The 72,089-nt window shown below is 43.5% G+C and overlaps 2 protein-coding genes, 1 long non-coding RNA gene and 1 pseudogene across 4 annotated transcripts; 1 reads left to right on the forward strand and 3 right to left on the reverse strand.

Moving 5' to 3' along the window:
- The first annotated feature begins 20,339 nt into the window (after positions 1-20,339).
- LOC123995173 lies at positions 20,340-28,127 on the forward strand (annotated as a pseudogene).
- LOC123995174 lies at positions 21,022-23,539 on the reverse strand. The gene is made up of 3 exons (XR_006831786.1): positions 22,950-23,539; positions 21,721-21,805; positions 21,022-21,270 (listed from the first exon to the last, which is right to left on the reverse strand). It is a non-coding gene; the product is annotated as an uncharacterized LOC123995174 (long non-coding RNA).
- A 73-nt stretch (positions 28,128-28,200) lies between the features above and the next one.
- On the reverse strand, positions 28,201-34,524 carry rsph9 (radial spoke head component 9). Its single transcript, XM_046298585.1, has 5 exons — positions 34,097-34,524; positions 33,728-33,896; positions 33,395-33,524; positions 32,790-32,936; positions 28,201-28,548 (listed from the first exon to the last, which is right to left on the reverse strand). Exons 1-5 carry the CDS (start codon positions 34,321-34,323, stop codon positions 28,388-28,390), a joined length of 834 nt encoding a protein of 277 aa, XP_046154541.1. The 5' UTR covers positions 34,324-34,524; the 3' UTR covers positions 28,201-28,387.
- Positions 34,525-39,594: 5,070 nt separating this feature from the next.
- tmem63a (transmembrane protein 63A) lies at positions 39,595-52,668 on the reverse strand. 2 transcript variants are annotated; one of them, XM_046298587.1, is made up of 23 exons: positions 52,529-52,668; positions 51,856-52,013; positions 51,547-51,597; positions 51,253-51,331; positions 51,139-51,176; positions 50,881-51,023; positions 50,224-50,275; positions 49,990-50,098; positions 49,822-49,892; positions 49,478-49,558; positions 48,829-48,952; positions 47,151-47,284; positions 46,726-46,881; positions 46,227-46,380; positions 45,709-45,815; positions 45,027-45,113; positions 44,842-44,907; positions 42,314-42,476; positions 42,008-42,113; positions 41,713-41,880; positions 41,435-41,550; positions 41,290-41,337; positions 39,595-40,685 (listed from the first exon to the last, which is right to left on the reverse strand). In XM_046298587.1, exons 2-23 carry the CDS (start codon positions 51,960-51,962, stop codon positions 40,545-40,547), a joined length of 2,301 nt encoding a protein of 766 aa, XP_046154543.1. In that variant the 5' UTR covers positions 51,963-52,013; positions 52,529-52,668; the 3' UTR covers positions 39,595-40,544. The 2 variants fall into 2 exon arrangements, with proteins under 2 accessions (XP_046154543.1, XP_046154542.1); XM_046298586.1 differs by having other exon boundaries at positions 51,547-51,626.
- Between the last annotated feature and the right edge of the window lie 19,421 nt (positions 52,669-72,089).

Here is a 72,089-nt window from a genome sequence, read left to right on the forward strand (position 1 = left end):
GTTTAAGTAACAAAACAAGCAAGGTAGAGAATCATTATGCCATCAAAACTGCTGTGATCTTCAATAACCAAACATGTTGTATTTTCAGTTGCTTGAAGCTGGTGTACAAAACCGAGAGTAAAAGACGCAAAAACAAAACTAAAGAACGGGGAGCATAGAAATAGCGCACATAGAACATATATATACCGCTTCTTAGACTTGTTTTCAATGAAAATGGCACATCTACAATTCACATTTCTATGTAAATTTGGTTGGGTCGCCCAACAAGTGACATATAGAAGTATTATTAATGTATTATCACTGTGCTTCATCTAATAGCACAACCAATTGACCTGAAATGTAGTTGAGATAACATTAAAAGTACATAGTGCAAGTAATCAGATTCTGCGCAGATTATTATAGCAATTTTGATGATTTCCACAGACCTGCGACCTTCTCAAGCTATGTTGAACATGCACGCTTTCTATGACTACATAAGAAGACATTTATAGATACAGTAACCTCTAAATGTGGCCATGGGACCAATGTTACTCATTTTAAGGTTGAATAGTATTATTACATTAGTTTGTAAGATAGCTTTAACTTTTGGCTATTTACTGTATTAGAAAAGTAATACTGAATTGTGTTTGGTTGACAACGCAACCAAACATATACATTTAAAATAGATGTATATTTTGTGCCACTGACTTAGTCTGATTTAATTCCAGTTTGTCCACAAATGAATAATTGACATGTTGGATCTAATTTAAGGAATAGGACTAAATCAAATCAAACTTTATTTAAAGTGCATTTCAAGTTTGATTTGATTTGATTTTGTCCTATTCTTTAACTTGGATTTTTGGCTGAGATGGAGATGCGAATCCAACATATTAATTATTAACTTGAAGATTACATTTGAAATCAACCAAAGCTTGTAACCCTAAGCCTATATGTGCTGTCTACAATAGCTGTCGATGACTCTGCTATTGCTATATAGGCCTAAATAGTAACATTGATACAGAGCCTACAGAAAGTATTCATACCCTTCTGTAGCTCAGTTGGTAGAGCATGGCGCTTGTAACGCCAGGGTAGTGGGTTCAATCCCCGGGACCACCCATATGTAGATAAAAGCGTCTGCTAAATGGCATATATTATTATTATTATTATATACCCCTTAACTTCTTCCATATTTTGTTGTGATACAAACGGAATAAAACATTTATCACATTTTAAAAAATTTTTTTACCATCTACACACAATACCCCATGATGACAAATGTTAGCAAATGTATTGAAAAGGTCATACAGAAATATCTAATTTACATAAGTATTCATTCTCATCTGATTTAAGTCAAAACTGTAACTAGGCCATTCAGGAACATTCAATGTCATCTTGGTAAGCAACTCCAGTGTATATTTGGCCTTGTGTTTTAGGTTATTGTCCTACTGAAAGGTGAATTTGTCTCCCAGTGTCTGTTGGAAAGCTGACTAAACCAGGTTTACCTCTAGGATTTTGTCTGTGCTTAGCTCTACTCCATTTCATTTTATCCTAAAAAACTCTATAGCCCTTGCCAATGACAAGCATACCCATAACATGATGCAGCCACCACCATGCTTGAAAATATGAAGAGTGGTACTCAGTGATGTGTTGTACTTGATTTGCCCCAAACATAACGCTTTGTATTTGAGAATGTTTTTATTCTGCACAAGCTTCCATCTTTTCACTCAGTCAATTAGGTTAGAATTGTGGAGTAACTACAATGTTGTTGATCCATTCTCAGTTATCTCCTATCACAGTTATTCAACTCTTTAACTGTTATAAAGTCACCATTGGCCTCATGGTGAAATCCCTTAGCAGTTTCCTTCCTCTCCATCAACTGAGTTAGGAACAACGCATGTATCTTTGTATTGACTGGGTGTATTGATACACCATCCAAAGTTTAGATAATAACTTTACCATGTGCAAATGTCTGCTTAAAAAAACCACCTATCAATATGATCCTTTATTTGCAAGACATTGAAAAACCTCCCTGGTCTTTGTGGTTAAATTTGTGTTTTAAATTAATTTCTCAACTTAATTGTATGTGTGGGATACAGAGATAGAGGTAGTCATTCAAAAATCATGTTGAACAATATTATTGCACACAGAGTGAGACCATGCAGTTTATTAAGTTACTTGTTATTGAACATGTTTAGCCCTGAACGTGTTTATCCTTACCATAACAAAGGGGTTAAATAAAGTACTTATTGACTCAAGACATTTCAGCTTTTCATTTTTTATTAATTCGTAAAAAAAAAAAAAAAACATCATCTCACTTTGACATTATGGGGTATTGCTTGTAGGCCAGTGACACCTAATCTTAATATAATCAATTTTAAATTCAAGCTGCATGGAACAAAATGTTGAAAATGTCAAGGGTTTGAGTACTTTTCTGAATGCACTGCATAGGACTTCAGAGTATGGTTACATTTCAAAAGCTCTGTTACACCTACCCTCAGGAATGACTTTTATAGCAACAGTTAATAGTTAGTTATTAAGAGCTCTCTCAATAATCATTCTCACGATAGCACAGCCTATAGTTTTTTTAACTGGTGTTACTGACGTTGTTTTCAAATCTACAAATTCAACATATTTGATACAAGGCTTGTCTATGCTGTAAATTGGTTACCATGATGACATAATCCTGTGGTTGACATTTCACCCTCAAAACAACAGTTGATGACTTTTTCCAAATACAATGTAATTTCCATGTAGATTCCAAATCACAATACCTCGACAAATTAAATTGAAACAACATTGATTCCACCGGTTTATGCCCAGTAGGTTGTCCTTGTTAAATCTTTTAGTTCATAGAGGAATGAACTGGATTCTTATTTGCAACGTTTATATCCAACATCAATGAAACACCAGCAATACACCCAGACAGTCTTTGACATTTCAATCAATGCATGAAATTATCTCCAGTTAAAGGGAGAAAGGAACTGCTTGTGTTCAAGTAACTCAATCCTGGAATTTCTTTCTTTCCTCTATTTGTGTTATGTTCACCTCTCTCAGAGGTAGATCCTGTACCTTTGGGAAACCTGTTAATCAAATGAGAACGCCCGCAATGTTCAAAGGGGCTCCAAGTCCAGGCTATATCAGTGGTTTCCCTTTCACAACTGGTTTTGTTTGAAAGCATCAGCTTGCCCCGAGAGAAAATAAAAAAAATAAGCTGTTATTTCTAAACTAATAATTATACTGAAGGTGCCAATAATCAAAAGGAAGGGTGGAGGGGTGGAGAGGCCAATCATTTTCTTCTTGCTTTTGTGACCTTGTTAACTTCTGTTTCAAATTCAATAAACCTTTAAAAGATATTTGCCAGAGGGAGCACACTGCCATTACCAGCCCCAACGCCCTCCCATCCAGAAAAGACTGAGTAAATGGGCAGTGTCTACGCAATTTTATGTAGTTGTTAAAGTAGGTTGTCTGAGACAAAGTACACCGAGTCCATTCAAACCCCTGACAACAAAAGACCTCCAGCCTACAAGCAGATCTTGTCACAATAAATTATTTATTTAATGCCAGTGACAGAACTCATCTAAATCCTGAATTAAAGAAAGCAAAAACATTACAGTTCTGTTCTATGGCCTTTATTCATCTCTAATTCATCTCTTTGTGGATTCTGTTGATCATCAGCCAGCTTTTGTGTTCTCTATCCTCTGCTTATGTAGGAGGAGGAAGAGGCATGAGATGATCTGATAACACTATCAAGCATCAATCAATCAAATGTATTTATAAAGCCCTTTGTACATCAGCCTATGTCACAAAGTGCTATACAGAAATCCAGCCTAAAACCCCAAACAGCAAGCAATGCAGATGTAGAAGCACAGTACTAGGAAAAACTCCCTTGAAAGGCAGGAACCTAGGAAGAAACCTAGAGAGGAACCAGGCTCTGAGGGGTGGCCGGTCCTCTTCTGGCTGTGCAGGGTGGAGATTATAACAGTACATGGCCAAGATGTTCAAACATTCATAGACGACCAGCAGGGTCAAATAATAATAATCACAGTGGTTGTAGAGGGTGCAACTGGTCATCACCTCAGGAGTAAATGTCAGTTGGCTTTTCATAGCTGACTATTCAGAGTTAGACACAGGAGGTGCGGTAGAGAGAGAGAGAGAGTCGAACAGTCGAACAGTTGAAACTGGAGCAGCAGCAGGTGGACTGGTGTGGACTGGGGACAGCAGGTGGACTGGGGACAGCAAGGAGTCATCAGGGCAGGTAGTCCTGAGGCATGGTCCCCAGGGCTCAGGTCCTCCAAGAGAAGGGAGAAAAGAGAGAGTTAGAGGGAGCATACTTAAATTCACACAGGATACCAGATAAGACAGAATAAATACTCCAGATATAACAGACTGATCTTAGCCTCCCCCCGACACGTAAACAAGAAGCACATCTGAACAGCAGCAGTGGGAGAAATACGTCGTTGTGTTCCAGTAGACTTCTGTTTCTTTTTTTCTGTATATGTTATGTATGTATGTATGTGTATACAGGGCATTGCAAAAGCATTCATCCCCCTTGTCGTTTTTTTCCTATTTGTTGCATTACAACCTGTCATTTAAATTAATTTTTATTTGGATTTCATGTAATGGACATACACAAAATAGTCCAAATTGGAGAAGTGAAATGGAAAAAATTACTTGTTTAAAAAAACATTGAAATGGAAAAGTGGTGCGTGCTAAATACCATTTGGTGCAACCAATTACCTACAAATGTCACATAACTACTTAAATAAAGTCCACCTGTGTGCAATCCAAGTGTCACATGATCTGTCACATGATCTCAGTATTTATACACCTGTTCTGAAAGGCCCCAGAGTCTGCAACACCCCTAAGCAAGGGGCACCACCAAGCAAGCGGCACCATGAAGACCAAGGAGCTTTCCAAACAGGTCAGGGACAAAGTTACTGAGAAGTACAGATCAGGGTTGGGCTATAAAAAATATCAGAGACTTTGAACATCCCACGTAGCACCAGTAAATCCATTATTTAAAAATATAAAGAATATGGCACCACAACAAACCTGACAAGAGAGGGCCACCCACCAGAACTCATGGACTAGGCAAGGAGGGCATTAATCAGAGAGGCAACAAAGAGACCAAAGATAACCCCGAAGGGGCTGCAAAGCTCCTCAGCGGAGATTGGAGTATCTGTCCACAGGACCACTTTAAGCCACACACTACACAGAGCTGGGCTTTATGGAAGAGTGGCCAGAAAAATAGCCATTGTTCAAAGAAAATAAAATAAGAAAACACTTTTGGTGTTTGCCAAAAGACATGTGGGAGACTCCCCAAACATATGGAAGAAGGTACTCTGGTCAGATGAGACTAAATTTGAGCTTTTTGACCATCAAGGAAAACTCTACGTCTGGCGCAAACCCAACACCTCTCATCACCCAGAGAACCCTATTCCCACAGTGAAACATGGTGATGGCAGCATCATGCTGTGGGTGTGTTTTTCATCGGCAGGGACTGAGAAACTGGTCAGAATTGAAGGAATGATGGATGGCGCTAAATACAGGGAAATACTAGAGGGAATCCTGTTTCAGTCTTCCAGAGATTTGAGACTGGGATGGAGATTCACCTTCCAGCAAGACAATGACCCTAAACATACTGCTAAAGCAACACTCAAGTGGTTTAAGGGGAAACATTTAAATGTCTTGGAATGGCCTAGTCAAAACCCAGACCTCAGTCCATTTGAGAATCTGTGGTATGACTTAAAGATTGCTGTACACCAGCAGAACCCATCCAACTTGAAGGAGCTGAAGCAGTTTTGCATTGAAGAATGGGCAGAAATCCCAGTGGCTAGATGTGCCAAGCTTATAGAGACATACCCCAAGAGACTCGCAGCTGTAATTGTTGCAAAAGGTGGGTCTACAAAGGGGGTAGGCATGTTGTGTAAATCAAATACAAACCCCATCCCAAAAAATCCATTTTAATTCCAGATTGTAAGGCAACAAAATAGGAAAAATGTCAAAGGGGGTGAATATTTTCGCAAGCCACTGTATATACAGTATGTATGTATGTATGTATGTATGTATGTATGTATGTATGTATGTATGTATGTATGTATGTATGTATGTATGTATGTATGTATGTATGTATGTATGTATGTATGTATGTATGTATGATTTTTATCTTACTTTTATTTTCACTCTTTAGGCGATGCGCAATGCAGAGAACACGGGAAAAATAATTACTATAGTGAATTATTGTAATGTTTGTTTATGTGTCAATTAATCCCTTATAGGATGGGTTGCCAATTGGCGATTTGACACAAAAATACAATTGTATTCATTCATTTCATTCATTGTTATATGTTCATATACGTTCCAGAACCTTTCCCTCGCACGGCACATGTTGATACTATATATTTGGACTTAAATCCTCGCATGGGTACAATTCACAGTCTACATTCGCTGCACACATTTGGAAATGTCGTGCTTCCTTCACATGACCGATTGTAAATATAGACGGATGTGAAGTGGGGCAGAAAGTTTTAGCTCATGCTGAGGCAGTAACATGATTTCAGTACGTGCACGACCCTGTCCCACTTCAAGGCTATTCATTTCATCAGATTTCCCTTCAAGAGGTATCTGCGTTTAGAACTTAAAGTGGCCGTTTAAATAGTACTTGAAAAAAAGATGTCAAAGTCAGCTGTGCTTACTGAAGAGCATAGCTGTCATGTTTTGTCTTAGATTGTCTTGTCATTTTGCTTTTCCCTCTGTTCATTTTCCCCCTGCTGGTCTTTTTAGGTTCGTTCCCCTCTTTCTCTCTTCCTCCCTCTCTCTCTTCTCTCTATCGCTCCGTTCCTGCTCCCAGCTGTTCCTATTCCCCTAATCAATCATTTAGTCTTCCCACACCTGTTCCCTATCTTTCCCCCTGATTAGAGTCCCTATTTCTCCCCTTGTTTTCCGTTTCTGCCCTGTCGGATCCTTGTCTATTGTTCACCGTGCTGTGTCTGTGTATCGCCCTGTCGTGTCGTGTTTCCCTCAGATGCTGCGTGGTGAGCAGGTGTCTGAGTCTGCTACGTTCAAGTGCCTTCCCGAGGCAACCTGCAGTTCTTGATCGAGTCTCCAGTCTGTTCTCGTCATTACGAGTGGAATTATGTCTTATGATTGTAGATTTGCTTTACTGGATTAAAGACTCTGTTTTCGCCAAGTCGCTTTTGGGTCCTCATTCACCTGCATGACAGAAGGATCCGACCAAAGAATGGACCCAGCGACTACAGACGCTCGTAACACTGCCGTCGAGATCCAAGGAGCCATGCTCGGCAGACACGAGCAGGAATTGTCTGCTGCTCGCCATGCCGTGGACCTGGCCGCTCAGGTTTCCGACCTCTCTGGACAGTTCCAGAGTCTTCGTCTCGTGCCACCTGTTACTTCCTGGCCTGCCGAGCCTCCGGAACCTAGGGTTAATAACCCACCTTGCTACTCCGGGCAGCCCACGGAGTGCCGCTCCTTTCTCACCCAGTGTGATATTGTGTTCTCTCTCCAACCCAACACATACTCTAGAGAGAGAGCTCGGGTTGCTTACGTCATTTCACTCCTTACTGGCCGGGCTCGAGAGTGGGGCACAGCTATCTGGGAGGCAAGGGCTGATTGTTCAAACAATTACCAGAACTTTAAAGAGGAGATGATTCGGGTTTTTGACCGTTCAGTTTTTGGTAGGGAGGCTTCTAGGGCCCTGGCTTCCCTATGCCAAGGTGATCGATCCATAACGGATTACTCTATAGAGTTTCGCACTCTTGCTGCCTCTAGTGACTGGAACGAGCCGGCGCTGCTCGCTCGTTTTCTGGAGGGACTCCACGCAGTGGTCAAAGATGAGATTCTCTCTCGGGAGGTTCCTTCCAGTGTGGACTCTTTGATTGCTCTCGCCATCCGCATAGAACGACGGGTAGATCTTCGTCACCAAGCTCGTGGAAGAGAGCTCGCGTCAACGGTGTTTCCCTGCTCCGCATCGCAACCATCTCCCTCCTCTGGCTCAGAGACTGAGCCCATGCAGCTGGGAGGTATTCGCATCTCGACTAAGGAGAGGGAACGGAGGATCACCAACCGCCTGTGCCTCTATTGCGGATTTGATGGACATTTTGTCAATTCATGTCCAGTAAAAGGCCAGAGCTCATCAGTAAGCGGAGGGCTACTGGTGAGCGCTACTACTCAGGTCTCTTCATCTAGATCCTGTACTACTATGTCGGTCCATCTACGCTGGACCGGTTCGGGTGCTACATGCAGTGCCTTGATTGACTCTGGGGCTGAGGGTTGTTTCATGGACGAAGCATGGGCTCGGAAACATGACATTCCTTTCAGACAGTTAGACAAGCCTACACCCATGTTTGCCTTAGATGGTAGTCATCTTCCCAGTATCAGATTTGAGACACTACCTTTAACTCTCACAGTATCTGGTAACCACAGTGAGACTATTTCTTTTTTGATTTTTCGTTCACCTTTTACACCTGTTGTTTTGGGTCATCCCTGGCTAGTATGTCATAATCCTTCTATTAATTGGTCTAGTAATTCTATCCTATCCTGGAACGTTTCTTGTCATGTGAAGTGTTTAATGTCTGCCATCCCTCCCATTTCTTCTGTCCCCACTTCTCAGGAGGAACCTGGCGATTTGACAGGAGTGCCGGAGGAATATCATGATCTGCGCACGGTCTTCAGTCGGTCCCGAGCCAACTCCCTTCCTCCTCACCGGTCGTATGATTGTAGTATTGATCTCCTTCCGGGGACCACTCCTCCTCGGGGTAGACTATACTCTCTGTCGGCTCCCGAACGTAAGGCTCTCGAGGATTATTTATCTGTGTCTCTTGACGCCGGTACCATAGTGCCTTCTTCCTCTCCGGCCGGGGCGGGGTTCTTTTTGTTAAGAAAAAGGACGGTACTCTGCGCCCCTGCGTGGATTATCGAGGGCTGAATGACATAACGGTTAAGAATCGTTATCCGCTTCCCCTTATGTCATCAGCCTTCGAGATTCTGCAGGGAGCCAGGTGCTTTACTAAGTTGGACCTTCGTAACGCTTACCATCTCGTGCGCATCAGAGAGGGGGACGAGTGGAAAACGGCGTTTAACACTCCGTTAGGGCATTTTGAGTACCGGGTTCTGCCATTTGGTCTCGCCAATGCGCCAGCTGTTTTTCAGGCATTAGTTAATGATGTTCTGAGAGACATGCTGAACATCTTTGTTTTTGTCTATCTTGACGATATCCTGATTTTTTCACCGTCACTCGAGATTCATGTTCAGCACGTTCGACGTGTTCTACAGCGCCTTTTAGAGAATTGTCTCTACGTGAAGGCTGAGAAGTGCTCTTTTCATGTCTCCTCCGTTACTTTTCTCGGTTCCGTTATTTCCGCTGAAGGCATTCAGATGGATTCCGCTAAGGTCCAAGCTGTCAGTGATTGGCCCGTTCCAAGGTCACGTGTCGAGTTGCAGCCCTTTCTAGGTTTCGCTAATTTCTATCGGCGTTTCATTCGTAATTTCGGTCAAGTTGCTGCCCCTCTCACAGCTCTTACTTCTGTCAAGACGTGTTTTAAGTGGTCCGGTTCCGCCCAGGGAGCTTTTGATCTTCTAAAAGAACGTTTTACGTCCGCTCCTATCCTCGTTAATCCTGACGTCACTAGACAATTCATTGTCGAGGTTGACGCTTCAGAGGTAGGCGTGGGAGCCATTCTATCCCAGCGCTTCCAGTCTGACGATAAGGTTCATCCTTGCGCTTATTTTTTTCATCGCCTGTCGCCATCTGAACGCAACTATGATGTGGGTAACCGCGAACTGCTCGCCATCCGCTTAGCCCTAGGCGAATGGCGACAGTGGTTGGAGGGGGCGACCGTTCCTTTTGTCTTTTGGACAGACCATAAGAACCTTGAGTACATCCGTTCTGCCAAACGACTTAATGCCCGTCAAGCTCGTTGGGCGTTGTTTTTCGCTCGTTTCGAGTTTGTGATTTCTTACCGTCCGGGTAGCAAAAACACCAAGCCTGATGCCTTATCCCGTCTGTTTAGTTCTTCTGTGGCTTCTACTGATCCCGAGGGGATTCTTCCTTATGGGCGTGTTGTCGGGTTGACAGTCTGGGGAATTGAAAGACAGGTTAAGCAAGCACTCACGCACACTGCGTCGCCGCGCACTTGTCCTAGTAACCTCCTTTTCGTTCCTGTTTCCACTCGTCTGGCTGTTCTTCAGTGGGCTCACTCTGCCAAGTTAGCTGGTCATCCCGGTGTTCGAGGCACTCTTACGTCTATTCGCCAGCGCTTTTGGTGGCCGACTCAGGAGCGTGACACGCGCCGTTTCGTGGCTGCTTGTTCGGACTGCGCGCAGACTAAGTCGGGTAACTCTCCTCCTGCCGGTCGTCTCAGACCGCTCCCCATTCCTTCTCGACCATGGTCTCACATCGCCCTAGACTTCATTACCGGTCTGCCTTTGTCTGCGGGGAAGACTGTGATTCTTACGGTTGTCGATAGGTTCTCTAAGGCGGCACATTTCATTCCCCTCGCTAAACTTCCTTCCGCTAAGGAGACGGCACAAATCATCATCGAGAATGTGTTCAGAATTCATGGCCTCCCGTTAGACGCCGTTTCAGACAGAGGCCCGCAATTCACGTCACAGTTTTGGAGGGAGTTCTGTCGTTTGATTGGTGCGTCCGTCAGTCTCTCTTCCGGGTTTCATCCCCAGTCTAACGGTCAAGCAGAGATGGCCAATCAGACGATTGGTCGCATACTACGCAGCCTTTCTTTCAGAAACCCTGCGTCTTGGGCAGAACAGCTCCCCTGGGCAGAATACGCTCACAACTCGCTTCCTTCGTCTGCTACCGGGTTATCTCCGTTTCAGAGTAGTCTGGGTTACCAGCCTCCTCTGTTCTCATCCCAGCTTGCCGAGTCCAGCGTTCCCTCCGCTCAAGCGTTTGTCCAACGTTGTGAGCGCACCTGGAGGAGGGTGAGGTCTGCACTTTGCCGTTACAGGGCACAGACTGTGAGAGCCGCCAATAAACGTAGGATTAAGAGTCCAAGGTATTGTTGCGGCCAGTGAGTGTGGCTTTCCACTCGCAACCTTCCTCTTACGACAGCTTCTCGTAAGTTGACTCCGCGGTTCATTGGTCCGTTCCGTGTCTCCCAGGTCGTCAATCCTGTCGCTGTGCGACTGCTTCTTCCGCGACATCTTCGTCGCGTCCATCCTGTCTTCCATGTCTCCTGTGTCAAGCCCTTTCTTCGCACCCCGTTCGTCTTCCCTCCCCCTCCCGTCCTTGTCGAGAGCGCACCTATTTACAAGGTACGTAGGATCATGGACATGCGTTCTCGGGGACGGGGTCACCAATACTTAGTGGATTGGGAGGGTTACGGTCCTGAGGAGAGGAGTTGGGTTCCGTCTCGGGCGTGCTGGACCGTTCACTTATTGATGATTTCCTCCGTTGCCGCCAGGATTCCTCCTCGAGTGCGCCAGGAGGCGCTCGGTGAGTGGGGGGGTACTGTCATGTTTTGTCTTAGATTGTCTTGTCATTTTGCTTTTCCCTCTGTTCATTTTCCCCCTGCTGGTCTTTTTAGGTTCGTTCCCCTCTTTCTCTCTTCCTCCCTCTCTCTCTTCTCTCTATCGCTCCGTTCCTGCTCCCAGCTGTTCCTATTCCCCTAATCAATCATTTAGTCTTCCCACACCTGTTCCCTATCTTTCCCCCTGATTAGAGTCCCTATTTCTCCCCTTGTTTTCCGTTTCTGCCCTGTCGGATCCTTGTCTATTGTTCACCGTGCTGTGTCTGTGTATCGCCCTGTTGTGTCGTGTTTCCCTCAGATGCTGCGTGGTGAGCAGGTGTCTGAGTCTGCTACGTTCAAGTGCCTTCCCGAGGCAACCTGCAGTTCTTGATCGAGTCTCCAGTCTGTTCTCGTCATTACGAGTGGAATTATGTCTTATGATTGTAGATTTGCTTTACTGGATTAAAGACTCTGTTTTCGCCAAGTCGCTTTTGGATCCTCATTCACCTGCATGACAATAGCTCAATATGCTATGACAAAGTTCCAACATAAACTGAAATATTGCTGTGTGGTGGCAGAGGTGTTTGGGTGCCTGCCTGTTCTTAAATATCACTGTGGAGTGTTTTGTGGTCACTGATTCGATTTCAAGGTAACATCACAGAGTAGAATAGTACAGTACTATGGACTGGTGCCATTGAGAGGGAAAGTGTCCGTTACTGCTAGGACAACAAACATCACCACCTTACCAAAAACCCTCTGTAAGTACTTTGATTTCATCTCCATGTCATCAGCGAGGGATAACATGCCTGTCACAGAGGCAACACCATCACATACAGAACATATTTTTCTCTTCCCTCTTCTCAAATCAAGCGGTACAGAAATAGGGCCTACTGTACATCAGAGACACACGGTGAAATGGAGTCACATTGGAGTCAGTGGCAAGAAGACCCCAGAATCTACCTGTTTCATTCCTACATGTCTTAGGACAAAAAAGAAAAAGCCTATGTCGTGTCCTTTAGCCCAGCCTGACATGACTGATAATATGTCAAAGGTAGATTAATAAAGTTTTAAAAAACCGTTTGCTTGTTTGCCTCATTGTACTGAACAACACATTTCCAAGGGCAGACTGGGACTAAAATTCGGCCATGGCATTTTAGCCACACCAGTTCAGATCAGTATGCGTGCTACTTACACACACAGGTAGTAATGCTACCAACGCAAAACATAGGTAACTATAGTATAGCGTTTCTCAACTCTTACTGTAACCAGTGTCGAACACTTAAAATAAAGTTTTACTATCCTGGTTGTGAATGAATAAAAATATATATTAGACAAAGGAGAAAATCACTGAGTAAATGCCTTGACCATTGGCTTATATAATACCTTATAACTGCATATTTCAAATGAGTACATGTCAAGTGTTCCTCCCTGCCCACTTACCTAAGTGTTTAAATATTAGGCTACATATAATTCAATAGAAGAAAACAGATAAAGTGGAGAGCAAGAGACTGTCAGTTCCTTCATGTGGTGGCTGTACAATACAGCCAATGGCTACATTAAGGAACCGGCAGGCTCTCTCGCTTCCTCTCGCTCTGTTTTCTTCTATTGAATTCAATATACAACCTACTGTGTTCGTCAAAGAACGATGCCTGGACTAGTTTGTGTGGATGCGAATAGATTTCCAGTGTTGTGCTTCGTTTGACAGTGCAGCGCGCATATGTGTATCTTTCTGCGTCTGTCTTCAACAGTCTTCGAGCACTGGCCCCCGCAAGGCGTTGAATAGCAGAAAATTAGCTAAGAGATTCTTGAAAGTCGGGACATTCCTTGCCTGGCAGGGAAAACTAGTTTTTACAGTTAAAGAAACTTTATTTTGTTGCATTATTTGAGCTTAAAGTGTACTTTTAGGGGAATTTTAGAAGGGATTGGTTTTTTTTGGGGGGGGGGGGGGGTTCTAAATACTTTCAATATTATTAATTTTCATGTCGGCTCTATGCATGGAAATGCCCTTGTCTGGACAAAATAATTCACATTTAAAACAGTCCAATAAAGCAATAATGGATATTAACTGAAAATGTTTCTTATGTAGTTTCTTGCAATCGCCCTACGTAGATAAAGATCTCATGCTAGATCCATTGAGATGGCAAGTCAAACTGAAGAAGTGAAAAAGCAGCAAAGTTGCCTGCGAGGTGACACAGTAAGAACAAAAGAGGCATGCTCAGTGGATATAGTCATGCAGAAAGGCAGCCCTTGGAAACATGAGAAAGCTAGCCATAGAAATGATAATGACAAAATACAGTCAAAGCGTCGCAACTGTGCAGCTGCACATCCAAGAGCACAGTGTGCAGCTAATGTAGTAGTGTGTCACTCCTGTGTGAAAAAGAGACATTACCAACGTGTGTGTACGTCATCAAGAGCCATAAATGAGGTTCAAGAAGAGGATGATAGCATTTTCCTAGGAACAATAACAGCAGGAGATGACTGACATTCAAGTGATGGACAAAAATGTGAAAATCAAAATAGACACTGTTGCCGATGTGACTGTTTTCCCAGACAATTTGTTCAGTCACAGTTTTGCAGGAACCAGCAAGCCAGCTTGGCAAAAACCTACAAAACTTCTGCTAGCACCAGGAAGAGTGCTGTTGGACGTGATCGGCGTCGCAAGTGTGGTTCTACTAAAGGGAGAAAAATAGACACGGGAGAACGTGTATGATGTCATCAGAGATCTACACACAGCTTTACTAGGCATTCCAGCTATCACAAAGCTTGAGCTAGTTGCTCGACTTGACAGCATTGATTTACAGACACTGAAAGAAAGCTATCCAAAGCTGTGCAGCAGTTTTGGCACAGCACAACAACCATATACTACCAAGCTGAAACCCAGCGCAGAGCCCTACTCATTCCACACTCCACAACGGATTCCTCTGACATTGCTGCCAAATGTCAAGAAAGAGCTAGAGTGCATGCAAGGGTTCAAGGTTGTCACCAGAGTGGAGGAGCCCACAGACTGGTGCGTCGGCTTGGTGGTTGTCCCAAAGAAGAATGGGGACGTGCGGATATGTGTCTATTACACCAGTCTCAATGAATCAATGAATCAGTGTGTAGAGATGCGAACATGGGCTTCTGGCAGATCCCACCAGCCAAGGAGTCGGTTAAGCTAACAACCTTCATCACACTTTTCGGACATTACTACTTCAACCGTTCTTCTTTTTGGCATGTTTTAAGAACCTGAACACTTCCAGAACAGAATGGTGACAGAGGTCACTGAAGTCTTGGAAGGTGTGGTCTGTCACGTGGGTGATGTGTTGGTCTGGGGCCAAACACAGGAGGAGCATGATGCAAGACTTCATGCCGCATTGCAGAAGATGGAAAAAGCCAGCTTAACTCTGAACATGGACAAATGTGACTGGTCAAAGGAGGAAGTGAAGTTCCTGGGCGACATTATCTTGGACAAAGGAGTAAATCAAATCAAATCAAATCAAATTTATTTATATAGCCCTTCGTACATCAGCTGATATCTCAAAGTGCTGTACAGAAACCCAGCCTAAAACCCCAAACAGCAAACAATGCAGGTGTAAAAGCACGGTGGCTAGGAAAAACTCCCTAGAAAGGCCAAAACCTAGGAAGAAACCTAGAGAGGAACCAGGCTATGTGGGGTGGCCAGTCCTCTTCTGGCTGTGCCGGGTAGAGATTATAACAGAACATGACCAAGATGTTCATATGTTCATAAATTACCAGCATGGTCGAATAATAATAAGGCAGAACAGTTGAAACTGGAGCAGCAGCACAGTCAGGTGGACTGGGGACAGCAAGGAGTCATCATGTCAGGTAGTCCTGGGGCACGGTCCTAGGGCTCAGGTCCTCCGAGAGAGAGAAAGAAAGAGAGAATTAGAGAGAGCATATGTGGGGTGGCCAGTCCTCTTCTGGCTGTGCCGGGTGGAGATTATAACAGAACGTGGCCAAGATGTTCAAATGTTCATAAATGACCAGCATGGTTGAATAATAGTAAGGCAGAACAGTTGAAACTGGAGCAGCAGCATGGCCAGGTGGACTGGGGACAGCAAGGAGTCATCATGTCAGGTAGTCCTGGGGCATGGTCCTAGGGCTCAGGTCCTCCGAGAGAGAGAAAGAAAGAGAGAAGGAGAGAATTAGAGAACGCACACTTAGATTCACACAGGACACCGAATAGGACAGGAGAAGTACTCCAGATATAACAAACTGACCCTAGCCCCCGACACATAAACTACTGCAGCATAAATACTGGAGGCTGAGACAGGAGGGGTCAGGAGACACTGTGGCCCCATCCGAGGACACCCCTGGACAGGGCCAAACAGGAAGGATATAACCCCACCCACTTTGCCAAAGCACAGCCACCACACCACTAGAGGGATATCTTCAACCACCAACTTACCATCCTGAGACAAGGCCGAGTATAGCCCACAAAGATCTCCGCCACGGCACAACCCAAGGGGGGCGCCAACCCAGACAGGCTGACCACAACAGTGAATCAACCCACCCAGGTGACGCACCCCCCCGAGGGACGGCATGAGAGAGCCCCAGCAAGCCAGTGACTCAGCCCCCGTAACAGGGTTAGAGGCAGAGAATCCCAGTGGAAAGAGGGGAACCGGCCAGACAGAGACAGCAAGGGCAGTTCGTTGCTCCAGAGTTCACCTTCCCACTCCTGCGCCAGACTTCACTCAATCATATGACCCACTGAAGAGATGAGTCTTCAGTAAAGACTTAAAGGTTGAGAAGCCCTGACCTCCAGCTGTTTGCTTAGGAGAAAGCCCTGCCTCCAGCTGGAAATTAGGGACAATTAGGAGGCCTGCGTCTTGTGACCGTAGCGTACGTGTAGGTATGTACGGCAGGACCAAATCAGAGAGGTAGGTAGGAGCAAGCCCATGTAATGCTTTGTAGGTTAGCAGTAAAACCTTGAAATCAGCCCTTGCTTTGACAGGAAGCCAGTGTAGAGAGGCTAGCACTGGAGTAATAAGATCAATTTTTTTGGTTCTAGTCAGAATACTAGCAGCCGTATTTAGCACTAACTGAAGTTTATTTAGTGCTTTATCCGGGTAGCCGGAAAATAGAGCATTGCAGTAGTCTAACCTAGAAGTGACAAAAGCATGTACAGCTTGGCCCGTCAAAGACAGAGGCTGTCAACGAGATGGCAGAGCCATCCAATGTCAGTGACATTAACCTGTCAATAATAAACTAACTGGCTTTATCGATGTCTATAGTATTCTCTCTGGTATGCAATCTGGTTTCCAAACAGGTTATGGATGTGTCACTGCAACCTTAAATGTCCTAAATGATGTCACCATTGCCCTTGATTCTGAGCAACGTTGTGCTGCTATTTGTATTTGGCCAAAGCTTTTGATATGGTAGACCATACCATTCTTGTGTGCCGGATAAGGATTATTGGTGTCTCTGGCCTCTCCCCAGATTTTGTGTTAAACGCTCTACAACAAAGATTTCTTAGTGTCTCTGCCCTTAACCTTGTCCTGAAAACCTCCAAAACAAAGGTCATGTGGTTTGGTAAGAAGAAAGCCCCTTTCCCCGCCAGTGTGATTACTACCTCTAAGGGTTTAGAGCTTGAGGTAGTCACCTCATACAAGTACTTGGGACTATGGCTAGATGGTACACTGTCCTTCTCTCAGCACATATCAAAATTGCAGGGTAAGGTTAAATCTACACTTGGTTTCCTCTATTGTAATCGCTCCTCTTTCACCCCAGCTGCCAAATTAACCCTGATTCAGATGACCATCCTAACCATGCTAGACTACGGAGACGTAATTTATAGATCGGCAGGTAAGAGTGCTATCGAGCAGCTGGATGCTCTTTACCATTTGGCCATCAGATTTGCCACAAATGCTCCTTATAGGACACATCACTGCACTCAATACTCCTCTGTTAACTTCTTATGGCTGCAGGGGCAGTATTGAGTAGCTTGGATGAAAGGTGCCCAGAGGTTCCCAGAGTAAACTGCCTGCTCCTCAGTCCCAGTTGCTAATATATGCATATTGGATAGAAAACACCCTGAAGTTTCTAAAACTGTTTGAATGATGTCTGTGAGTATAACAGAACCTATATGGCAGGCAAAAACACAGTGGAATATTGGTTATTGGTTGCACTTCCTAAGGCTTCCACTAGATGTCAACCGTCTTTAGAAACTTGTTTGAGGATTCTACTGTGAACTGGGACCAAATGAGAGAGAATTGAGTCAGAGGTCTGCCAGCAGTCACGCGCTGGTCATGCGCATTTCATATGAGAGGTAGCTGCGTTCCTTTGCTTTTCTGAAATATTATTGAAGTTTTATGTTAAAAACATCCTAAAGATTGATTCCATACATCGTTTGACATGTTTCTACGGACAGTAACGGAAATTTTTGACATTTCGTCTGCAACTGGGGAACGCGCTTCATGACTTTGGATTTGTTTACCAAACGTGCTAACAAAAGTAGCTCTTTGGACAAAAATGATGGATATTATAGAAAAAATCAAACATTTAATGTGGAACTGGTATTCCTGGGAATGCATGAATATTTATAATGCTATTTATGACTAATGTTGACTACCCAATATGGCGGATATGTTTTTGGCTGCTTGTTGTCTGAAAGCTATACTCAGATTATTAAATGGTTTGCTTTTTCCGTAAAGCCTTTTTGAAATCTGACACAGCGGTTGCATTAAGGAGAAGTGTATCTATATTTCCATGTCTAACAATTGTATTTTCATCGACATTTATAATGAGTATTTCTGTCAAATGATGTCGCTCTCTGCAATATCACCAGATGTTTTTGGAACTAGTGAACATAACGCGCCAATGTATACTGAGATTTTTTTCTATAAATACGCACTTTATCGAACAAAACATACATGTATTGTGTAACATGAAGTCCTATGAGTGTCATCTGATGAAGATCATCAAAGGTTAGTGATGAATTTTTATCTCTATTTGTGCTTTTTGTGACTCCTCTCTTTGGCTGGAAAAATGGCTGTGTTTTTCTATGGCTCTGACCTAACATAATCATTTGTGGTGCTTTCACTGTAAAGCCTGTTTGAAATCGGACACTGTGGTGGGATTAACAACAAGGTTACCTTTAAAATGGTATAAGATACATGCATGTTTGAGGAATTTTAATTATGAGATTTCTGTTGTTTGAATTTGGCGCTCTACACTTTCACTGGCTGTTGTCATATCAATCCCGTTAACGGGATTGCAGCCCTAAGAAGTTTTAACTAGTCATCTCTGTATACCCGTCGCAAGACCCACTGGTTCATGCTTATTTATTAAAACCCCCTTAAGTCTCACTCCCCCCTATCTAATATACCTACTGCAGCTCTCATCCTTCACATACAACTCCCGTTCTGCCAGTCACATTCTGTTAAAGGTCCCCAAAACACACATCCCTGGGTCGCTCCTCTTTTCAGTTCCCTTAAACTGGACAGTTTTATCTCCATCTCTTCATTCAAAGAATCAACCATGGACACTCTTACTGACAGTTGTGGCTGCTTCACGTGATGTATTGTTGTCTATACCTTCTGGCCTTTGTTCTGTTGTCTGTGCCCAATAATGTCTGTACCATGTTTTGTGCTGCTGTGATGTTGTGTTGCTACCATGTTGTTGTTGTCATGTGTTTTTGCTACCATGTTGTGTTGTCATGTGTTGCTGCCATGCTATGTTGTTGTCTTAGGTCTTTCTTTATGTAGTGTTGTGACGTCTCTCTTGTCGTGATGTGTGTTTTGTCCTATATGTATTTTTTTTATCCCAGCCCTCGTTCCACAGGAAGCCTTTTGGTAGGCTGTCATTGTAAAAAAAAATATGTCTTAACTGACTTGCTTAGTTAAATAAAGGTGAAATAAAAATAAATACAAACGTATGGTTCTATTTAAAGTTATGTTCTCAAATTTTTTTCCAAAACAATGTTTGTCTGTGGTAATTTCAGTATTTCCACAGAACATTCCACACAAGTTCCCATGTAGTTTTATTTACTGTCATGTTTTACTACATTCTGGGAACCTCCCAGGAAAGCTTTCAAGGAACCAGAGTAAAACGTTTTAAGAACATCCCTGCAAACTAAAAATAAACATTACCAGAACAGGCAACATTTTCACTTGTGTTCTCCGAATGTTTAAAACGTTTTCAGTGTTACCGGTCAGGAAAAGTATGGCTTCGTTTCCACAACCAATGTGAAACCAAAAACATACGTTCCCACAACTTCCAAATAATCAAATGTGCTGGATGGGTAACAGCTGAAACATTGCAGGGAATACTGTCAGAAGATGTTTGCCCCTCCCAGGCCCTTGAGCCTGTGGGATGTTAATGTGAAACCAAAAACATACGTTCCCACAACTTCCAAATAACCAAATGTGCTGGATGGGTAACAGCTGAAACATTGCAGGGAATTACTGTCAGAAGATGTTTGCCCCTCCCAGGCCCTTGAGCCTGTGGGATGTTATCTTGAATGGAATGTGACTGAAGGAATGGGTTAGATTTATGATTTATCCATTTTCCATTCCCTTACAAAAAGAGATTGCAGTTTTGAAAGTGCAGTAAAAAATGAAGTAACTGCAGTCGACTGTGGTATTTTGGATGCAGTAATTGCAGAATAACTGTACTGTGGTTATACTGCACTCTAATTCCAGTTACATTGCAAACTTACTGCAATAAAAAAACTGTTATTTTTCGACGAAGTATTTGCCGCATAGTGCAGTTATACTGCACTCTGACCGCAAATCCTCTTTCGTCAGGGTTTTTTCGCATTTAGTTTCCTTCCTTGTTCCCTACTCGTACAGTAGGTGGCGGAATGCACTGTAGGTGGCGTTGCATTTCTGCAAACGCCATTATAGCAGAGAAGAAGAAAAAGGTCAACATTCCAAGATGGCACAGCGCTGTGTGCTTGGGTACATATGGATCTCTCTTTCTGGGTTTAAATGTGTAGCCAGCTGCAGCAATATGAGTACCTTTCAGAGGAAAACAAGTTGCCCTCAGCTCGGTTGGAAATATTGAAAGCAGAGGAATTCGACACAGTGAGTTTCTTGTTGAATCCTGTTGTAGCCATATGACAGTTCACTCTGTTAGCGTTGGAAATTGTAGCTAGCTAAAATAGCGCATCCATTTAGTAACCTTTGCCCTTCGATAATGATTATTTAAGGCATCAAAGGTTAAAGGCATAATTGTGGTAGTTGATAATAAGTTCGATCATTTGAACGACCAAGTTGCATTTGCATGAACCCTCCCCCCCCCTTCACTGAACGCGTACGCACTCAATTCTTCATCACTGTGACATGCTTGCTAGTTGAGATTTCTGTTCATGTCAGGCTGCGTTTCATTTTTATTTATTTTTAAATGTCGGTTTGATTGTGGGGAGGCACTAGTAATGTCTGCAGTTTTCGGTTTGGCAATTTGTTTCAAGTGTATTTGTCTATAAATAAATCTCTTTGCCAAAATTCGTCATCTCTCCCATGTCTTATTTGACTAGCGGTTGTTCTGAAATGTTTATTGCTTGCCCACATGTTACTCCCTCTGTTTTAATATAACATACATACATTAAACATTCATTTTGGTTTCCTATCCTGATGTGAAGTTTGTTCTATAAAAAGTATAATCAATAAGATGTAAAATGACAAATCAAATAACAAAGAAACTGGACATTTATTCCACTTTTTATGGAAAGTTTTCCAGGTGATACTGTCACCTGGAACTCTAGCCTAACCTAGTCCTGACATGCAGCGTAGACATAATCCTCCAATGATGGGATGGTTTTCATACAGGACTGGTGGGACCTTCGTGGGCAGCGGTCACAACCAATCTGAAATTTATGATGAAAAATATTCATATATTTAAAACATTAAATACATTTATTGAATTACAATTATGTCATTATCAGACAAAGTGGATAATACTACATCTAGAAATATTACTGCTTGTACAAATTCGTACTCGTAAAAATGTGCCTTCAGAAGTGAACAAGCAATTGCCCAGTTAGTGTCTCCCTCATTATTGTTCACCTTCCCACATAAGTGCCACAGTTGGCTCAGGTCATCTAGCAAAACATAATGTCAAGTAGTCTATATAGTTCTTTTACATGTATTTTTTTCAGAGTGAGCAGGGAACAAGGGAATAGTATAGGTTTCTTGTAACACAATTATTTAAACACATGTGTTTTAGTGGCCATCTAGTCAGAAGTTGGATCAAAGATGAAAGATCCATATAAATGTTATTTTTTTTAAATCTTCAATTAAATTAGAAATGGAAATACCAGTGTTTTGGAGGAGAGTGGCTGCTATTTCTTCTCTTGTGATGTTAACGTCTTCGTCCGTATTTGAAAAGGCAATCGACGACTCCTTTAGAACACATTCAGAAAAATGTGATGGGCATTTCAGTTTTCCCCAACAAAATTATGTTACACTTAAGATTATAATTTGCAAGTATACAAAGACACAGCTATAATATAATTTGACAGTTCTGTTTAGCCTTTTAGTCAGAATACTTTCAGTAGGTTAATTGTGCATTACTTAGAGTTGAAATCAGAAGTTTACATATACCTTAGCCAAATACATTTAAACTCAGTTTTTCACAATTCCTGACATTTTAATCCTAGTAAAAATTCCCCGTTTTAGGTCAGTTAGGATCATCACTTTATTTTAAGAATGTGAAATGTCAGAATAATATTAGAAAATTATTTCTTTCAGCTTTTATTTCTTTCATCACAGTCCCAGTGTGTCAGAAGTTTACATACACTCAATTAGTATTTGATTGGCATTGTCTTTAAATTGTTTAACTTGGGTCAAACGTTTCGGGTAGCCTTCCACAGGCTTCCCGCAATAGGTTGGGTGAATTTTGGCCCATACCTCCTGACAGAGCTGGTGTAACTGAGTCAGGTTTGTAGGCCGCCTCGCTCGCACACACTTTTAGATTATAGATGCTTTTGTACCTGTTTTCTCCAGCATCTTCTCAATGTCCTTTGCTGCTATTCTGGGATTGATTTGCACTTTTTGCGCCAAAGTACGTTAATCTCTAGGAGACCGAACGCTTCTCCTTCCTGAGCGGTATAATGGCGGCGTGGTCCCATGGTGTTTATACTTGCGTACTATTGTTTGTGCAGATGAATGTGGTACCTTCAGGCGTTTGGAAATTGCTCTCAGGGATGAACCAGACTTGTGGAGGTCTACAATTTTTTTTTCGGAGGTCTTGAAATACATTCAGCAGGGGATCAAATACTTTTTCCCTCACTGTATAGCACATACACATTATACACACGAATGTGTTCACATATATATTCTGTGTTATGTATGTATTTCTTAGTACTGCCTTGTTGGGTTGAGGAACAGAGCCCTCTTTTGAGATGGCAGTATATCCTTTCAAGTTTAGACAGACACACACACATTACATGCACACATATTACACACGTTTTACACACACATATGTGTTCACATGTATATTTTGTATTATGTATGTAGTTCTTAGTACTTCCTTAGCGGCTCTTACCGTCACAGTCCAGTGGTTGTGTTCATTGATGATGCCAATAATGTACTTGTACATCATTGGATCAATCTGAAATGTCAAAGAGCAGGGATAGTTGCTTGAGTTCAAAATCTGTCAAATATAAGATATTATGAGAATAATCCAACCAACCTTAAGTTTTCATTTCTTGCTCCCCAAATGCCAGTAATTTTAAATGTCATTGTAGAAAGCTTGCTCTGTTGACTGCCTTTAAAAATTCCGCACCAGATGGAACATGTAGGCATTGATGGTTTGACAGTAAAAGAGACAATGAAGGTAAATCCTGTTTACATGGGAAAAAAAACAATTTAGGTTTTCCTCATAAATACACAGATTAATCACACACATACAGTATATGTAAACACTGTATGTGCAACACAGTCTTATCTCACTTTCCAACTTCATATTTGGAACAGTTCTGTTGATTGTGGTGATAAATTTATATGGGCCGATTCTAGACAATAGCACCAATACATATTTGCCTCTGCAACACCTGGAAAAATGTACCTGTAAGTGAACTTAGAGATACAAATGGATCAACCTGACAAGATTACATACATACATTTGTTTATCAGTAGCTGCTGCTGGTGTGGTGGGGGTGGAGCCCGCTGGGGTGGAGGCCGCTGGGGTGGAGGCCGCTGGGGTGGAGGCCGCTGGGTTGGAGGCTGCACCTGCTGGTGTGGTGGTTGTGGAGGCTGCACAACTAGAAATACCTAGGTGTCTGGCTAGACTGTAAACTCTCCTTCCAGACGCATATCAAGCATCTCCAATCCAAAATCAAATCTAGAATCGGCTTTCTATTTCGCAACAAAGCCTCCTTCACTCACGCCGCCAAACTTACCCTAGTAAAACTGACTATCCTACCGATCCTCGACTTCGGCATTGTCATCTACAAAATATCTTCCAATACTCTACTCAGCAAACTGGATGCAGTCTATCACAGTGCCATCCATTTTGTTACCAAAGCCCCTTATACCACCCACCACTGCGACCTGTATGCTCTAGTCGGCTGGTCCTCGCTACATATTAGTCGCCAGACCCGCTGGCTCCAGGTCATCTATAAGTCTATGCTAGGTAAAGTTCCACCTCAGCTCACAGGTCACGATAACACCCACCCGTAGCACGCGCTCCAGCAGGTATATCTCACTGGTCAACCCCAAAGCCAGCACCTCCTTTGGCCGCCTTTCCTTCTAGTTCTCTGCTGCCAGTGACTGGAACGAATTGCAAAAATCGCTGAAGCTGGAGCTTTCTTTTTTTCTATTGTGTTATTGTGACTGTACGCTTGTTTATTCCATGTGTAACTCTGTGTTTGTGTCGCACTGCTTTGCTTTATCTTGGCCAGGTCGCAGCTGTTAATGAGAACTTGTTCTCAACTAGTCTACCTGGTTAAATAAAGGTAAAATAACTTTTTTTTAAACCTGCTGGTGTGGTGGTTCTGGAGGCTGCTGACTTCCAACGAGTCTCCTCTATATGAGGCCTCTGGTGTTCCACGCTTATTTTAGGGAAGATAACCCCCTTGTCATCTTCCAAGTCCACGCTTTTCCTTTCGAGACCTCAAATCGTATATGGCCGAGATAGTTGGGATCTAGTTTGCCCCATTTCCTCTGCACTCATGTTGACTTACATATTTGAACTTTATTTTTTGCCCAGAGTACACATTTTCTTATTTATTATTGTTATTATTATTGTTATTATTACTACTGTATCTATATTCTTAACTAAAACAGAAATAGATATTTTTAAATGTCGGAAAAGCCATAATCGGGAAAAGCACGACAGGGGGAAGCTTTTCGGCACAACACCGGTTTGTTATTAAACACTGCTTGACTGACATGCCCTGGATTGTAGCTATACTAACTTTGACATTGACTATGTTGTTTGTGTTTACAGTCGTGGAAAAGGAAGAATGAAAAACAACAATAGTAAGTGACAAGCTTGCTAACCTGTTGGTTCATCATTGTACACTGTTTGAGTGGCGATGGGTTACTTTTATCTTTTACTTTAGCTATGTTGTGGATTACTGCATTTGAGTCAATACTAGTCAATAAGGTATCCACACACTTCACGGTCAATACGGTATCCACACATTGTGTAAAGTATGAACACTTATCTAGATGGCTAGTAAATGTGACATTTACAGTAGATTGATGGAAGTATTTGTGCGGTGCTTATTTATTCATTGACCAGCATTGCATTCTTTTCTCAGATTGAGGGAACAACTGAGGCTACCCCAAGTGGACCACAGCCACCCAACGCCACAGCCCAGTGCCCCATCTATCGATGGAACCTGCAGAACAAATACAACTACACAGTAAGTGTTTCAGTGATACCTGTCTGCATACTTACTGCCTCTCGACTGTTCTGCCAGAATAACAGAGTGAGATGAACAGTGCTGGTCCACACTCACATCTGCCATGTCTCATGCATTTTATGTCAATATGTGTGCCTGTTCTATGAGCTCAGGCGTACAGTAATTCCCTGTGTTTGTATTTGTTAGGATGTCCTGTTGCTCAGTCAGTTCATCAGGTCTGATGGAGCAATGGTGCCTCGTAGAGTCACTGGTCTCTGTGCCCAGGAGCACCGCAAGATCGCCATCTGTGTGCAGATGGCTCACAGAGCAGGTACGATGCTGTGTGTGTCTGCTCTCGATGCACAACTATTATGAAATGTATTCTCTTCAAAGTGGTAAAAGTACTCTCTTTTCTACTCCAGGTCTGCTCCCAGATCACAAACCAACACTACCAGAGGGACACATCCCAAAGAAGCCCAAGCCACAGCTCAACAGCGTTTCAATCGGTTACGTCACTTGCTCTGAGACCTTGAAGTAGTAGTTCCCCTTGCTCTGCAAGGGCCGCGGCCTTTGTGGAGCGATGGGTACGATGCTTCGTTGGTGACTGTTGTCGATGTGTGCAGAGGGTCCCTGGTTCGCGCCCGGGTATGGACGAAGGGACGGACGTAAAGTTATTCTGTTACATTGGTGCCGTGACCCGGATCACTGGTTGCTGCGGAAAAAGGAGGAAGGTCAAAAGGGGGGTGAGTGTAACGGATGTGAAACGGCTAGCTTAGTTAGCGGTGCGCGCTATATAGCGTTTCAATCGGTTACGTCACTTGCTCTGAGACCTTGAAGTAGTAGTTCCCCATGCTCTGCAAGGGCCGCGACTTTTGTGGAGTGATGGGTAACGATGCTTCGAGGGTGACTGTTGTCGATGTGTGCAGAGGGTCCCTGGTTTGCGCCCGGGTATGGGCGAGGGGACGGGTTTGAAATTATACTGTTACATTGATGCTGTTGACCCGGATTACTGGTTGCTGCGGAAAAAGAAGGAAGGTCAAATGGGGGGTGAGTGTAACGGATGTGAAACGGCTAGCTTAGTTAGCGGTGTGCGCTAAATAGCGTTTCAATCGGTTACGTCACTTGCTCTGAGACCTTGAAGTAGTAGTTCCCCTTGCTCTGCAAGGGCCGCGGCTTTTGTGGAGCGATGGGTAACGATGCTTCGTGGGTGACTGTTGTCGATGTGTGCAGAGGGTCCCTGGTTCGCGCCCAGGTATGGGCGAGGGGACGGACGTAAAGTTATTCTGTTACATCAGCAATACAAAATTGGGTTTAATTATTTATTTACTAAATACCTAACTAATCACACAGAATTACATATACACAGAATGAATTATACCTTGATTACAAATTACGTCATAAAGGGAACAGATATGACAGCTTGTTACACAAAAGAATAGGTCTGGGTTTGAGTGAAAGAGTGGGAAGACTGAGGACCAAAGGAAAAAGCTGTGCTTTCGTAAATACAGTATTTTATGCATTCTAAATTACCGCCCATTTGGAAAAGGAAAATGCAATAAATATTTACTTTGAGCTGCGCTTCAGTAGGCTGGTGGTAGATGGAAGGCTGTGTTGAAGGCTTATATATTGGAGGGAGAAAAGGGGTGTGTTTCATAGTTTACAACCTATGTCTTCACGTGGGCGGGCCACTGAGTCGGGCCTAATTCACTCATGAAAACCCAATTCTCACATTTTAGGAGCTAAAATCACATTTCATCCCATCGTGAATAATTTCATATTCAAACATTTAAAATGAACAACAATTCCATGTGAATCCGATAACTCTGATGTGTAGACTTTACACTGTAGAGTTTGTCATCTTATCATTGATGGGAATGTCTCAGATGACAACCGAAATGACATCATATTCATTAAGTACCACGGCATATGTTCAATTGTACGGATTACCAGAATATAGTTCATTTCCCCCCACCTTCTGATGTTCCCAGAATCTCTGTTAACCAAGGGGTATTCAAATGTAACATCAGTAGGGTAGAGAGGGGAAAAAGGGGGGAAGAGGTATTTATGACTGTCATAAACCTACCTCCAGGCCAACTTCATGAAACCTTTCAACTAACTCTTGTGCATCCTCTCTCTGACTAACTCACACCTGTGTTGTTGCATCACAGATATCTGACTCGCTGGTCCATTGATTCAGTGAAGCCCATCTATAGGACGGGGCTGAAGTGGTGTAAAAACCGCATCTGTCGGCCACCCAGCTCTCGGAAACAACGTACAGTACGGCAAGAAAATCCTCTACCTGAAACATTGATGACCTGGGTGCATGTCAACTCACAGCAGCAGGAGTCAGTGTGGGCGGGACAGAGATGGGGTACAACAGTTCTATTGGACGTCCTTCCTTATAGTACTCCTGGCCCATTTGAAGCTCCATTGACTTCGAGAACTAGCCATTGGAAAAGCTGGGGGAGCATCTGTATTTGTCCAGCCTATTTATCTATTGGTGGACATTGCCCATTGGAAACCCATTCTGTCATTTGACCTTTTTGAAGATGCCCTGAAACAAAACTATTAAACTCCACATTTAGGGGCTCTATTCAATCCAGCTCAGCTTTACAGCGTGATTGACATTTTAAAGGCAATGTTCCAGCTTTACCAGAGACTGCATTCACGGTAACCACTGCATATGTCAGCTCAATCGGGCATTACCTTTACATTTCTATTGCGGAATCTGTAACGCTTCAGCAATACAGATTGACTAGAGCCCTTGCTGTAAGATCAATTGGGTCAGTGTTACACTGTTTTGATGTAGGTGGGATGTTGTACTTCAAGACAACCCAGATGTGCAAATAAATTGGATGTGCTTTTTCTCCCTCCACCATGTGTGTTTGCATGAGTGTGGAAGTAAGCATTTACTGGGCCTATTGACAGAAATGAACCGAGTGCATGTGGAGGTAAATCACAAATAATGAATGATTTTAGTTTGTTTATTTACTTTAAATAACAGTAAAGAAACATCTCTTGCATAAATAGAACTGTTTTGGGTGGGGATGAAACACTGCTTGCTCAGATGAGAGGTTGATGATGATTCTCAGTTTAGATAAGTGGTAGGTGTTGGCTCTCCAGCTCTGGCTTTTTAAAGCATGAAGGGCAGGTCCAGGTTCTTCAGTCCGTCGCCCATGTAGATGTATCCATGCTGGGGGGTCATGGGTACATGGAAGGAGGTCAGGCCCAGCCACAGCATGCTACGGATCACACACACTGTGCTGCCACGCTCAAACTGCAAGCTCCACGACCCTACACACACAGGTATATGGGTTATGAAGATTATCACACAAACTGCTGCTCGTCCATGACCTTTCATAAACAGAGACCGTGTACAGGTCTCACATTACTCCCTCATTAACTGAATCCACTCTTTCCTATGTAAAGAAGTCTACACAGAAAAAGGTAACAGTTGGCTGATAGCTCAATAATTTAGAAGGGTTTAGTGAGTCCTTTCCCTGACTCTAAATATCAGGGAGGCCTGGTGGAGCAGCTGTCTGCTCATTGGCATCACCCATAGCCAGAGAACACTGTTCATGCTGAATGGGAGCCTAGCAGAATTCTCTCACCGCAGATTCACTGCACCATTAATCAGGAGGCTCCAGGACGTCTTGGAAATAATTCATTCATCTGGAACCTCCCCAATTATCAAAGCATTAAACATGAAACTAAACCTTGTGCCAGAGCTATCTAGGAACAGCGATTCCAGTAAATTGTGTCAGCTGTTCTGATACTGTTTTTCTCTCATATTTCAGTTTCACAATGCTATGGGGCGGGAAATTAATTGAAACCTTTTGCAAGAGATATCTAGAAACCAAGATTCCAGAAATAGGGTCTATTGGGAGGTGTTTCACAAAGGCTCTTTGTCTATGGGGAGAGATTCATCTTCCATGACCCAAAGACACTCCTGCCAGGTTGACGTGATTTGAGAAGCTGTTCAGTGATGGTGCCCAGATAAGTCTACTTTTCACCGAAACACACTGGCGGTTTCAAACTCACACGTGGCATAGGGAGGAACCCAATGGGAGAACAGGCATGGAAGGGGTATAGGCATAAATCAGAAGTCGATAACTGCAACTGTTGCCACATACTTCCAGACAAGTCTGGAGGATCGCTGTGGTGAGAGGGGTAGCTTCACTCAGAGATACCAGAGGAAAGCACTTGCGATGGAGATCCATCATTTTCTCCTTAAACTGTCTTTAGTCTGGGTCTCTCGCTCCCTTCAGCAAAGGCTTGAGGCCTGGCCGTTAAGTTCTCAGTGAGGGTGATGCTGTCACTGGGACAGCTGTGTAATGTAAGCTGGTTTGGGAAAGCTGCACACACATTCACACACCACAGAGATGCTCCGAGCCTCTCACTTTTCCACAGCACCCACACCACAAACATTGTGATATATGCCTGTTTAGACAAACTACAGTTTGTTATCATCCAGATATAAACTGACAGACTGACCAGGGGAAATCTATGATGTTATTGTTGTCACTTGTTAAATCCACTTAAATCGGTGTAGATGAAGGGGAGGAAAGGGTAAAGAATAAAATAAAGCCATAAGACAATTTTGCACACTCTGGCATTCTCTCAACCAGCTTCATGAGGAATGATTTTCTAACAGTCTTGAAGGAGTTCCCATATGCTGAGAACTTGTTGGCTCCTTTTCCTTCGCTCTGCGGTCCAACTCATCCCAAACCATCTCAATTGGGTTGAGGTCGGTGATTGTGGAGGCCAGGTCATCTGATGCAGCACCATCACTGCCCTTCTTGGTCAAATAGCCCTTACACATCCTGGAGGTGTGTTTTGGGTCATTGTCCTGTTGAAAAACAAATGATAGTCCCACTAAGCGCAAACCAGATGGGATGGCGTATCGCTGCAGAATTCTGTGGTAGTCTTGCTGATTAAGTGTGCCATATTCTGTCTCACAAAGATGCGGCGGTTGGAACCAAAAATCCCAAATTTGGACTTATCAGACCAAAGAACAGATTTCCACTGATCTAATGTCTCTTCTTATTGGTGTCCTTTAGTGATGGTTTCTTTGTAGCAATTCTACCATGAAGGCCTGATTCACGCAGTCTCCTCTGAACAGTTGATGTTGAGATGTCTGTTACTTGAACTCTGAAGCATTTGTTTGGGTTGAGATCTGTGGTGCAGTTAACTAGTGAACGTATCCTCTACAGCAGAGGTAACTCTGGGTCTTCCTTTCCTGTGGCGGTCCTCATGAGAGACAGTTAACTAGTGAACGTATCCTCTGCAGCAGAGGTAACTCTGGGTCTTCCTTTCCTGTGGCGGTCCTCATGAGAGACAGTTAACTAGTGAACGTATCCTCTGCAGCAGAGGTAACTCTGGGTCTTCCTTTCCTGTAGCGGTCCTCATGAGAGACAGTTAACTAGTGAACGTATCCTCTGCAGCAGAGGTAACTCTGGGTCTTCCTTTCCTGTGGCGGTCCTCATGAGAGACAGTTAACTCTAATGAACGTATCCTCTGCAGCAGAGGTAACTCTGGGTCTTCCTTTCCTGTGGCGGTCCTCATGAGAGACAGTTAACTAGTGAACGTATCCTCTGCAGCAGAGGTAACTCTGGGTCTTCCTTTCCTGTGGCGGTCCTCATGAGAGACAGTTAACTAGTGAACGTATCCTCTGCAGCAGAGGTAACTCTGGGTCTTCCTTTCCTGTGGCGGTCCTCATGAGAGACAGTTTCATCATAGCGCTTGATGGTTTTTGCGACTGCACTTGAAGAAACTTTCAAAGTTCTTGAAATTTTACAGATTGATTGACCTTCATGTCTTAAAGTAATGATGGACTGTCGTTTCTCTGCTTATTTGAGCTGTTCTTTGACATAATATGGATTTGGTCTTTTACCAAATAGGGCTATCTTCTGTTTACCACAACACAACTTATTGGCTCAAATGCATTCAGAAAGAAAGAAATTCCAAAAATGTACTTTTAATAAGGCACACCTGTTAATTGAAATGCATTCCAGGCAACTACCATATGAAGCTGGTTGAGAGAATGCCAAGAGTGTGTAAAGCTGTCATCAAGGCAAAGGGTGGCTATTTGAAGAAACTAAAATATAAAATATATTTTGATTTGTTTAACACTTTTTTGCTTACTACATGATTCCATATGTGTTATTTCATAGTTTTGATGTCTTCACTATTATTCTACAATGTATAAAATAGTCCAACTAAAGAAAAACCCTTGAATAAGTAGGTGTGTCCAAACTTTTGACTGGTACTGTATGCATACATACTTTGGATGGTGCCCCTCTTATAAATACAGTGCTGTGAAAAAGTATTTGCGCCCTTTCTAAAAACAAAATGTGCATATTTTTAATACTGAATGTTATCAGATCTTCAACCAAAACCTAATATTAGATCAAGGGAACCTGAGTGAACAAATACCCAAATACCCATTGGGGATGGCTTACCCTGGATTTCCCTTCAATCTCCACAAGTTAGGTAAATCTGCATTCATTTTTTTTGACACCTATAATGTGACATGATCTCCAGAAGTCCTTTTAAAGTTGTTGGATTTGGTGCCTCTAAGGCAATTCAGATGGATGTTAGAGGGCCTTTTTACTGAAGAATGTATTTGTTTCATATGATTGTTTTTCTTTTCGTATTTTGAGTTTGCTTTCTTATGTATTGTGTAATTGATGTGTATATAGATATGTATAGTGTAATTGTTTATTGATGTGTTTGACAAATCACCATTGTAAGTAAGAATTTGTTCTTAATTGACTTACCTGTAGAAATAAAACCATGGCCGAATATGGACAGGGCACACAGGGCACGTGCCCAGGGGCCCTGACCTTCAGGAGAACCCCATTGATTTTGTTAGTCATTCTCACTCAGATATCATATTAACATGGCATAAGTTATTACCAAATGTGTAGAATTGCAGGAACTCCATCCCATGGCAAAATGGGTAGAATTTGAAGGAAATTTGCTGTAAAACTGCAAAGAAAAATCTGCCCCATGGAAAAATTACAAGAAATTAACTTTAAAACTCAAATGTGTCTCTCCATCGACAAGAGGGGGGCCACAAATGTTTTGCAGTATGTTGGGCCCCCCCAACCTAATCCCACTTAGGTCCCCTAAAAGGCTAGAGCCGGCCCTGCAGAGGAGGATGCCTTGATAAACTGGGCTCTCAACTGCCAACCCAAATTATCATTAGCACCAATTAAAAGGCTAGTTTAGTATAATAGAGAGTGACCATTGGACTATTCCCCGGGTAATTACTGTAAATGAGAATGTGTTCTAAGTCAACTTACCTGGTAAAATAAAAGATAAATAAATAAAAAATCAGAGCATGCCAAACATTAGTAATCTCATATTCGTATTACATTTTTGTCTCCCACAAAAGGGCGGTACTTTCAAGGAACTGGTTATATTTATATTTCTAAAGACAGACAACATGTGGGAAAGAAACCCCACCCATGGTGGGAACGGTAGGATGCCTGTAAAGGAGTGGTGTAGTGAGAGATTTGGAACTCTGTTACCTTTGGGGATATCCTCACTCAAAGGATCCAGGAAGTCAATGGAGGGGTTGAGGTCAGCCAGCTCCAGGATGGATTTCTTCTTCAGTTTCTGCGGCTCAGTGAAGTGCAGGTAGTAGCTGAGTTTACCTGCCTCCAATGAGGACAGACCTACAGAACAGATTCACTCACTCAGTAACTGATAGTATGATATGATTCTATATGTGTATGAAACAGAATGTGTGTACACTATAGATGTACATTGTGAGATAAATGACGGTCTGGATTCTGGTTCCAACTTCCAACACACTGACCTAAAAACTACACAGCTGAGTCATCCTCTCGAGCCAGTAACACACACAGCTGTGTCCCATCTTTTATTTTACCTTTATTTAACTTGGCAAGTCAGTTAAGAACAAATAATTATTTTCAATGACGGCCTAGGAACAGTGGGTTAACTGCCTGTTCAGATGCAGAACGACAGATTTGTACCTTGTCAGCTCGGGGATTTGAACTTGCAACCTTCCGGTTACTAGTCTCTCCACAGTCAGACCACATTCTCAACTGGGAACCACCACACTCTACGTGGAGCCATCCATTTAATGAATAACTTTGAAAGGTAGCTTTACCCTCAAAGCTGCGATTGGTCTGCACCAGGCCATGGGGACTCTTGATGAAGGCACCGCGCGGGACCACAGACACCTCCTTATCAATGGTGTGGACAGTGGAGGCCAGCCTCTTCTCCTCTTTCACCTTAACCTGCAACACAAACCAAACAACCATTACCAAACATCTGTCACAACACCCAAACAAACTAGTCATCACTCTTCTGCAATAATACCACACACAGTCACGACGGTCATATGAATCTAGTCACTGTACATTAATCACTGACACTTATTGATAAACAAAACACAATTAGCTCAAAATTAAACAATATAATTCGTCACACTTGTCCCCACCACGACTTCCTCCTCCACAGCCTCGTCCCCCTCCCCTTGCCGCCGTATCTCGGTGTGCTCATACTCATGTGAGGGGTCTCCCACGAAGCGACCCTTTGCTGTTGCAGAAACTTCCGCTAGCATTGCCTCAGTGGCAGGGGGAAGCAAGTGCCAGTCCACACAGTTGAAACTGGAGTAGGGAAAGGACACAAACACGTGTGCAAGAGGGCACACATACACACATAGAGAGAGAGAGAACATCTTGAATAGGAGAATGGTTCACAACTGCAAAGCCACAAGAGACAACAGCAAAATGCAAGCTAGCTATAATAATATGCCTGTAGTAAAATAGACTAGAGGCTCTAAAACAATTTCCTTTGCACCTCTTACCTGTAAAGGCTCTTTTTATCCGTCATCTCATCCTCTGAAACCCCTTGAGCAATGAAATAGTCACCCTTTATGCCCAGAATCTTGCCCCAAAACAGGACACGATTGAATTTGTTGTTCCTCTTCAGAATGACCAGGGAAGTCTGCAGGGCAGCTTTTTGCTCACTGCTCAAAGTTAAACCGCTACCAGAAACGAGGTCCAAGGAGTAGTATAACGTACTGGAGTCCATTGCATATATAAAGCGTGTCTCAATGAAAAGTAAATACTTTTCTATAAAAAGGCAAAATGTTTGGTATCTAGGTTACGTGGGGACAGCTGCCAAGAACGTCCGGTTGCCAATGTCAACAAATCTCCTTAGTTACGTGTAGTCATAGCAACTGCGGATTGCTCCTTGTAGACAAAGCAGTTGAGCTGCACAAATTAGCTAGAGATTGAATTAGTTGAATTCTCGATCTGATCTTCAACACTTGGCTCTAATTCAGCAACAATCTGCCACGTACTTGTCTGTTAGGCTACTTATCCTCATCTCATATTTTTCTAATTTACAGTCTTAGCTACTTCAGATATTTCAGTGTTGAGAGTAAAGAATGGGGGAGATTTCCAAGGCCTTTCCTTCAAGTCACAGCCAGAAACCTGTTCTTCTGAGCTCTTGTGAGGTTTCCCAATCCTTTCTGATGAATGGGTCTGTCAGTATGAGTTGTTTCTCACCCATTTAGCTGTGGATTGAGTGACAGTGAGAGAGGAAAAAGTGAGATGTCTTTATTCTTTTGGAACATGTGTGACTGTAATGTTTACTGTGCATTTTTTTTATTGTTTAATTCCCTTTTGTTTATTATCTAGTTCACTTGCTTTGGCAATGTAAACATATGTTTTCCCATGCCAATAAAGTGCTTACATTTAATTGAGAAAAAGAGAGAGAGAGACCTTAGACCCAGTGCACAGCTGGCACAAAGGAGGATAGGACTTTATGGATATAGGAACTGAGAGGAACTGAGATTCTACCACTTTGAATCCTGAGCACATGGGACAGGGGGTCAATAATGTTTATGTGTGTCCGTGCATCAATGGGTTCATGTCCCTCGATCTGTGTACTTACATAAGATTCATGGCATGTACATAAATAAGTGTGTGTATATAGCCCGTATTTTATATATTATTGGATTGCCATATTTTCCCACTATCGTAACTTCATAATGGAAGATGGGGAATTCTCAATGCCAAAGGTACACTTTCTTATACAGATGTCTTTAGATCTATAAGCCATAACAGCAGCACAGGAGCTGAGAGGGCCTTCATGAGTTAGAGCACTCCTATGACCCTAACTCATCATAACTTACCAGCTCAAGACAGCTTCTCATCCTCTCACCCCTGAGTCTGTCTGAGATCTCACGAGGTGCATTTGGGACCGGAAAGAGAGCAGAGAGGATGTAACAGAAAGGAAGAAGAGAGGTATTAGGGAGGAGATGGGAAGAGAGGGATAGGGGTTGAAGAGTGGGGATAAAGAAGAGAGAGATACTATATGGAGATAAAGCAGGGAAGGGAAGTCTGCAGGGCAGCTTTTTGTAGCAGGAAACATGAAGAATGTGGGATGGATGATAGAGGGAGGAAATAGACACTCAAATCATTTGAAGTTGTAGCACTGTGGGATGTTGCAGCACTGTAACTTCAGACTGTTCTGTCTTGGTGAATGTTAATGTTCTATACATCTGGCAACCCTTTGGGAACAGTGCTACAACAGCGGCCCCCTTAGGTAGCAATGGTGCATGCCCCTGATAGCAGAGATTAGATTGAAACACCCTCTCTTAAAAACAAGAATGCCATCTTCTCATTCCTGCTGAACATGCCCCCTTAAATCACTTGATTCTTTCTTTCAATACTGATTTAGGCTCAGCCCTCCCTACATCTCCTAACCTTTACCATCACAAGCCGAGCAACAGAACTGACTCTGAAGCAGTTGTTAAGGCTAAGTAGGTAACCCTGTTCTCATAAATCCTGCTCTGTATTCGCTTCCCCTTCTTTCCTGGCTGGCTGTTCCCATGCCTTCCGCGGGCCACCAGAACATTACCGTTTCCAGGGATCTATGCGTTTGGTGTAATTGCCGAACAAAAGGACCTGGCAGGCCGGAATCACATGCTACCGCCTCGGTGGAGACTGGAGACTTCAGCCCCCTCCCTCCCTCCCCCCATTCCTTGTCCTCCCCCTGGCCCCGACCGCAGCCAGAAAACACAAAGAGACCGAGTGGGGTGACTTCTCCTTTTCCTTTTGTCCCCACAGAACAGCCGTGCATGTGCACACACACTCTCACACAAACTTACACAAATATATACACAGGTGCAGCTTCACATTCTGCATACTGTACATGCAAATGAGCAGGTGCTCACACACAGTCATACCCAAACACACTTAACGAAAACTCCCTATGGCTCAGTTGGAAGAGCATGGCACGTGCAATGCCAGGATTGAAGGTTTGATTCCCGAGGCCAACCTTACATCAAACAAATTCTGTAAGTTGCTTTGTATAAAAGTGTCTGCTAAATGAAACATCGCCCCCACCTCCCTGAACTTGGTGTTGGTGGGCTGTGGTCCCACTCCTCTGGGAACCTCACCTCCCAGGCGACCAGCGTTGCCAAGGAACTAATCCTGAGGGACAAAAGGTTGGAAGGGTGTAGAATACGATGCCTCTGTAGCATCTGATTGGTTGGCATTCGGCCACGCGATCGCCTGATTGGTTGGAACTAAGTTTAGATAGAAACTCACAGGGTCAGAGGTCAGATCCATCGATCATTGCGGTGACATGAAGGAAGTGTGATCCCCCCATGGAACTAACATGGTTTATTCCCATTCAACACACACCAACCCTCCATCTTGCAATTACTCTCCCATGTCCCCGACCTTGGAGAAACATAAACCTATAGGCAACGAAGCATTCAAAGATTGCGGAAGCAAGCCGTCTGGCTCGAGAGACTATCTTGCGATAGGCCATGGGTAAGTTCTTTGCCCTGAGCTGAGAGAAGACAGAAACAGCTAGAAAATAGAAAGAGGGAGAGAGATTACTTATTAAAGAAGTGTCTGTGGTGTAATGAAGCACAAATACACAATGCCAAGAATGTGGTGAGGGCCCTGGGTTCGATGGGTTTGTCTCACACACAAGTACATAAGCACATGTGCGAATGTACACACACTTGCATGTACTCGCGTACACACTCCTTGCAGCAGTAAATCTGGATTAGCAGTGGATAAATGTCTTGATCCAGACTAGGACTGTAGCCCAGTCTCAAATGCTCTGTGATCCCCTTTACATGGTGAATGATACGGCCTTGCCCGACACCTACAGATTAAACACAGCAACATGGGCAACATCTCAATATTCTAAATCAATGGCTTCCTCTCCCTCATTACCAAAGAGATTGTGTGTGGGTGTAAGTCTTTTGGCTCTGCTTTGGTCCATATCCCACCTCAGTATGATCAGCTAAATTGATTGAAAAACTTTAGAAAAAAATTCTCACATTGACATATTCACACTTTGACACACTTCTTCTGCTGCAGCCCAAACCCTACTGTGTCAGAACCGAGGCACTGTGTTTGCGGTCTGACCGCTGGTTAGTACTCGCTGTGATGTTTGGACTGCTTCTTGACTGCTGGGTCTGGAGTAGGCAGGTTCCCAGGCTCCTTTGCTCCTAACTCCAGATTACTTCTGCTCTACTGAGCTGGCAAACAACTGGTGCTTTCCCCTCTGCTCACCATCAATACCGACTATCACACACACACACACACACACACAACATGCACCTACAAACACACATATCAAGCATAACCAGCAAGGTCACCCGTGATACAAGTCAGTATCTGACTTCGATCCATGTCTGAGAATGTCAGGAGATGAGGTGGAAACTGGCCACTAGGGCAAGAGTGAGCGATGTTACCTTCAAGTAGGTTTTTGGTTGTAGGCCGTGATGGTGGATGGGTGGAAGCGCCGGCCTCTGATTCCAAAGGTTGCGAGTGTGAATCCAGCGATAGAAAGTTGGTTTTTATATTTTTGTTTAAGTCTATCCCAAACCTGAACCATTCAGAGTTCATGTCTAACCTTAAGAATTTGGAATTAATCCCTAAACTGAACCTTAAACACTTTGACGTTGAGAAACATGGATGAACGTCTAATTTTGACTTGAGAGCCGGTAGAGTATAACACCAATTTCAACACCTCTCCAAGCGGGAAAGACACACACCAGACAACAGACGTCCACTCTCACACACATCTCCTGCAAAACTCATGTTTCTTCTCGTGTGTGAGTGTCATAAACAGGCATAGAGATCTGACTGGTAGTTAGCACATTTGCTATTATGAGTTGCTCAAGCAAATTATTGCCTGTAGTCTCAATGACTCTTTAATTGCCTTCTGAGTGTTCAGCTATCCAATTACCCAACCACACTCCAAGGAGGTACAGGCTAACACCAGTAATCCATTCTGATGAAATCTACTATTTATTACCCACTCACCCACACTCTCCCTTTCTCATTCACCAACACACACACAACCTTAACATAACGAGGGAAATTTTTTTAAATTCTTGTGCAACGGAAAATCTCTGTCCAACAAACAACACCAAACAAACCTGATAACCCATGTGCTCCTTGAGCGTCCAACAGTATAATGTCTTGAGGGGCCCCCTAAGTAAAGGTGTATGCATGTTTGTGTGTAGTTATTCACATTTGTTCAGTACATGTGCTAGGGGTGAGGAAATGGTGTCAAAGCTTAATACTGCCAAAAGTTATTTCCACATCTCTAGAGTTGCCTGTTACACAATCTGTGATTACATGGTGAACTCGCCCTGCTTTACGTTGTCTCTTTGTCCATGATTGAGAGCCATTGATTGCAGAGCTGAGCGCTCCAGATCACCCCTGGGCTAAAGTTTGTTTTGCAGATTATTCTGTTGGTTTAAGAGGCTTTTGGGGGAACTGAACTATATTATGTACTTCCGTGTGTGTATGTATGTCACAGCTAATTAACAGTGAATTAAGTGTCAGTGGTGAAACTACAAAATCAGGATGTTCCAATTTGAAGTAAGCCAATAAGAACCACTTCTGCAGCCCGCTATTGTTCCTGATATGTTTCATTCACCCCCCCCAAAAAAAAAAAAAAACTAGTTGAATTTACACGGATCCTAATCTAATAACAAAACCCTATTTTTCTGCTCTGTGTAAAGCCTCTACCCAGATATTTGGCGGGCTTAGCACTTCATTAATCGGCCAATCACTTGTACTAAAAAACATGTCCTTTTGGAAACTGAGGCACCCTGGTGAGAGAGAAGGCTGGATGCAAGGGGATCAAAGAAAAAAAACAGTCCTGTAGTAACAAGACACTGTTGAAGCTACTGCTAAATCCTAATAGAAAATCTGTCATGCAGTGCCCCCTATGGCTATGGACACTTAATAGTTACTTACATATTAACTTATTCAGTACAAAATCTCAAACACTAATAATGACCAACAAACTCTCATAATGTATCAACCATTTAACATTTTAAAGCAATATATTTAATACTGAGAAGTTCCATGCTGTTCATATTCACATAAATAGGCCTACTCTCATTCATTGTCAATAGTTATGTCAATTCATGTTCAGATTGTGTTATGGTTCAAAATCCTGATAATAAAAAATTCTATAACATGTTAAATATATCAGCTTAATATAAAACATTTGTTAAAAGAGTTCAGTCAAAATGAAATAAAAGTTCCTTGCCTAATAATACAAAAACTATTTGTAAAAAATCGTTTTTGTATCATCAGACCTTGAGGTCCAGATTTGAAAGGCCCTGGTTCAGTACAAGTAATTTAAAGTGAACACTAACTGCCATGCAACAAGAGTGCCCTCTGTTGGTCAGAGAACCAAAATGCCTTCTATTCTGGCATCCTGGATATTAAAACGCAAACTCAGTGGAAATGCATGGTATGGCAGTTTTTCCCAACATTATGCTATAAAAGCAATTTTGGTTAACAAAAGAAAAAAACTGTATTGGTGCTGAATAGTCTTTAGCCAAGGCAGTCCTCATAGGAAGGTCTTAGGAAAAGGGTCAGATTTGGGCATTTCTGACAGAAGGCTTGGCTCCTGAGTGGCTGCCAGCTCTCAGTGGAGCCTTGGCAGAGATGTCTCAGGAGGCCCGTAACAATTTATTCTCTCCTCCCCTCCTGGAAATAATCATTGATGGAGCACTATTGAATAAGTGAAAGCAAAGGCTCTACTTGGACCAATCTATTGATATCAGACACATGCTATGCTAAGCTTGATGAAAGGAGAAAGGATGCATTTTAAGGGTATTTGAAGGGCCTGTGTTGGATGGTACAGCAATAGATTTGGGGATAAACTCCCCTATGCCATCACCTCAGTTCTGAGACTGGATGCCTCCAGGACTCATGGAAAAAAATCAAAAAGAAGGGGAAGATATTTTAAGTTCAGGGGTTCATCAAAAGTTCATCATCTACTGGGATCTGACAGGATGGGCTGCTGTCTGTCGTCCCATATGACTGGGGGGTTTTACACCCATCTGGTGATGTGGCGGGGGACTCGGTTCTAAGCACCCTTGGAAGGTAGACCTGTGGACACAGAGAGACAGTACCAGTCAAAAGTTTGGACACACCTACTCATTCCAGGGTTTCCTTATTTTTACAATTTTCTACATTGTAGAACAATAGTGAAAACATCAAAACTGTTACTGTACATGTGCAGAAGGGAGAGGGGGGAAGGGATACCTAGTCTGTTGCACAACTGAATTAATTCAACCAAAATGTGTCTTCCACATTTAACCCAACCCCTCTGAATCAGATGTTTGTGTGGCTGCCTTAAATCAATGTCATCGCCACAGGGGAAGCAGTTGTTGGGGGTTAACTGCCTTGCTCAAGGGCAGAACGGCAGATTTTTCACACCTTGCCGGCTCAATGATTCGAACCAGCAACCTTTCAGTTACTGGCCAAACACTCTTAACCGCTAAGCTATCTGCCGCCTAGATTGAGAGACAGAAATAATATACGATATGTTCTGAAACTCTTAAGTTGGCTTTTGTTTCTACGATTCATATCCTCATTTTTGTGAAATAACTGGGCAGAACTGGGAGGGGTACCACCATATTGCTTCCCCCCTTCCAAACAGATTTTAACTTCGTCTATAAATTCATGGTGAAGGAATAAACCTGTTACTGACCATGTTGCTGTCCGCCAATCCATCCAAGGCATCCTCATCCTCTTTCAACTGCAGGTAGAACAGACTGTTAGTGTCTAAACACTAACACACGAACACCACACGAACACCACACGAACACCACACGAACACCACACGAACACCACACCTTGTAGTTGTGAGGGCTGAGGTACTTGAAGTGTCCGAAGCAGGTGTAGCTGATGCAGATGCAGACAGTTACACACAGGACCACCAGAGTGAAGAGAGATGTGTCCGCCATGAACCCTGACCCAAAAACACATACAGAAGTGTGAGGATACATTAAAAATGGTGCTTTAACTCGAGCAGGTAACTCCAGGGAAACAGCCAAGTTAGAAGAAGAAGAAGGGACATAAGTAAGCCTCCTATGTATGAGAGCTCCAGTAAACATCCAGGCGTGTGAGTTACCTGTCCGGAGGACGGAGAAGAAATAGAGCCAGATGAGGCAGATGATGGGTGCAACCAGGGCTTGATTGACAGCTCCCAGGTGCACCTGTCTGTCCAGGCGGGCGGGCAAGTAGGCAAAGTACAGGTTGTGTTTGTCCACTAGATGCTTCAGCATCAGGTACAGCAGACCTGGACACACGGAGGAGAGGGAATGTAACTTTAGGTCAAGGTCAGCAGTGTGTGTGTGTGTGTGTGTGTGTGTGTGTGTGTGTGTGTGTGTGTGTGTGTGTGTGTGTGGGGGTTGCCCATCACTCACCGAAAGGCACTATGACAGGGCAGGTGATGCTGTAAGCCATGATGACAGTGAACACACACAGGGTCCACCCATACATGGCTCCGTACTCAAACTCATACGCTTGGTTCTGCAGACAGGACAAGGTTAAATCACACATCATCTGAACTTCATCCATGACTACATAGATAGAAAAGGTCAACATTGAGCTGATCATTCCATACTAACCATGGATGACAGATTGTTGTCTATTTCTGTACTGTATATCTCGATCTGAACTTCCTGTAACGTTGAGCCCTGATTGATACAGGGGCGGAGTCTTAGTCTCACCTGTTTGACATACTTCCTCTCTGCGGCGGAGCGAGCCAGCGCCATGCGGATGGTGTAGAGCAGTAACCCTGGCAACCGCAGCAACTCCATCCCAGAGCCCACCAGGCCCGCCGTGATGACATAATTCACAAAGAACGCCCCCTGGTCAGGCAGGAACACACACCTGAAGGAGGAGGAGGGATATGAGGCAAGGGAGAGAGAACGAGATAGAGAAATGGACACAATAAATGAGATGCTAGTTACTATACAGGGACGCAATAAATTAGATGCTAGTTATTGTACACAGACACAGTAAATGAGATGCTAGTTATTATACACAGACACAGTATATGAGATGCTAGTTATTATACACGGACACAGTAAATGAGATGCTAGTTATTATACACAGACACAGTATATGAGATGCTAGTTATTATACACGGACACAGTAAATGAGATGCTAGTTATTATATATGGACACAGTAAATGAGATGCTAGTTATTGTACACAGACACAGTAAATGAGGTGCTAGTTATTATACAGGTACACAATACTTTTTTCAAGTAACTCACAATTTTCCCTAAAAATAAGTTTTTATTCTTTATTTCACTGTTACTATAACAGAACCTTTGTTATCGACTCAGAACTTAATATATCCGGGGGGGGTTTTAAAATCAGAAAATAAATAGAAATGGCATTGATAAAATTATTGACACCCTTTACGTAATATTTAGTCGCACAGCCTATGGTCAAAATAACTGCAATCAAGCGCTTCCTATAGCCACCGATGAGCTTCCTGCACCTCTGTACTGGCAGTTTGGCTCCCTCTTGGGCAAACTGCTCCAGGTCTCCCAGATTTGAAGGGTGCCGTCTGCAAACTGCTGTTTTCAGATCTCTTCACAAGTTTTCAATGAGATTTAGATCTGGACTCATTGCTGGCTACTCCAGAACAGTCTGGCATTTTGTCTTGAACCATTCCTGGGTTCTTTTTGAAGTGTGTTTGGGGTCATTCTGCTGCTGTAAGACCCATGACCTTTGACGGAGACCCAGCTTTCTGACGCTGCTCTCCAAAATCTCTTGGTATTCTCCAGATTTCATGATGCCATGTACCAGCTCAAGACACCCAGTGACAGAGGAAGCAAAGCAATTCCAAAACATCACTGAACTGCCTCCATGTTTGACTGTAGGGAAGGTGTTATTTTCTTTGAAGGCTTCATTTGGTTTTCTGTAAACATAGAGATGGTGTGCTTTACCAAAAGCTCTATTTTGGTCTCATCTGTCCACAGGAAATTCTCCCAGAAGGATTTTGGCATGTTCAAGTGTGTTTTGGCAAATTGCAGTCAGGCTTTCTTATGTCTCTCTCTCTGCAGTGGGGTCCTCCTGCGTCTTCTACCATATAACTCCCTTTCATTGAGTTGGCAACGTATGGTGCGAGTTGAAACGATCGTACCTTCTGTCTGAAGGGCAGCTTGAATCTGTGTGGTAGTTGATCGCGGTACTTTCTCCACCATTCCAACGATCCTTCGGTAGAATCTTCCATCAAGTTCTCTCTTGCGGCCACGTCCAGTGCGGCTGGCTACAGCGGCTTGGGCCTTAAACTTCTGTAACTTCTTAATAACATTACGTACGGTGGAAACAGGAACATCAAGGTCTCTGGTGATGGACTTGTTGCCTTGAGATTGTCCATGCTTGGCTACAATCTTGTGTCTGACCACCTCTGATAATCCTCTAGTTTTCTTTCTTCCTTCATGCTCAATGAAGTACACAGTCACACAAAACAGGAGAGGAGTCCTTTTCTCTGTTCAAACTGGTTGAATGAGTGATGTTTATATTGCAGGCACCAACTCACCACAAGTGAGTTCAATTCCAAAGTAAAGGAGAATCACATGCTTGAAATCTAATTATTTCTAACTACTTCTAGAAGGTGCCAATAATATTGTCTGGGCCATTTTAGGACTTCTTTGTAGAATAAGCTAACATTTAGTAAATTATTCAGATTTGTTTTTCAGTTGAACAAAACAAAGGTATACATGTGTGGATACCAAAATGTGTTTTAAATTCAACCGTTTTCTGTGCATTATTTGGAAAAAAGTCCAAGGGTGACAATATTATTTGGCCACGACTGTACATGGACACATTAAATGAGATACTAGTTATTATACATGGACACAGTAAATGAGATACTAGTTATTATACATGGACACATTAAATGAGATACTAGTTATTATACATGGACACATTAAATGAGATACTAGTTATTATACATGGACACAGTAAATGAGATACTAGTTATTATACATGGACACAGTAAATGAGATACTAGTTATTATACATGGACACAGTAAATGAGATACTAGTTATTATACATGGACACAGTAAATGAGATACTAGTTATTATACATGGACACATTAAATGAGATACTAGTTATTATACATGGACACAGTAAATGAGAAACTAGTTATTATACATGGACACAGTAAATGAGAAACTAGTTATTGGGAGAGAAAGAGAGGCAGGTCAGAGGCATAGATAAAAGTATATCACTCACTCAAACCTTAGCTTCCCATCAGCCAGAAACTCTTTGTCAAACAGCCAGCGGAAGAACACAGCCAGACTGTGGTTAGAAAAGAGAGCCAATCACATAAGATGAATTACAGAAACAAAAACATGATTTCATATTTCATTGATTATCTGGATTGATCATTAAGTGATCAGGGCGGGGTAATTAATTACCTGGTGAGTCCAAGAGAGGGCAGGATCAGAACCATGAACAGGAGGAAGATGTACAGCTTGTGCATCATAATCAACTGCTCCCTGGACCTATAGTACATAGATAACCGTGGTGGAAAAAATACCCAACTTTCATAGTTGAATAAAAGTAAAGATACCGTAAAAGAAAATGACTCAAGTGAAAATCATCCAGTAAAATACTACTTGAGTAAAAGTGTAAAAGTATTTGGTTTTACTTAAATATGAAAAGTAAAAACATAAATAATTTAAAATTCCTTATATTAAGAAAACCAGACGACACGATTTTCTTGTTTTTATTTTATTTTACGGATGGTCAGGTGCATAGTTCAACACTCAGATAATTTACAAAAAAGGTATGTGTTTAGTGAGTCTGCCAGATCAGAGGCAGTAGGGATGACCAGGGATGTTCTCTTGATAAGTGTGTGAATTAGACCATTTTCCTGTGCTGCTAAGCATTCAAAATGTAACGAGTACTTTTGGCTGTCAGAGAAAATGTAAGGAGTAAAAAGTACATCATTTTCCTTAAGAATGTAGTGAAGTAAAAGTTGCCAAAAATACAAATATTAAAGTACAGATACCCCAAAAAATGACTTAAGTAGTACTTTAAAGTATTTGTACAGATACATTATGTCAGTGAAGTTACTGTGTGTGTGTGTGTGTGTACCTGTTCCAGTGGCACTCTCCCAGAGTTGAGTAGTACACTATGGTGGGCAGCAGGGCAGAGAAGGACCACAGAAGCAGAGTGGGGAAAAACTGACTGACCACAGCACTCTGTCTCACACACACATACAAACAAACAAACACATTACATGGTAGCATACAAATCAAAACTAATTGAATACACAGCAAATGGCTCCCAAGTGGCACAGCGGCTTCTCAATGCTAGAGGTGTCACTACAGACCCTGGTTCGATCCCGGGCTGTATCACAACCGGCCTTGATCGGGAGTCCATTAGTGCAGAGCACAATTGGCCTAGCTTCGTCCGGGTTAGGGGAGGATTTGGCTGAGGTAGGCAGTCATTGTAAAATAAGAACTAGTTCTTAACGGACTTGCCTAGTTAAATAAAGGTTAAATGAGCACCAGCATTCCTCTGGCCTCGCCACACCAGCATTCCTCTGGCCTCACCAACCAACCAAATACAGTTATATTCTATTTTATTCTAGTAGATGGTGACTGACTCACGTTGAGGTAGTAGATGGGCTTGGTGACGTTGAACTTGTCCATGGTGCTGATGATGATGGAGGGAGTGGTGAGGAAGGTGAGGAGGAAGAAGAGGAAGAAGTTGAGCAGCAGGCATCGGACCCACCAGCGGAAGCCCTGCACTGAAAGGTTGTCCCTGGGACAGAGAGAGAGAGGTATGGAGGGAGGAGAGAGAGAGGTATGGAGGGAGGAGAGAGAGAGGTATGGAGGGAGGAGAGAAGGAGGTATGGAGGGAGGAGAGAAGAGGTATGGAGGGAGGAGAGAGAGAGGTATGGAGGGAGGAGAGAGAGAGGTATGGAGGGAGGAGAGAGAGAGGTATGGAGGGAGGAGAGAGAGAGGTATGGAGGGAGGAGAGAGAGAGGTATGGAGGGAGGAGAGAGGAGAAAACAGAGCAGAAAAACAGGAAGAGAGAATATGATAGAATATACTGTACCATTGTTATCAAACAGCACACTGTAGGTTAGGTTATAGGGGGACTCACCAGTACACATTTCTGGGATGAGGGGCATAGTCAACCCTCCAGTTCCTCACTTTCAGAGTCGCACTACAAGACGAAGGCTGGGGCTCTCGGCCACACCCACACCTCACTGCACTGTCCCCATTTCCACAGTCCAGGGCGTTGAAGTCCTTCAGAATGCTGAGGGGAGTGAGTGACAGCTGTCAATCATCATGTTTACATAACCCAAGAAAGTGGATACATCAACTAATATTGTTTCCACTAATGATGGTACAGTCAACAACTCCATGTTAATTTTCCTATTGGGTCGGAACAAAAGCCTGCACTCCCTGAAGCTCTCTAGAGCTGGGGATGGTGAGACAAGAAAATCTAAGGTTGGAGAATAATTTCTATCATTATCATCAATATGACACTTAGCCCCTCACCAGCCCCAGAGATGAGAAACTCACTATGTGGCCATTGCCTCAGACTGCAGAGTGACGAAGACCATCCCTAGAGGGTGCTGTGGCACAAGCTCTTTCTGCGTCCTCACCTCCTCCAACAGACCTGCCGCTTGACCACGGAAGTACTCTATGGCATCTACCTAGAGCCACAGAAAACATACCATACAGTGGGGCAAAAAAGTATTTAGTCAGCCACCAATTGTGCAAGTTCTCCCACTTAAAAAGATGAGGCCTGTAATTTTCATCACAGGTACACTTCAAAATGAGAAAAAAATATCCAGAAAATCACATTGTAGGATTTTTAATGAATTTATTTGCAAATTATGGTGGAAATTAAGTATTTGGTCAATAACAAAAGTTTATCTCAATACATTGTTATATACCATTTGTTGGCAATGACAGAGGTCAAACGTTTTCTGTAAGTCTTCACACTCTGTTGCTGGTATTTTGGCCCATTCCTTCATGCAGAGTGATGTTTTGGGGCTGTTGCTGGGCAACACGTACATTCAACTCCCTCCAAAGATTTTCTATGGGGTTGAGATCTGGAGACTGGCTAGGCCACTCCAGGACCTTGAAATGCTTCTTACGAAGCCACTCCGCCGTTACCCGGGCGGTGTGTTTGGGATCATTGTCATGCTGAAAGACCCAGCCACGTTTAATCTTCAATGCCCTTGCTGATGGAAGGAGGTTTTCACTCAAAACCTCACGATACATGGCCCCATTCATTCTTTCCTTTACACAGATCAGTCGTCCTGGTCCCTTTGCAGAAAAACAGCCCCAAAGTGTGATGTTTCCACCCCCATGCTTCACAGTAGGTATGGTGTTCTTTGGATGCAACTCAGCATTCTTTGTCCTTCAAACACGACGTGTTGAGATTTTACCAAAAAGTTATATTTTGGTTTCATCTGACCATATGACATTCTCCCAATCTTCTTCTGGATCATCCAAATGCTCTCTAGCAAACTTCAGACGGGCCTGGACATGTACTGGCTTAAGCTGGGGGACACGTCTGGCACTGCAGGATTTGAGTCCCTGCCGGCGTAGTGTGTTACTGATGGTAGGCTTTGTTACTTTGGTCCCAGCTCTCTGCATGTCATTCACTAGGTCCCCCCGTGTGGTTCTGGGATTTTTGCTCACCGTTCTTGTGATCATTTTGACCCCACGGGGTGAGATCTTGCGTGGAGCCCTAGATCGAGGGAGATTATCAGTGGTCTTGTATGTCTTCCATTTCCTAATAATTGCTCCCACAGTTGATTTCTTCAAACCAAGCTGCTTACCTATTGCAGATTCAGTCTTCCCAGCCTGGTGCAGGTCTACAATTTTGTTCCTGGTGTCCTTTGACAGCTCTTTGGTCTTGGCCATAGTAGAGTTTGGAGTGTGACTGTTTGAGGTTGTGGACAGGTGTCTTTTATACTGATAACAAGTTCAAACAGGTGCCCTTAATACAGGTAACGGGTGGAGGACAGAGGAGCCTCTTAAAGAAGTTACAGGTCTGTGAGAGCCAGAAATCTTGCTTGTTTGTAGGTGATCAAATACTTATTTTCCACCATAATTTTCAAATAAATTCATTAAAAATCCTACAATGTAATTTTCTGGATTTTCTTTCTCATTTTGTCTGTCATAGTTGAAGTGTACCTATGATGAAACCCCTCTCCTGTCTTTCTCTTAGTATTGTCTCTCTCACCTCCTCACAGTTGCGGGTGCGGCAGCAGCAGAGGTGACCACATAGATGGGGGTTGATCACCTCCCTCTCGCCCCCTCGCTGAAGTACCCGCTCGTAGTAGTGCAGGTTCTTCTCTGCCCGCTTCCTGAGAGACAGAAAACAACAGGATTTAGTGTAAACGAAAGTTAGGGAAGGATCAGTCAGTCAATCCAGACTGCTATATCTGACTACATGTCAGATCAGAAAGAACTACATGCTATGCATTTCTTTAGCGTGGCGTTACCGTGGCAGCTTGGCAGCGTGACGTTACTAGGGCAGTGTGACGTTACTTGGCTATCGTGATGTTACCAGGGCAGCTTGGCAGCGTGACGTTACTTGGCTAGTGTGACGTTACCAGGGCAGCGTGGCAGCGTGACGTTACCAGGGCAGCGTGACGTTACTTGGCTAGTGTGACGTTACCAGGGCAGCGTGGCAGCGTGACGTTACCAGGGCAGCGTGCGTTACTTGGCTAGTGTGACGTTACCAGGGCAGCGTGGCAGCGTAACATAACCAGGGCAGCGTGACGTTACCAGGGCTGCGTGACGTTACCAGGGCAGCGAGACGTTACCAGGGCAGCGAGACGTTACCAGGGCAGCGAGACGTTACCAGGGCAGTTTGCCAAAGCACAGACCTTTCCTTGTCCAGGTGCATCAGCTGGGCCACATCATATGTCAAGTGCACTTCACACACACAGCAGGTAGGGTAGGCCTCACTGCAGAACAGGCGAGGGGGAGAATAGAGGTGTGGATAAGGCACAGGGTCTAAATATATACAGGTACATGTATATCCAATGTTCATCCTTGTAAGCCATTGTCTGCCCATTCAGGCAAGTTATCACTAGTCAAACTGAATCACTTTTATTACCATGGTGAAGACAAAGACACTACAGGTGTGGTTGTATGTTCAGAAGACAGGGTTAGTGGGTGAGTGTGGACCCCCCATGTTGGGAGAAATGGTGCGGTCCAGTCTACTTACGTAAAGTGGGTCCTGATGTCCTCTTCACTGGCTTCTTTGGGGATGGAAGACGCAAACAGGGTGTTTCTGATCTACGGGGGGAGCAAAGCACACTCATCAGTATCAGTAATAACTACTAGTGAGGGGATGAACTGTTGGTTTCGTGACAGATGGAACAGAGGAACTGACCAGCCCTCTGCCCAAGCCCTTCATCTGGGAGGTGTGTCGCCTCAGCAGTAACACTGTCAAGATCAGGTAGATGACTGCAAACACTGTGTGTATCCACAGCAGGTTATTACTGAGGAATTCATAAAAAACAAACGGTTACCTAAAGCATTAAGCAACCATTATAATGGAAGTTCATATTATATACAATGAAAGAACCACACCTACATACAGACACATGCACAAACACACACTTACTCCTTCTGAAGATTACCCACAGTTGTCCTTCCGAAGTTGTACGGGTCATTTCCTTCAAAAAATAAATATCACACTTACATTTCCTGAGACTGTTAAAACATGTCATTATAGCAGGATAAAAGGACTGACAGCAATGTTGTTGTTGATTACAATGTTGAAAGAGTAAATGTAAAAGAACTCTGCAATAGTTATGCTTCAGTCAGTGGTAAGTAACACCATTGTGTTGAAAGAGATTAACTTTCACTGCCACACATCGGTGGTAGGTAATGTCATACAAAAGAGGATGTTTATACTCTCGGTCTCGCTCTGGCAAAAGTGAGACATAGCAACGAGACAATGTTGTGTGTACAGCGTGATTAGCATGGCAGAGTGTTATGTTAAACACTGTTTATACATCTGTTATGTGTGAGTAAAGTTTGAGTTGTTGTAAGTAATGTCGTTGTTACATTTATAATGAAGCACTGCCTGGCAGTGTTGTGTTTGGGCTTCACATTGCATTGTGAGAGTGTAATACAGTGAGGTTCTTATACAGTAATATTGAGAGTTTTGAAACAATGTTGTGTTGACAGGGTGGCGTTTGCATTATATTAGTGTTGTGTTGACATGGTGGTGTTTGCATTATATTAGCGTTGTGTTGACATGGTGCGTCACACTCACCTAGCAGGTTCCCAGACAGGTTGACAGGCAAGATGACTGTCACGGAGATGACGGTAACCAGCACCAGGAGGGTGATCAGGTGACGCTGGAAGGACAGGTAGTGGACAGCGTCAATCCCACAACGCGCCTTCACCATCTCCTCACTGGAAAAAGAAACACAAATTGAGGGTGCAACCTCAACATACGAAAACAATGACAGCCCCGCCCGCCCGCCCCAAACCACCCACCCACAGAAAGAGAGAGAGCAATAATACTCACTCCATTCTGATGATGTAGGGGAGCCAGGAGCAGCATCCCTAGAGAGGAAAAAGAAAGATAAAGATGACTATTAGATGGCGTTGATGATGGTGATGATTACAACATCTCCCTCACCAATTCGTGCTCCGGCTCCTCCACGTTGGACACACAGGACGACATTCTCCCATAGCGGCGGTGTGATGTCTCACTGAACCTGAAACACAGACGGCTAAGGTCATCATCATTGGGACAGGGCAGGCGGGTCAGGGTCAATAGGACACTTATCTCTATAGACAATTAATTCAACTATTGGCAGGCAGTAACACCCACTGCATAATTATTTGTAGTCATATGCCTTTAGGTAGGTGTGTTTATATTGTTTTTCTCAGGTTTCAACAGGAAATTATACTGTTTGATGTCATAACGGACCCTTCCCTGTCAGAGATCAGCGCCAGACGGCCATAGTCCCACAGCTTCCTCCTGATGACGGAGAAGAGGATCAGCAACGCCTGAGACAAGTACACCACAACAGAATGAGGAAAAGGCTTGATTTGTGTGCATGTGTTGTGTAACGCTATCCTATTCGGGTTTGGAATCACCCTTATGTGGTCATATGAGTTGCAGTATGAGTGTCAGTTCATGCAACACACACACACACACACACACACACACACACACACACACACACACACACACACACACACACACACACACACACACACACACACACACACACACCAAGAAGAAGCTGAAGTCCAGCAGCAGTACAACAGGCACGCCTCCAAAGTTGTTTCCCTTGAGGACGGTGCTTTCTGTGGAGCTGAAACAACTGCTATTGTCCACATGATGTGCACTACCGTTTTTCACCAGCCCCCACCAAGTGGACATCACAGCAGCTGAATAAAAAAACATTGTTCATATCAAGATTGTATCACAATGTTACATGTTACAATGTGTCCGTTCAACGAAATGATAGACAAGTATTGGAGACTGAGCATTACATTACAAATACAACATTTATTTTTATTTTTATCAGTCACAGCAATATTGTGTATCTCTGAAATTAGGTTAAGTATATATCATCTCATTGACAGTGTGTCACGCGGGTCAATCCCTGAACAGCTGTTAGCTTCACGTAATGTTTGCTAGCACGTAGTTAGCTAACTAGCTATACATTGCAATTACTTCCCTGTTATAACTTAGACATAAACACATGATAAAAATAGTTTGAGACAGCGAAAAGTTGACAAATCCCTCAAACGCAAGCTAAACTAGTGCATATAGTCTAGTGCTAAAACAAGTGGCAACATTAACTTCCGCATTTCATTGTTTTTGTCTCGTCTCCAAAATGTTACAACACGATTTAAAATGCATCAACCTGATTTGGCAAAACTTCTGAAGACAAACATACCTGGGACAGCCTCTGATACCCGAAATTACGGGGACAAAACTTTTAGCGGTAATAACACAGATAGGAGCAACAAGGTTGTGGTCACTGGACCTTCTTCTATAGGAATTGGGTGGCGGATCGGATCGAACTTTTAAATGCCTACACCGCCTCCTACTGTACTGGAGTGTGAGCCCAGTCATGGCCTACTTACTTACTTTAAACCTATCTGCTCCTGCACCATGCCAACTGCCTGGGAGAATGGGACAGCACCCCTCAACACATCCTGTAACTCTTCTGGAGTCAAATCTTGTATACCCTAAAACTTCTCTGCAGCTGCCACAACAACCTCGATTTTCTGTGATTTACGTTACAGTTGATAACCATTGCTATGAACGCTAAGAAGCCAACCTTACTGAAGCATAAATCATCCGTTGCCCTATCCCTCGGTTCTGGCACACATTTACTACTCACTGGGATCCACTCAGGATCCCTTGACTCATCCCCCTCTACTTTCTTCACTGCCTCAGCATATGACACCTTCTGCACTACTCTGACTCTGGCCACTTCAAACTGCCTCTCTCACACTGAGCCCCTTCCAATCCCCAGAAAAATGAGCACCCCTACAGTTTACACAGACAACTTAAAACACCAAAACTACACAATCCTGCACACTTCCCACATCTTGGAATCTCCCTCCTACACACTGCTGAAACGTGACCATAAATGTTGCACCTGAAACAGCTCAGTGGATTCTGCACAAAATCTCTAACTGGAAAACTGATATATCCTAACATGACTCAAATGTTAGGATATAACATATATATATGTAGCTCAGTTGGTAGAGCATGGCGCTTGTAACGCCAGGGTAGTGGGTTCGATCCCCGGGACCACCCATACGTAGAATGTATGCACACATGACTGTAAGTCGCTTTGGATAAAAGCGTCTGCTAAATGCTAAATGGCATATATATATATATATATATTATATATGTGTGTATATATGTTCGGTAGAGACTCAAAACTCACAAAAAAAAACTGACAATGACTCTTGTGTTTCACCACACTCCCCACCTGGTCTGAGTCACACCAAACACCAGGAATTTAACTGCAATTGCTCCACATCCACACTTACCGCTACTGCAACAATCACTCCTTCTTCTATGGTATCTTGGCGATCGCACAATTGAATGTACATCCCGCCACCTACTATGCGGGATGGAATCAGGATACCCCCTAAAAAACTGAACAAACTACCAAAAAATAAAACTAAAATGTTTCTGTTAAAAAAAATACAACAGATCTGATCCCTACACAGTCTCAAGAGGAACCCGGTGCCAGTACCCCTTGAAAGTCAGATGTAAAATTCTTAAGTCCTAAAAACTATTCTGCCAAAGCCACAATAATGTCCAGTTTCTTAGACTTCTTTGAGACACACTATAATTCTGACAGGTTGTACTTCCTCCACCCACTGGAGGGCAACTACTATCGCCAACAGTTCAACTGAGTATACTGACAATGTTAGATCAACAACGGCTGTTCTCTCATTTTTGTCTGGAAGTAGCTAGCAAGCTAGCCAACATTAGCCTGTTAGCTGCCGCTGTGAGGTCAGAACGCTCAGATCAACCTTACTCCTCGGACACGCCGAGGGCGAAACGTTTGAATTTACGAAGGCCCAGATCTCACTCTGAGCGCGCTCTGGCACTCCACAGTGAATTTACAAACACACCCATACAGTGGCAAGAAAAGTATGTGAACCCTTTGGAAATAAATTGGTCATCAAATTGGATCTGATCTTCATCTAGGTCCCAACAGTAGACAAACAGTCTGCTTAAATTAATAACACACAAACAATTACACGTTTTCATGTCTTTATTGAACACACCGTGTAAACATTCACAGTGCAGGGTGGAAAAAGTATGTGAACCCTTGGATTTAATAATAATAACTGGTTGACCCTTTTTTGGCAGCAATAATCTCATCCAAACATTTTCTGTATTTGCGGATCAGACCTGCACAACGGTCAGGAGGAATTTTGGACAATTTCCTCTTTACAAAACTGTTTCAGTTCAGCAATATTCTTGGGATGTCTAGTGTGAACTGCTTGCTTGAGGTCATGCCACAGCATCTCAATTGGGTTGAGGTCAGGACTTTGACTGGGCCACTCCAGAAGGCATATTTTCTTCTGTTGAATCCATTCGGTTGTTAATTTACATCTGTTTTGGGTCGTTGTCCTGTTGCGTCACCCAACTTCTGTTGAACTTCAATTGGCGGACAGATAGTCTAACATTCTGTAAAATGTCTTGATAAACTTGGGAATTCATTTTTTTCCGTCGGTGATAGCAAGCTGTCCAGGCCCTGAGGCAGCAAAGCAGCCCCAAACCATGGTGCTCCCTCCATCATACTTTACATTTGGGATGAGGTTTTGATCCGTGATGTCCTCCATGAACACATATCGTAGACTCGTCAACAGAGATGTTAGCATGTTCCAGAGATTTCTGGAAGTCTTTAGCTGACAGTCTAGGATTCTTCTTTACCTCATTGAGCATTCTGCGCTGTGCTCTTGCAGTCATCTTTGCAGGACGGCCACTCCTAGGGAGAGTAGCAACAGTGCTGAACTTTCTCCATTTATAGACAATTTGTCTTACCATGGACGTTGGGTGCTTGATGAACATCAAATCTTTTAGACATACTTTTGTAACCCTTTCCAGCTTTATGCAAGTAAACTATTCTTAATCTTAGGTCTTCTGAGATCTCTTTTGTTTGAGGCATGGTTCACATCAGGCAATACATCTTGTGAATAGCAAACTCAATTTTGTGAGTGTTTTTATAGGGCAAGGCAGCTCTAACCAACATCTCCAATCTCGTCTCATTGATTGGACTCCAGGTTAGCTGACTCCTGACTCCAATGAGCTTTTAGCCTAGAAGTTCACATACTTTTGACAAGCTACACTGTGAATGTTTAAATGATATTTACATTTACATTTAAGTCATTTAGCAGACGCTCTTATCCAGAGCGACTTACAAATTGGTGCATTCACCTTATGACATCCAGTGGAACAGCCACTTTACAATAGTGCATCTAAATATTTTAAGGGGGGGAGGGGGGGGTTAGAAGGATTACTTTATCCTATCCTAGGTATTCCTTAAAGAGGTGGGGTTTCAGGTGTCTCCGGAAGGTGGTGATTGACTCCGCTGTCCTGGTGTCGTGAGGGAGTTTGTTCCACCATTGGGGATCCAGAGCAGCGAACAGTTTTGACTGGGCTGAGCGGGAACTGTACTTCCTCAGTGGTAGGGAGGCGAGCAGGCCAGAGGTGGATGAACGCAGTGCCCTTATTTGGGAGTAGGGCCTGATCAGAGCCTGGAGGTACTGAGGTGCCGTTCCCCTCACAGCTCCGTAGGCAAGCACCATGTTCTTGTAGCGGATGCGAGCTTCAACTGGAAGCCAGTGGAGAGAGCGGAGGAGCGGGGTGACGTGAGAGAACTTGGGAAGGTTGAACACTAAACGGGCTGCGGCGTTCTGGATGAGTTGTAGGGGTTTAATGGCACAGGCAGGGAGCCCAGCCAACAGCGAGTTGCAGTAATCCAGACGGGAGATGACAAGTGCCTGGATTAGGACCTGCGCCGCTTCCTGTGTGAGGCAGGGTCGTACTCTGCGGATGTTGTAGAGCATGAACCTACAGGAACGGGCCACCGCCTTGATGTTAGTTGAGAACGACAGGGTGTTGTCCAGGATCACGCCAAGGTTCTTAGCGCTCTGGGAGGAGGACACAATGGAGTTGTCAACCGTGATGGCGAGATCATGGAACGGGCAGTCCTTCCCCGGGAGGAAGAGCAACTCCGTCTTGCCGAAGTTCAGCTTGAGGTGGTGATCCGTCATCCACACTGATATGTCTGCCAGACATGCAGAGATGCGATTCGCCACCTGGTCATCAGAAGGGGGAAAGGAGAAGATTAATTGTGTGTCGTCTGCATATGATATATTCAATATAGACAAGAAAAATGCAATAATTTGTGTGTTATTAGTTTAAGCGCACTGTGTTTATCTATCATTGACAATCAGATTAAAAGTGATGACCAATTTATGCAGAAATCCAGAGGGTTCACATACCTTTTCTTGACACTGTATTTGCACTGGATAATGCTAAACAAGGTTGGAATGTTGTTATATAAACTCGAAAAAATACATTAATTAGTTAATTTGACAAAAAAAGTACAAATCTCAAATCGTACTGTGGATGTATTTGACTTCAGAATTGCATTTGGGGCATATGTATTTCACTGCACAGCCTCATGGATTGTGGATCAATGAAAATGGGGTATATGTCTACTCAGTGACACTCACAGAACACTACTGTGCAAAGTTTGCACAAATATTTGCATCGTAGCTCTTATTGCAAGACTTTAAACCATTGTGATCCACAATCCATAGGTAATGCTGTGCAGTGTAATATGAATGTCCAATACACATAGTACGTTGACTGATAAGCTTAATGTGGCTCATTTCACAGTGGTTTCAGATTCCCGCAATAAGAGCTACGACGCTAATATTTGCGTAAACTCTTCACAGTTGTGTCCTGTAGTTGTCATTGATTAGACTGATAGATACCACATTTCATGGAGTATATTTAGCTGGTTTACATGATTAACTTTCCTACTAACCTTCTGAAAGTTGACGGTGCTAAAATCTTGCCAATCCATTCATTATTCTACTAACTATGACTGTGTGAGACAAGTTTTCCATAATGTATTTCATGCATATACATTCGAACAAAAAACACCATCACAAATAGTGTTTAACCATTTATTGAGTACGGAGACAAATGGTAAAGGCGTCTCAGGCAGTATTTGAAATATATAAATATGGTGAAACATACCAATCAATGTATACTGTATCAAATGTAACGCCTCACCCAGCAGACTGTCGACCAATCGCATTCACGTTGTCATGCTGCGTCACGCCGTTGCTAAACATTACAATCCCTTCTCAAAGTCAGGGTATGAGTCAAGAAACTTGTCTATTTTCCTCAAAAGTACATCATGTTACGATTCCACAGGATATGATATTACAGAGAACCCGTCAATTATCTCACATCTAGGAAAACATTTGTAAGATGCTCAGTGTTGTTTGGAAGATGCTTTTAGAATGTGTCACTCCTATGTGCTGTTGTTAGTTAAGGTCAGCTAATGGTCAGTGCTTTTACAATGGTGATGATGAGTCATGTTCACCCCTGAGTGCATGTCTTGTGAGGTTTCAAAGTACTTCAAATCAAATCAAATCAATTTTATTTGTCACATACACATGGTTAGCAGATGTAAATGCTTGTGCTTCTAGTTCCGACAATGCAGTAATACATTTACATTACATTTAAGTCATTTAGCAGATGCTCTTATCCAGAGCGACTTACAAATTGGTGCATTCACCTTATGACATCCAGTGGAACAGTCACTTTACAATAGTGCATCTAAATCTTAAAGGGGGGGGTGGTGAGAAGGATTACTTATCCTATCCTAGGTATTCCTTAAAGAGGTGGGGTTTCAACGAGTAATCTAACCTAACAATTCCAAAACTACTATCTTATACACACAAGTGTAAAGGGATAAATAATATGTACATAAAGATATATGAATGAGTGATGGTATCGAGTACAGTATATACATATGAGGTGAGTAATGTAGGGTATGTAAACAAAGTGGCATAGTTTAAAGTGGCTAGTGATACATGTATTACATAAAGATGCAGTACATTATATAGAGTACAGTATATACATATACATATGAGATGAGTAATGTAGGGTATGTAAACACTATATATTAAGTAGGATTGTTTAAAGTGGCTAGTGATATATTTTACATCAATTTCCATCAATTCCCATTATTAATGTGGCTGGAGTTGAGTCAGTGTGTTGGCAGCAGCCACTCAATGTTAGTGGTGGCTGTTTAACAATCTGATGGCCTTGAGATAGAAGCTGTTTTTCAGTCTCTCGGTCCCTGCTTTGATGCACCTGTACTGACTTTGCCTTCTGGATGATAGCGGGGTGAATAGGCAGTGGCTCGGGTGGTTGTTGTCCTTGATGATCTTTATGGCCTTCCTGTGACATCGGGTGGTGTAGGTGTCCTGGAGGGCGGGTAGTTTGCCCCCGGTGATGCGTTGTGCAGACCTCACTACCCTCTGGAGAGCCTTACGGTTGTGGGCGGAGCAGTTGCCATACCAGATGGTGATACAGCCCGACAGGATTCTCTGGATTGTGCATCTGTAGAAGTTTGTGAGTGCTTTTGGCGACAAGCCAAATTTCTTCAGCCTCCTGAGGTTGAAGAGGTGCTGCTGCGCCTTCTTCACGACGCTGTCTGTGTGGGTGGACCAATTCAGTTTGTCCTTGATGTGTACGCAGAGGAACTTCACAAGCACTCGAGTTTCTCCTGAGACTGTTCTCCTCCAGCTCCACCCGCCTGGTGCACTGGCCATATGGTCTGAACAAGTAAATGCACTGGCCATATGCTCTGAGTGTTCTTCAACTGTGTATGTGTGTGGGCGTGTGTGAGCGTGTGTGTGTGCCTTTTTGGAACTGAACAGATCAGTGTTAAGTATAATTATCTGCAAAAGAACAGGAAGAAATAACTGAAGTAGTACTTCCTCAAACTTCTTTATCCTACGAACATGAAACCGAAACCAGCTGAGGGAATCCTAGGATCAGATTTTGTAAATAGGTAATGATGACAGGACAGAAAAACAACAACATTTTCCTGGAAGACAGTAAGTAACTCATAGTCCTAATAGACATGTCAAAGTTCATAAGTATCTTGATTGAGAATTAACAAAAGGATATCCCATGGCAGTATGCTTCCCACATACTACCTCTCACCAATAAATAAATACATCAACACTATGACTTGATTGAGTCATGAGGTTATTGTGCGCTCTGACGATGTCATTTTTTTCTTTGAAAATGTCTATTTGATAAAGAGGTGCTTCTCTCAGTCTCAGCAGCAGTCAAAGGACAGACTTGATATCACTCTTTTCTCTGTATATATCAATGATGTTGCTTTTGCTGCAGGTGATTCTTTGACACCATTCTGTATACATAAGGCTCTTCTGTGGACACTGTGTTAACAAACCCCCAAATGAGCTTCAATGCCATACAACACTCCTTCCGTGGCCTGCAACTGCTCTTAAATGCTAGTAAAAGGAAATGCATGCTCTTCAACCGATCGCTGCCCACACCCGCCCGCCTGACTAGCATCACTACTCTGAATGGTTCTGACTTAGAATATGTGGACAACTATAAATACCTAGGAGTCTGGCTAGACTGTAAACTCTCCTTCCAGACTCATATTAAGCATCTCCAATCCAAAATTAAATCTAGAATTGGCTTCCTATTTCGCAACAAAGCATCCTTCACTCAGGCTGCCAAAGATACCCTCGTAAAACTGACTAATTTACAAAATAGCTTCCAACATTCTACTCAGCAAATTGGACGCAGTCTATCACGGTGCCATCCATTTTGTCACCAAAACCCCATATACCAACCACTGCGACCTGTATGCTCTCGTTGGCTGGTCCTCACTACGTATTCGTTGCCAAACCCATTGGCTCCAGGTCATCTATAAATATTTTCTGGTCATCCCCAAAGCCAACACCTACTTTGGCTGCCTTTCCTTCCAGTTCTCTGCTGCCAATGAATGGAAGAAATTGCAACAATCCCTGAAGTTGGAGACTTATATCTCCCTCACTAACTTTAAGCATCAGCTGTCAGAGCAGCTTACCGATCGCTGCAGCTGTACACAGCCCATCTGTAATAGCCCATCTAACCAGCTACCTACCTACCTACTAACCACCTACCTACCTACCTACCTACCTACCTACCTACCTACCTACCTACCTACCTACCTACCTACCTACCCCATCCCATATTTGTTTTAGTTTTCTTCTCTTTTGTACACCAGTATTTCTACTTGCACATCCTCATCTGCACATCTATCACTCCAGTGTTAATTGCTAAATTGTATATACTTCGCCACTATGGCCTATTTATTGCCTTACCTCCTTACTTCATTTGCACACACTGTGTACAGATTTTTCTATTGTGTTATTAACTGTACGTTTGTTTATCCCATGTGTAACTCTGTGTTGTTGTTTTTGTCGCGCTGCTTAGTCGCACTGTTTTGTCGTGCTGCTTTATCTTGGCCAGGTTGCAGTTGTAAATGAGAATTGTTCTCAACTGGCCTACCTGGTTACAAAAAAGTGAAATAAAATAACCTTAACCTGTATACTGCCAACATAATTTACATGAATGGATTACCAACTGGGGTCATTTAATCCTCAAAAATAAACTATTGGAAAAAGCAACAATGATGGCAGAATATCTTCTTATTTTTTATCAAAACATCATTAGACATGTAAATAACATTTTATAAAAAATATATTTTCTTATTTTAGCAAAATTACAGTAATTGGCATATTCTGTAAATTTATCCTGAGAGACAACTAACAAAAATATGACCTACTGTAGTTGTATTTATACTGAACAAAAATAAACACACCATGCAACAAGATTTTAACGGGTTATAGTTCATATAAGGAAATCAGTCAGTTGAAATAAATTCATTAGACCCTAATCTATGGATTTCACATGACTGGTCTGGGGTGCAGCCATGGCTGGGCCTGGGAAGGCATACGCCCACCCACTGGGGAGCCAATCAGAATGAGTTTTTTCCCCCACAAATGGGCTTTATTACAGACAGAAATACTCCTCAGTTTCATCAGCTCTCCGGGTGGCTGGTCTCAGACGATCCTGCACGTGAAGAATCCGGATGTGGAGGCCCTGGGCTGGCATGGTTTCACACGTGGTCTGCAGTGTTTAGTCCGGTTGGACATACTGCCAAATTCTGTAAAACGTTGGTAGAGAAATTAACATTCAATTATCTGGCAACAGATAATAAGGTGGCAGGTAGCCTAGTGGTTAGAGTGTTGGGACAGTAACCCACTGTTCCTTGGTAAGCTGTCATTGTAAATAAGATATTTTTCTTCAATGACTTGCCTAGTTAAATAAAGGTGGACATTCCTGCAGTCAGCATGCTAATTGCATGCTCCCACAGAACTTGAGACAACTTTGTCATTGTGTTGTGTGTCAAAACAGCACTTTTTAGAGTGGCCTTTAATTGTCCACAACCCAAGATGCACCTGTGTAATGATCATGCTGTTTAATCAGTTTATTGATATGCCACACCTTTCAGGTGGATGGATTACCTTGGCAAATGAGTAATGCTCACTACCAGGGATGTTAACAAATTTGTGCACAACATTTAAGAGAAATACACTTTTGTGCGTATGGAACATTTCTGGGATATTATATTTCAGTTCATGAAACATGGGACCAACACTTTACATTTTGCGTTAATATTTTTGTTCAGTATATTTTCTTGCCACACAGTCAGCAGTAGCATCACTGCTAGTGAAACAATGGACGTGGTAGGGCCCATGGCAGGATGCTTCAAAAAGCATGTCTAAAACCTTAAAGTAACTTCAAACCAAATGGTATAGCAACCCAAATACAGGTTGAATATAAAGTTGGAAGTTTACATTCCCTTAGGTTGGAGTCATTAAAACTCATTTTTCAACCACTCCAAAAATGTATTGTTAACAAACTATAGTTTTGGCAAGTTGGTGCATGACACAAGTAATGTTTCCAACAATTGATTACAGACAGATTATTTCACTTTTAATTCCCTGTATCACAATTCCAGTGGGTCAGAAGTTTACATACACTAAGTTGACTGTGCCATTAAACAGCTTCTGATAGGCTAATTGACACCATTTGAGTCAATTGGAGGTGTACCTGTGGATGAATTTCAAGTCCTACCTTCAAACTTTCAAATCCTACCTTCAGTGCCTCTTTGATTGACATCATGGGAAAATCAAAAGAAATCATCCCAGACCTCAGAAAAAAATTGTAGACCTCCACAAGTCTGGTTCATCCTTGCGAGCAATTTCCAAACTCCTGAAGGTACCAAGTTCATCTGTATAGTACGCAAGTATAAACATCATGGGACCACTTAGCCGTCATACCGCTCAGGAAGGAGACGCGTTCTGTCTCCTAGAGATTAACGTACTTTGGTGAGAAAAGTGCAAATCACTCCGAGAACAACAGCAAAGGACCTTGTGAAGATGCTGGAGGAAACAGGTACAAAAGTATCTATATCCACAGTAAAACGAGTCCTATATCGACATAACCTGAACGGCCACTCAGCAAGGAAGAAGCCACTGCTCCAAAACCGCCATAAAAAAGCCAGACTATGGTTTGCAACTGCACATGGGGACAAAGATCATACTTTTTTGAGAAATATCCTCTGGTCTGATGAAACAAAAATAGAACTGTTTGGCCATAATGACCATCGTTATGTTCGGAGGAAAAAGGGGGAGGCTTCCAAGCCAAAGAATACCATCCCAACTGTGAAGCACGGGGGTGGAAGGACAACAAAGTCAAGGTATTGGGAGTGGCCATCACAAAGCTCTGACCTCAATCCAATAGAACATTTGTTGGCAGAAGTGAAAAAGTGTGTGCGAGCAAGGAGGCCTACAAACTGACTCAGTTACACCAGCTCTGTCAAGAGGAATAGGCCAAAATTCACCAAACTATTGTGGGAAGCTTGTGGAAGGCTAGCCAAAATGTTTGACCCAAGTTAAACAATTTAAAGACAATGCCAATCAAATACTAATTGAGTGCATGTAAACTTTAGACCCACTGGGAATGTGATGAAAGAAATAAAAGCTGAAATTAATAATTCTCTCTACTATTATTCTGACATTTCACATTCTTAAAACAAAGTGGTGATCCTAACTGACCTAAGACAGGGAATTTTTACTTGGAATAAATGTCAGGAATTGTGAAGAACTGAGTTTAAATGTATTTGCCTAAGGTGTATGTAAACTTCCGACTTCAACTGTATATACTATTATAGGACTTCTGGTACTTAAGTATATAACATTCCCTGTAGAATAAAACATTTTCAGGGGAATACACACCAATACAGCAGCACTATGTGTACATTTAGAGGATAGCTGGTTTCTGTATTACAGTTCATACCACTTACAGATTCTTATGAGCTGTTTTGACTGAAACTGAGCATATACAGTATGGAAGTTAATTTAGATGTTGTACTCGGTCATACCTAACTTCAACCAGATATAACCATAGGCAAGTACATAAGGTGCTCCATCGCTGCAGGTGATCCATCTATCTGGTCAAAATCAGTGATACAGGTCCCCCTCCACCCTCTGATAATATGTGTACCGGTAAGTTAATATTATGTCTCTCACTCTCTGTGTAGATTTACAGCATATCTGTTTTCCGTATTGCAGTTCTGTCAAGTATTAACACCATTGGCAGACTTCTTATACAATTGGCAGATTTTTATATGCACATAAGTAAGGTTTTGTTCACTGTCATATGCGTGGTATAGAAAAGTATAATGTTAGGCGAATACACAGGGAGCTATATCTCTGCAGATGATCTGTCAGAATCCTGATACAGGTCCCCCTCTGCCCTCTGGTGGTATAGATAACTTGTCTCCACAGAAATCTAGATTGAAATAAAAGTCCTATCAATCAAATTACTGTAGAGGGAATTACGTGTTTTTGGCTGGGGACAAAATTACCCAAATGGGACATGATTTTAAAAAGAAATGCCATGTTGATTTAGATTTATTAAGAAAAAGTTCTTTGACAAAGTCATGAAGAATTTGAAGAATTTAACTCCTCTTGGCTAGGACCCAAAAATATGCCTCTGGGGTCAAAATGACCCAAGTCAGTAGTATGAAGTTTAAAGGAATAGCTCACCCCTATATATTTTTGTTGTTGTTGCTGATTTCATTCAGCCCATTGTACACTTATCAAAGCACACTGACATATGTCTCATAGACCTTTTGGGCCTCTGTTAGCTTCATGATCTCATTATTCCTTAATGTGCTGGCATTTAGATTGGGACTGCTCTCTACTAGGAGGAACAAGGAGCGAGGGGGTGTTCAACGAATCCTTGTCTTTATACAGGGACGATGATGATGTTGAAGATGATGATAATGAAGATTCCGGCTGCAGGTCCAGGTTCTCCACCCCTCCCAATACCCCCAGAGAGTTTTTCCTTGTCTCCAGGCTCTCTGTAAGCACGTCTCTGGAGTTGTAGCTCCATACCTCTTTCTGGAATGCGCCTTGCGTGTTTGCTTCCTAATTGAACAAGATGATGTAGCACTTTAGCAGGAAGTGACAGAACAGGATGCCATAAGCGGAGATGATGATGACCACCATCTCCAAGGCAGGATGGTACTTCCCCGTGGTGGTGTTGTAGACAGGGCCGAAGATGACCAAGCAGAGGAAGTAGATGAGCAGGCCAAAGGTGATTAACTCAGATTCGTTGTAGCTGCCTGGCAGGTTCCTTTCTTTGATGGCGAAAGTAAAGCCGACGGTGGGCCAGCAGGCCAATGTAGCCCAACATGGCCCCGAACGCCTTGAACAGTCTTTCCTGCTTGTTCTTAAGGCCCTCCCACTTAGTCTGAAAGGGCTTAAGGGCCAGCCACAAGGCACAGATGACAACCTGCAGGGATACACACACATCAATGATAACGTACGGGTGGTATCGCTTTTCAAGAACCAGCTTGATATCCGGCTCAAACTCGAAGGCCAGGACAATCTTTAGGGACTTGACCAGGATGCAAAAGACACACTGGGTGAAGCTGAGGCCAAAGAGGACCTGGCGGGCCTGGCACTGCCTCTCAGTGGGTTGACCGGCAAACAGCACCACACTGGCGAAGGTGCCCAGCAGAGAGAGGAGGATGAGGAGGAAGATGGGGCCCACAGATTCCCGCACCATGGGGGTGTTCCAGTGTTCCAGGAAGATAATACTCATGATGAGGATTAGCAGGACCCCCAGGGCAGCCGGTGCCAACAGGAGATTGGCATAAATGTCTTTCCAACCAAAGAAGACAGACATTTTTGGGGAACAGAGGAACTGGTCATGGTGGAAACGGGTCTTCATGGTGGAAACGGGTCGCTCAGGATGCCCGTCGTCGAACAGTAACTAATCTTAGACCACAGATAACATATGATATATCACTACCGGTATAAATATACAACACATTCAATACAACAACTCAAAAACACAAAAACATAGTTTCATCACTAAAAAGACCACACTGTCAGGGGAGGGTAATCTAGTCATTAGTTGTTTATTCATTATTATGTAATTACTGCGGGCTTCAACATTAAGCGTAATTGTTGTATTTTGAAGATAATCAAATCTACTCTCCAATAAGCAGGCTGGTTTGTGGTCTTAGTTGAGGCTCAGCCTTAATTGTGGACTGTGCTCCAGATTGATTTGCTTAGCAACCACTATGGACACCTCCGATTGGTAACCTCGGCTAGGATGGGCAGAGTGGGGCGCTCTGTGGTGTTTCCACCTGTGGACAATCCACCATTTAGTTTTTTTTAAATCCTGGTGACGTCGCTAAATAACAATGATGCATTTTGACAAGACTATAATGACATCTCCACCACCTTTATACATAAATCAAGCCCACATCTAACGTCATGGTAACCGATAAGTTAAATGTAATGTTTGTTTAAAAATGCATTTACAGCCATAAATATCATATCCAGAGTTAAAGATAATATGCTGTTAAAGATAATCAAACTTGACTGTATTTTGGTTGCAGTCTCCAATGGCTCTTCTCATGAAGGACTCAGACACCCCAAAGGCTGTGGTGACATCAGAGCAGGAGTCCAGGATGTGGTACCCCAAGGTGAGGTTACCTAACACGGGCTGCCTGTTCACATCCTCCACTGCTTGAACCATCACAAGGGCCTGGACCAGCCGTGCCGTGCAATTTTAATGCACAGAGATACTGTGACGAGATCCTGAGGCCCATTGTAGTGCCATTCATCCCCCGCCATCACCTCATGTTTAAGCATGATAATGCATGGCCCCATGTCACAAGGATCTGTACACAATTCCTGGAAGATGAACATTTTCCAGTTGTTCCATGGCTTGCATACTCACCAGACATTTCACACATTGAGCCTGTTTGGGATGCTCTGGGTCGACATGTATGACAGCCTTCTCCAGTTCCTGCCAATATCCAGCAACTTCTCATAACCATTTTTACATTACATTTTAAGTCATTTAGCAGACGCTCTTATCCAGAGCGACTTACAAATTGGTGCATTCACCTTATGACATCCAGTGGGACAGTCACTTAACAATAGTGCATCTAAAACTTAGGGGGGGTGGGGTGAGAGGGATTACTTAACCTATCCTATCCTATCCTTAACCCATTGAAGAGGAGTGGGACAACATTCCCCAGGCCCCCAAAAACAACCTGATTAACTCTATGTGAAGTAGATGTGCCGCGCTGCAAGAGGCAAACGACTGTCCCACCAGATACTGACTGGTTTTCAGGTCCAAGCCCCTACCTATTTTTGAAGGAATCTGTGCATATCTGTATTCCCAGTCATGTGAAATCCATAGATTTGGGCCTAGTGACTTGATTTCAATTGACTGATTTCCTTATATGAACTGTAACTCAGTAAAATCTTTGAAATGGTTCCATGGCTCACATCAACACCATCGTCCCTGAAACCCTAGACCCACTCCAGTTTCGCATACCACCCCAACAGATCCACAGATGATGCAATCTCAATTGCACTCCACACTGCCCTTTCCCACCTGGACAAAAGGAACACCTATGTGAGAATGCTGTTCATTGACTACAGCTCAGCGTTCAACACCATAGTGCCCACAAAGCTCATCACTAAGCTAAGGACCCTGGCACTAAACACATCCCTCTGCAACTGGATCCTGGACTTCCTGATGGCCGCCCCCAGGTGGTGAGGGAAGGCAACAACACATCCGCCACGCTGATCCTCAACATGGGGTCCCCTCAGGGGTATATGCTTAGTCCCCTCCTGTACTCCCTTTTCACCCACAACTGCTCAGCTTATGGGGAGGAGGTCAGAGACCTGGCAGTGTGATGCCAAGACAACAACCTCTCCCTCACGTGAGCAAGACAAAGGAGCTTATTGTAGACGACAGGAAAAGGAGGGCCAAGCGTCCTGCCATCTAGGACCTCTATACTCTATACTAGATTGTGTCGTCAGCAAACTTAATGGAGTGGCCAAATATGTAACTTTTTGGGCAACCTGACTCCAGTCATCCAAGTCATAGACTGTTCTCTCTGCTACCGTACGGCAAGCGGTATCAGAGCGCCAAGTCTAGGTCCAAAAGGCTCCATAACAGCTTCTACCCCAAAAACCATAAGACTGCTGAACAATTAATGAAATGGCTACTTGGACTACTCTGTGTTTATTATCTATGCATAGTCACTGTACCCCTACCTACATGTACAAATGACCTACATTACCTCTACTAACCTGTACCCCCGCACATTGACGTTGTACCGGTACCCCCTGTATATATGCTCATTATTATTATTTTATTGTGTTACTCTTTTTTACTATAGTATATTTAGTCAATCTTTTCTTAACTCTATTTTCTTAAAACTGCATTGTTGGTTAAGGGCTTGTAAAGTAAGCATTTCAGGTCTACACCGGTTGTATTCGGCGCATGTGACAAATACATTTTTAATTTGATTTGATGTTGCGTTTATATATTTATTCCGTGTTGAATCAGAGAACAACACCGACCACCACTCTTACAATCAACCAAGAGGAATTATTCTAAAGACGCTTGGTCTGAACCATAGTGGAGATTCAGTGTGACATATAACATGGAGAATATGGGCTGTCCCACTGTTAGACCAACACGGGCAATGTGTCAGAGTAGGCTACGGGACAGAGCGACACCAACCAATGATATGTTCCCCTAACAAATCCTTTGGTGGACAAATTAACAAGCCTTACCAAATTATTCCTCCAATTTACTGAGGCCTTCTCTTTTTGACAGAGTTACTACATAGTAATGTTTTTACAAGACACTCTCTTTCCCTCCCTCTCCCCCCCTCTCCCCCACGCTCTCTCTTTCTCTCTCTGCGTGTTTGTGTGTGAGTGTGTCCGCCTACCGGATTTTCTGTTTACCCATTTGTCTTTGACTGTTCATTTCTCCCCAATCCTCACACCTCGCTGTGTATCTGTTCAAGTGTGTGTTTGTACACCGACCTCAGTGTGTGTATGTGTGTGTGTGTAACTGTTCATGCTTCGCTGTGGGATGCTTTGATTAGTGCCCCGCTGTGGCTCAGTTCCCAGCTGTCCCTGATTGAAACCAATCAGGCTTGTGATGGCCCAGTCGCTGTGACCCCTCACCCCGCCCACCCCCACCCTAATCACCTGCTGATTGGCCCTCGCCAAGCAACCCCTCCCGTCGGCACGGAAGGTTAATTTGGCCGTCGGATGGAGCGGCCGGGAGGGAGTAGGAACGTGCACCTGGTGGTATTGCATGAATATAGCCACCTGTCAATCAGACAGAGCAGGGAAGGGGGCTGGGAAGAGGGCTTGTAGGCTGGTAGGCTGGTTGGCTGGAAGGAATGCTGGTAGGCTGGTTGTCAGGCTGGCTGGGAGGAACAGTGGTTGGAGAGCTGGGATTCTGGCAGGTTGGAAGGAACGTGGTAGCAGGGCTGTGAGGTTGGCTGGCTTGGAGGAATGGTGGGAGGAGGGCTGGGAGGCTGGCTGTGATGAACGGTGATAGAAGGGCTGGGAGGCTGGCTGGGAGGAACGTGGTAGTAGGGCTGGGAGGCTGGCTGGCTGGGAGGAACCGTGGTAGGAGGGCTGGGAGGCTGACTGGCTGGGAGGAACGGTGGTAGAAGGGCTGGGAGGCTGGCTGGGAGGAACGGTGACAGAAGAGCTGGGAGGCTGGCTGGGAGGAACGGTGACAGAAGAGCTGGGAGGCTGGCTGGGAGGAACGGTGACAGAAGAGCTGGGAGGCTGGCTGGGAGGAACGGTGACAGAAGAGCTGGGAGGCTGGCTGGGAGGAACGGTGACAGAAGAGCTGGGAGGCTGGCTGGGAGGAACGGTGATAGAAGAGCTGGGAGGCTGGCTGGGAGGAACGGTGATAGAAGAGCTGGGAGGCTGGCTGGGAGGAACGGTGATAGAAGAGCTGGGAGGCTGGCTGGGAGGAACGGTGGTAGAAGGGCTGGGAGGCTGTCTGGCTGGGAGGAACAATGGTAGGCTGGTTGGGAGGAATGGTGGCAGGAGGGCTGGGACGTTGGCTGGTTGGTAGGAGAGCTGGGTGTGAGGAACAGTGGGAGGCTGGCTGGTTGGTAGGATGGCTGGGAGGCTGGCTGGAAGGAACGGTGGTAGGAGGGCTGGGAGGAACAGTGGTAGGAGGGCTGGGAGGCTGGCTTGGAGAAACAGTGGTAGGAGGGCTGGAAAGGCTGGGTGGGAGGAACGGTGGTAGGAGGGCTGGGAGGAACAGTGGTAGGAGGGCTGGGAGGCTGGCTGGGAGGAACAGTGGTAGGAGGGCTGGGAGGCTGGCTGGCTGGGCGGAACGGTGGTAGGAGGGCTGGGAGGAACAGTGGTAGGAGGGCTGGGAGGCTGGCTGGGAGGAATGGTGGGAGGAGGGCTGGGAGGCTGGCTGGCTGGGAGGAACGGTGGTAGGAGGGCTGGGAGGCTGGCTGGGAGGAACGGTGAAAGGAACGCTGGGAGGAGGGCTGGGAGGCTGGCTGGCTGGGAGGAATGGTGGTAGGAGGGCTGGGAGGTTGGCTGGGAGGAAGGGTGGTAGGAGGGCTGGGAGGATGGCTGGTTGTGAGGAGAGCTGGGTGTGAGAAACAGTGGGAGGCTGGCTGGTCTGGAGGAATGGTGATAGGAGGGCTGGGAGGAACAGTGGGAGGCTGGCTGGTTGCGAGGAATGGTGATAGGAGGGCTGGGAGGAACAGTGGGAGGCTGGCTGGTTGGGAGGAATGGTGATAGGAGAGCTGGTTGGGAGGAACAGTGGGAGGCTGGCTGGTTGTGAGGAATGGTGATAGGAGAGCTGGTTGGGAGGAACAGTGGGAGGCTGGCTGGTTGGGAGGAATGGTGATAGGAGAGCTGGTTGGGAGGAACAGTGGGAGGCTGGCTGGTAAAGAGAAGGTTGGTGCTAGCGTGGCAATGTTGCTTGTTTGTTTTCTGACTGTTTTGAATTATTCATGTGTTTCAGTTTCTTTATGCTTAAAAAATGTGGTACATTTTAAAATAAAAGGCACAGGCAGATATTATAAAATGTACAATTGTTCATTACTAAGTAAACAGGCCTTCCCAAGTATTTAGCTTGTTATTCTATTCATAAGGCATCAATACAATAGGGTCATGACAGTCATATTCATAAGTGTGTCTGTCCGGGCTATTTCAGAAATATCATTTGTTGAATGCGGACTCTATCTCCCACTTTAGGATCCTTCTTAGCTATCAGTCATCTTGTTACACTGCAGTAGTGTAGTTTGACCATAGGGAGGCAGTGTTGCACTGACAGTTCAGAAAATATTCACAGCCCTTTACTTTTTCCACATCTTGTTGTGTTACAGCCTGAATGTAAAATGTATTATGTTGAGATTTTGTGTCATTGATCTACACACAATACCCCATACTTTGAAAGTGGAATTATGATTTTAGATGTTTTATTTTAATTAATTAATTATGGAAAGCTGAGTTGATAAGTATTCAACACCTTTGGTATGGCAAGCCTAAATAAGTTCAGGAGTAAAAATATGCTAAACAAGTCGCATAATAAGTTGTATAGACTCACTCTGTGTGCAATAGTAACATTTAACATGATTTTTTTGAATAACTACCTCATCTCTGTGCCCCACACATACAATTATCTGTAAGGTCCCTCAGTCGAGCAGTGAATTTCAAACATAAATTCAACCACAAAGGAAAGGGATGTTTTCCAATGACTCGCAAAGAAGGGCACCTATTGGTAGATAAAAAATATATATATTTTAAAAGCAGACATTGAATATCCCTTTGAGCATGGTGAAGTTATTAATTACACTTCGGATGGTGTATCATTACACCCAGTCACTACAAAGATGCAGGCATCCTTACCAACTCAGTTGCCAGAGAGGAAGGAACCCTCTCAGGGATTTCACCATGAGGCCAATGGTGACTTTTAAAGAGTTACAGAGTTTTATCGCTGTGATAGGAGAAAACTGAAGATTGTAGTTACTCAACAATACTAACCTAAATGACAGAGTGAAAAGGCAGAAGCCTGTACAGAAAATATTTCGAAGCATGCATCCTGTTTGCAATACGGGACTAAAGTAAAACTGCAAAAAAAATGTGGCAAAGAAATTAACTCTATGTCCTAAATACAAAGCGTTATGTTTGGGGCATATCCAACACAACACATCACTGAGTGCCACTCTACATATTTTCAAGCATGGTGGTAGCTGCATCATGTATGGGTATTCTTTTCATCGGCATGGACCAGGGAGGAGTTTTTGGGGATAAAAAGAAAATGCATAGAGCTAAGCACAGGCAAAATCCTAGAGGAAAACCTAGTTCAATGTTCTTGCCAACAGACACTAAGAGACAAATTCACCTTTCAGCAGGACAATAACCTAAAACACAAGGCCAAATTTATTCTAAATTAATAAAATGTTAAAAAGA

The sequence above is a fragment of the Oncorhynchus gorbuscha genome, linkage group LG14, assembly GCF_021184085.1.
Source record: "Oncorhynchus gorbuscha isolate QuinsamMale2020 ecotype Even-year linkage group LG14, OgorEven_v1.0, whole genome shotgun sequence".
Lineage (NCBI taxonomy): Eukaryota > Metazoa > Chordata > Actinopteri > Salmoniformes > Salmonidae > Oncorhynchus > Oncorhynchus gorbuscha.

Excerpts from the sequence above, each read along its gene's own strand:
- rsph9 (XM_046298585.1), bottom strand. The coding sequence starts at position 34,323 with ATGGACTCCAGTACGTTATACTACTCCTTGGACCTCGTTTCTGGTAGC. Across the intron at positions 33,897-34,096 it reads GATAAAAAGAGCCTTTACAG|TTTCAACTGTGTGGACTGGC; the intron begins GTAAGAGGTGCA and ends TCCCTACTCCAG. Across the intron at positions 33,525-33,727 it reads CTGTGGAGGAGGAAGTCGTG|GTTAAGGTGAAAGAGGAGAA; the intron begins GTGGGGACAAGT and ends TTTGTGTTGCAG.
- tmem63a (XM_046298586.1), bottom strand. The coding sequence starts at position 52,005 with ATGTCCACTTGGTGGGGGCTGGTGAAAAACGGTAGTGCACATCATGTG. Across the intron at positions 46,381-46,725 it reads CATCCCAGAAATGTGTACTG|GGACAACCTTTCAGTGCAGG; the intron begins GTGAGTCCCCCT and ends TCTCTGTCCCAG. Across the intron at positions 42,114-42,313 it reads AGAGGAAGTATGTCAAACAG|AACCAAGCGTATGAGTTTGA; the intron begins GTGAGACTAAGA and ends TCCTGTCTGCAG.